The sequence below is a fragment of the Equus caballus genome, chromosome 1 (genome assembly GCF_041296265.1).
Source record: "Equus caballus isolate H_3958 breed thoroughbred chromosome 1, TB-T2T, whole genome shotgun sequence".
Classification (NCBI taxonomy): Eukaryota; Metazoa; Chordata; class Mammalia; order Perissodactyla; family Equidae; genus Equus; species Equus caballus.
In genome coordinates, this window is record NC_091684.1 from 136151605 (window position 1) to 136222990 (window position 71386).

General features: G+C 50.1%; 1 long non-coding RNA gene across 1 annotated transcript; it reads left to right on the top strand.

Annotated features, from left to right (window-relative positions):
* The first annotated feature begins 18381 nt into the window (after positions 1 to 18381).
* LOC111771443 (uncharacterized) lies at positions 18382 to 29648 on the top strand. The gene is made up of 3 exons (XR_002805300.2): positions 18382 to 18785; positions 22889 to 23012; positions 29030 to 29648. It is a non-coding gene; the product is annotated as an uncharacterized lncRNA (long non-coding RNA).
* Positions 29649 to 71386: the final 41738 nt, after the last annotated feature.

The following is a 71386-nucleotide window of genomic DNA, read 5'->3' on the forward strand; positions in this document are numbered from 1 at the left end:
AGAGGGCCTAGTGTTCAGAGAAAAGCATTTTGGGAATTCCTTAGCTGGTCTCACCCCTTCTTTTTAGAGCTGATGAACTTAAAGTCCAGATAGCTCACGAGAGGCGGAGTTGGATCCTGGGCTCAGGTCTTTGCCTTCATGCCCAGGTTTTTACGCCACCTTCCTGCTTTGTGCTGAAGACACTGCTTAATCTGGTCTCGCCAAGGCCCACTTTGCTGACAGCTTCCGGAAAGCCACTGTCCTGGCCTCAGCATCTCCAGGCACATCTTGCTAGATGGAGCTGGATATCTGTTCCCCCTTCTCTCCCCCATGAACCGCAGCAGGAAGGTCCAGAACTCCTGAGGGGACCACCTGAGTGGAACGTACATTTGCTTTTGTTTTCTCCTCACTGGATCAGCTCCATCCTTGAAATGCTGCTTCTGAGTGGCTGAGCTCAGGAGTCTGTGGCAGGAAGACGGCACCTGGGGTGCTGTTCTCCGAGCAATCTGGGCAGATCATGCCAGCTCTGCACCTGCACGTGGCCTGTGCCTGGGGACCCATGTTCCTGGCATCTCTGCCCCAGGCAGGAGAGATGGACACACACAACTGCTCTCGGCCACAGCCTGGCGTAGCCATGCGGTGTGGATTGAGCAACAGAAATCAGACAGCTGGAAAACGAGGAGCCACCTTTGCCTGCAGTCTCACTGCCCACCTTGGATGGCCTCCAAACCTGTATTTGCAACCTTTGCGACATCTCTAACATGAGCCCTTTCTTTCCCCGTCCTGCTGTTACCACCGAGAAACCCAGCCTTGCATCCCTCCCCCGTTAGTATTGCAGTAGTTTCTCGCGGTTCTCTCTGTTTCTATCAGTCACACTTTCCTCCAGCCAGGCCCCATCTGTCCCCAGCCACGCACAGCCCTGAGCCCACATTCTTTGTGGCCATAACTCACAAAGTCAAAAATGTTGTGAATCTACTAAAAACCACTGCATTGTATGCTTTAAAAGGGTGAATTTTATGGTATATGAATTATATCTCAATAATGCTGCTATTAAACAGAAAAGAAAACAACTCCCTAGGCAGCCCCTCTGTTTATTGCAGTGGGTCTCAAACTTTTCTACCAAAGCACCCCTAATAGCAGAGGAGAGGGCACGGTACCTCCAGGTCTGGAAGGAGCTTGAAATTGCCTGGCTTGATCATTTGTTCATTTACTCGTTCATGCATTCATTCAGCAAGTATTTACTGTGCTTTTTCCACGTGTTAGAAATGCAGTAATAGTCAAAACAAGTGTAAGCCGACCGTTGTGCAGTGTAGTTAAGCAGAAAATTTCTCCAAAATCTCAACGTTTGATTTAAAGCTGCGTGTGCATTTTGCATTCTAGTCAATAATATATCTGTGATCATTTTAATGTAACATGTTTTTCCTAAACTTTTCAGCTAGTATTGCTGCTCTGGGAAGACACTCCTTGCTGGCCCAGGGCGTCACATACCTCTACCCCTCACAGTGCTCCCCTGGGGGTACCTGAAGCTGCAGAGAGTGCTGTGGTTGACTCTCCAATGTCTCACCCGCTCTCCCTCCTTAGGTAGCAGCCTGAATTTGGGGGCTTGCCCTCAGCCCAGAGGGAGTGCCCGATTGGTGTAAGAGTAGTCTTCTCGTCCTTGCCAATGGTTGGTTCAGAAAGAGGATGTGATCCCTTCTGGCCAATGAGATAGGGGGCTAGAGCTTTCTCAGGAAGCCCCTCCTTCCTCTCAAGAGACAGCTGGGGGAAGCTGTGCTCTCTTTCTCTCGCTTTTGCTAGAAATGAACAAGAAAGCTCTTTGCTTAACTGCTGTTTGCAGACCTGTTGTATCCATGAGAACGAAGCAGACACATAGACAGGAAAGCTGTCTGTCTGAGAAAGTCACCAGAAATGATTGACTGGAGCCCTGATAGAACTGGCCCTGAAGCTCACACAGTTGTGCAATTCAATATAAAGTAAGTCGATTTTGTGTCACCGAAGCTGCAAGCATTCTGATAACTGGAAGGGACTATAGGTCAAAGTCAAACTTCTTAGCCAGGTTTTTAAGCCTTCTATAATCTGTAACCAGGCCCCTACCCACCTCCTCAAACTTAAGTTGGTTTGGCAGCTCCTTTAGCAGCTACTTATCATGCTGTTCCTTAGATTACACACTGTTCCCTGAACCTGCCATACTTTTTCATATCTGTATTCCTTTGCCTGCCCTTCCTGTATCCCAGGGGCATATCTGGAGACGGTGAGACCCTCAGAGCATGAGCAGCTGCCCAGAGGAGCGCCTGCTTGTTAGGATCAGGCTGCGTCTGCCTCTCTCTCAAGAGAAGCCTGGGACCTCCCAATGGGCCTCACTGAGCTGACCTGAACCCAAATGTGCACACACTGGGGAGACAGACAGTGAGGAGGCAGAGAGAGGTGGGAGCAGAAGGGAGGGATGCAGACCAGCCTCGGAGGGGACCAAGGGAAGAAGAGGAGAGGGGAGACATTCAAAGGATGTTAGAAGGAAAGGGAGAGAAAACAAGAGAGGGAAGAAAGAAAGGGGAGGAGGGGAGAGGGAGAATGAGCACGATGGAGAGGTGGAAGGAGATGATGAGGGACGGGGAAAAGGCCAGGAGACAAGAGGAAGCCACAGGGAAGGAGCGGGAGGGGCAGGGAAGAAGGAAAGAGCAGCAGCAAATGAGCCAACAGCGCCCCGCATGAGCGCACAGCTGAGTTCCGGTGGGAGCAATTTTATCAATAGCACTTTACCCTACAAGTGATTCTCATCACAGCTGGTGCTAGGTGGGTTGGGAACAGCAATAAAAAAACAGTTTTATTAAAAAAAAAATCATCCTGGTTATTTGAAAACACTGTACACACACGCCCCTTCGGGCCCTAGTGGGAAAAGCCAGGTAGGCAGACAGCCCTACAGGGACCGGATGCATGGCTCCAGCATGGCCGTGATGGGGAGAGATGGCCCTAACACACACACATGCGTGCCCACATACACAGGCCATAAGGGAAGTGCGCAGCTATTAGGGTCTCCGTGGAAAGGGCTGATCCAGGCTCTTGGTGGAGCCTGGCCGGCTGGGCTGGAGGTCGGCACCCCTAGCACCACTGGGGGTCAGAAAGAGATGTGGGTCCTCCCAGGCTCCTGCAGGACGCCGGGCCCTGTGCCAGGCATGGCCGCATGTGACCCCCCGTCACAAGAGGCGCTCTCCAGGCTAGACAGAGCTTGTCTGGCACACACAGCCTCAGAAAAAAAAAAAGACCACGAGTCTCAGAGGACCAAAGAAGGCTAGAGGAATCAAAGAATGTCAAAAGAATCGTGAAGTCACAGAGAATCACATTTTAAGGGGTCTCCAAAGATCCCCTGAAGAGTGGTTTTGGAACCGTGTTGCTGGAACCCTGGCTTCTGGGGAGGGGCCGTGATGGACATGAGGAAGAGGCGAGGGAGCGGGTGGTCATGGCTCCAGCCCACCTCACTTTGATGTCAGCTAGAGCAATTCTGTTTTCATTTTCTGTCTTGTTTAATATTGGGGTTTGACCAGTTTGCTTTCAACAACATGTAAAATAAATTAATACAACAGGAAAAAAAAAAATGCCTGACCTAGTTCAAACCATTTTGCAGATGGAGAAACTGAGGCTCTGAGAGGTCCTTTAGCATGCTGGGGACAAAGTCAGGATGTGTGCCCCACTTCAAGGGGTTGTTCCCACAAGCAGTTTTTCTTCCATGTCTTTAATGAGCATGTGTAGTTCCTGGGGACTGGTGGGAGGGGGGTGAGGGGGCTTATTATTTACATCGAGATGGCACTGATGCAAGCACCAGGCGTGAGGATTTTTCTATTTCCCACTGTGTTCTCCATCTATCAAGAGTCTTCTCCTGGAAGATAAGCAGTCCTTGCATGGTGAATGAATGGTTTCCATGACATATTTATTGATGCCAAATATTTGAGAAAGTAGGTTTCATTTTCTCCTGTCTCCTTGTGTTTTTTCTTAAAACCATTCGACTCTCCACAATGGTTTACTTAGTGTTTCATAAACCAGAATGGATTTAAAGTTTATCGCCTCCCAGTTTTATTGCTTCTGCCGAGTGATAGTGTAAATATTCCTGGGGTTGTTAGTGTTCTCTAACGTGAATAGGGAATAGAGGTCGAGAAATGAATGGTTTGCTGCTAACGGGTTGGAAAATGCAATTTTTAGATATTTCGCTGCAACTAAACATCTCAGCACCTTGCATCTGGATATTGGGTGCTATTTCTCAAAGTTTGGTTTACCGTGTCTCACAGACCTGACAACACCTCAGAGAAGTAGGAAGAGTGGAAGAGGAAGCAAAGACGCAATAAGGACAAGTTTCACCCACAACGTCGGAGCCACAATTGATGCTTGGAGTTTAGGTGAGCTGTGGTGAGCAAGACAAATCCGTGCACACCCCAGCTACGGGCTCCATATGTCCTACTTCACCCGTCCAGCCTGTGAGTAGTTGCTATCTTCAGGATACAGATAAGAAAGTTGAAACTCATGGAAGCTGAGTGGCTTCCCCAAGGTTGAAGGTAATTCAGCTGGAAAGCGAAAAAGCAGGGATGCAGCCCTGCGAGTGCCCACATCCCTAGCACCGAGCATTAAATGTGGGGCAATTTGTCACCTGCCAGGTCCTCAGGAACACACCAGAGAAGAAATAAATGCCCCGATCCTCCACAGACCCAAATGAAGGGGGGCAGGCAAGGTGGAGGATCTCCTTCTCCATCTGCTGGGAGGGGAGAGCTTCCCCGTACATGGCACGTGTGTGAAGACACATTGTAACTGAACTCAATGGGTTTGGCTCTGTGAATGGAGAGCCAAAAAGCACAACCAAAGCAGAAGTAGGTGGAGAAAAGGTTTATTGCTTACGCAAGCAGTGGAGAACAGGGAGGATGGCTCCCAGTGCAGTGCCTCCTTTAGCTCAGTGCTGGTGGAGACTTCATACACAAGACAGCAGAGGATGGCAGGTTTATTTGTAACAACTGCTCTCTCAGGGCCTATGAGTAGCCAGTAAACATGTTACTACATGCAACTCATGATCTGAAAATGGTGGCTTCGACCCTCCCAGAGGAGGAGTATTTAAGATGCTAATGAGTTCAGGGTAACTTCAGGATGCTTGGAGCTGGAGCATTTTGTAGAGGTCTTGCTGCAAACGTGTGAGTTGCTCTGCAAGATAGCACCATCTGCAAAACAGGGACACTTTCCGCAAAATGGAACACATAGTTCTTCTTGTCTGAAAACCTTCTGGAGACCAGCCCTGCCCAGTGGCCAAGTAGTTAGGTTTGCACGCTCTGCTTCAGCAGCTCAGGGTTTCGCCCAGGGTTTCGCTGGTTTGAATTCTGGGCATGGACGTGGCACTGCTTGTCAAGCCATGCTGTGGCAGCATCCCACACACCACAACTACAAGGACCCACAACTATGTACTGGGGGGCTTTGGGGAGAAGAAGGAAAAACAAAATCTTTAAAAAAAAAAAAACACTTTTGACAGGAGCAGGCCCCATGGCCTAGTGGTTAAGTCCAGCATGCTCCCCTTTGGCAGCCCAGGTTAGGTTCCTGGGCATGGACCTACACAACTGGTCAGCAGCCATGCTGTGGAGGCAACCCACATACAAAATAGAGGAAGATCGGCACACAAATTAGGTCAGGGCAAATCTTCCTCAGCAAAAAACCCCACAAAAACCATTTGACAGACCATGTTAGTTATTGATCAGATCCTCAGTAACCCTTTCTTTGCCTGGTTCCCTGGTCACAATGTGACCCAAGACACGTGGCCCAGCTCAGTCACTGTGGACCCACTGGACGCAGCAGGAGCAAGGACGAGGGAGGCCTCCCACCTCGCTCACCCTCTAGGCGAAGACAGGCCCAACTTGCTCAGTGGGAGAGGAGCATTTTCACTTTGAGTCCTCCTGTTTGTCTTTGTAAGGGTTTGTTGGCTGACACACACTGAGCATCCACTATGTGCCCCACACACCAGCTGCCTCTAGTTGCTCAGTTCCCTCTGTTACAGTATCCCATCTGAAAGATACCCATGTTCTGGACTTTTCCTGATCTCTGGGTCCCACTAAAACTTATCCTTCCTGTGTCCCATGTTCTTGATACACAGTCCCTTGCCGGAAAATCTGGTAAATGAATTTAAACTGAGCTCTTACTAAAAGGCTGATAATTAACACCTATGTTCCTTCTTCTAGAAAAGAAGTAAAAGCCTCCTGAAGTAATCAAACCCAGTCAGATCTGGATTGAGTCCTATTTCATTACTTACTAGCTGTGTGACCTTAGGCAAGTCACTTCACTTCTCTGAGCCTCAACTTTCTCCTCTCAAAAAAAGAAAAAAAGAAGGTGGGGGTTCTGCTGCATGATTATTCTAAGGAAAGATCCCCTTTCTTTGCCCTTTCAATGCCCTTGTGGAAAAGACAGGCTAATGATGGGGCTTCCCATCCTTTAAACTGTCCCCTCTCCTGAAGTGTTCCTTTCCTACTCCAGAACTGAGAGCTGTCTCCTGCTCTGCACTCTGGAAGCATTTACCGCCAGTCTTCCTGGACTGTCAGCTTATCCAGGTCAGGAACCATCACCCACAAACTATTGGGAAACAAATTGTGGGAATTTTTATTTTCCCTGGGCTTTCTGCAAAGTAAGCCACAATGACCACTGACTGATTGACTGGATTTGGGCCGTGTCTGGACACCAAGAGACAGACTCTATTTCTAGGCAGGGACTCCACTCAGTGACCTTTTAGTTTTACGTCTTGACAACCACCAATTCAGGCTACCAATCCTCAAAAGCCAGCTCACACTCCATCCCTTCCAAAACCTCCCCCGAAGTCCACTTTGCTTTGGGGCACAGCTCATTGTTTTGGAAGGATTTGTTTCTTTGTTCCACCCGTTCAGCCCCTCACTCATTCCGTGACTAAACCAGGGTCTGGCACGCCACGTCTGCTAGTGAAGTAATGACAGGCCTTGACTCTAAGCAGGGAGACGAATGCCAAGGCAGCGTCTACAGCCCCAGCTGAAGCAGAGTTGTGACCAGCTCAGCAACAGGTAGGGGTCAGCCCTGCTGAACACACCACCTGTTTCCGTGCATGTCCACAGCAGGAAAGGGCTGAAAGCACTTGAGAAGAGTTGGTTTTCCTAAAATGGTTACACATACCCTTTGCAGCCCTATCCTTTACTTTTGTTGAATGAACGAACGGATGAATGAATGCTAGTGTAGGGAGCCCACAGGGTGTTACTTGGCCTTGAAGTCCTAAAAGAGCTAATCGATGGTAGGTGTGGAAACAGAAGGGCAGTGCTGTTCCTGAGAGGGGGGTCAACAACTCTCTGTAAGGGCTATGGGGTCTCCACACTGGTGGGGGGTGGGGGGTGCTGGGATGTTCTTGAAAGAGACAAAGAGGTTCAGAGTTTTACAAACAAACTCGCTCGACCTGGAGAGACAAAGGCAACGACTGTGAGATGAGTTGAGGAGGAGAGACAAAGAGAGTAAGTCACAAATATATGGAAAGACCCACAAAAAGTAGAGCTGGCACCAAATGATCAAGAACAAGACACATATGACCTCAGAGTGAGTGCGTTGGAAGGAGAAAGCACAGTTCTGTCCTGGGGACCTTTGAATGTGGCCATGGAGGCAGGATGCTTGCCCGTGTGAAGGCACAATTCCTCCCTCCACCCCAACACACACGTGCACAACTGGCAGAGGAAAGGCCAGGCAGCATGGAACAGAGCTCTCTGCCCCTTCAAATATGTCCAAGCGTCAGGTTGATTTCTGTCCCTTCACCCAGGCCTGCAACGCCTTGACTTCCCTTTCTCCTACCACACAACCAGGCTATTAATTATTTTCATGGCAAATTGTTTTGGGCTGCCTTCTCTCCGTGGCCAGGACCAGAGTTTGGCTGTTGACACACCTCTGGTGGTCCTTTGCCAAGGGGTTGGTGCCCAGAAGGTGCTCAGTGTACTCGGCTCAAGGATGGAAAGCGAAGAACCGGTTGTTTGGAACAGGACCCAGCCTCGAAGAGCAAAGTATGAGGAGGTAAGCCACATTCCACTCCTTCCCTCTGGTGGGGTGTTATCCGGTGGAGGTGGGAGGAAGGAAGAGAATGGAGAGGAGAATCACGCGGCGTGGAGGGACTTGTCTCGCCCCGTCTGCCCTCTCCTTGCAGAAACTGCCGTCCTCATTCTAAGTGTCTGTAGTCCAGGCGGACATGCACCTGAGTGGTCATGTCACGGGGCCTGGCTAATCAGAGTTCTCACCCTGCTGGGCTCAGTGATTGGTTCAGAGCTGAGCAACTGGGCCAATCAGAGCCCTCTCTGGATTTTGGTGGGATTCTGAAGAAGGAGGCATTTCTGTCCTCGGGAAGAGCAGGTGATGAGGGTGATTCGATGCTATGGGTGACTCGTTTTGCCAGTATGGGGGGTAGCTGCCTGAGAACAAAACCAACACAGAAAAGCAGCATGAGAAGAGGCTCCCTTCCTGTGTCTTGATGGAACCGGTGACGCAGCAGTGCTTGAAGCCGGCTTGCTTGCTGAACCTCCCAGTTTTATTAGCCAACAAGTCCCCTTCCTTGCTTTTTATTATTATTATTTTTTTAAAATTAAGACCAATAATTTGTAACAGAAAGAGTCCTGACTAATATAGGGAGTGAATAGCCAGTGTGATTTATTTGAAAAATAGCCCTAAGTACTATGGTGAAAATAGGTGATATGCTAGTAACTGGGGTGGGAGGGGGAGGTTTCTTAAAATGTGAGCAGAGAAGGCCTTTCTGAGTGGTGGAAAGGAGCCAGCTGCGGGAAGATCTGAGGAACGGCATTCCAGGCCAAAGCATCACCAAGGGCAAAGGCCTTGAGGACAGAAGGAACTTGAGCTGTGGAGGCCCAGAACGAAGGCCACCCATGGCTGCAGCCAAGTGAGCAATGGAGAGATTGACAGAACTAGACAGAGATGCAGGGCCTGCAGGACCTTAAGAAAGAAGATGGGGAGTTCAGATTTTATTCCAGGATGGAAAATCAGTGGGGAGCAAAATGATCTGATCAGCTCTGGCTGCTGTGAGAAGGGCCCAGAGGGGAGTAGGGGTAGAAGCAGAAAGGTCAGTGAGGAGGCTGACGTGGTAGTCCAGGTGAGTGGTAAGTGGTGGCGTGGGTGGAGATGGAGAGAAGAGAGTGGACTCTGCGTGCACCTCAGAAGGAGAGCCCACGTGAGTTCTTGGTACACTGGATGTAGGAGGTGAAAGAATGAGAAATCATATATTTCCTGAGATGTGAAGACTGGGGGAGTAACAAGTTGGGTGCGTATATGTGAATTACCAATGTCAATGGGCTTTGGAAACTTAAAAATGCTAAATGAGGGTGCTTTAGCAGGCTGGGTGGATGGATTTTTGGATGGATGGATAGATGCATGGATGGATGCATGGATGGGGATAAGAGTGTATGGGTGGATGACAGATTTCATCCACTTTGGATGTCAAGGCCATGTCAAAATCTTCCACTGCAAGGAGAGATGGACCTCGCTTCCTCCCACTTGGGTTGGGAGGCTGTCTCAAGCAAACACAGACTTCCCAGGAGGCTCAGTGGGAACCAACTTAAGAGGCAGCTGGATTTTGGCTCCCTTGGCCTGGAGAGAGGTGAGGTGGAGCCTGGGGTTCTGCATGCCTGTGAGCCTGGAAACGAGAAGTACAGATTCCTACCAGCACCTGCCACCCGCTTGGGATGACAGGGATGGGTCGGGTGTCATCCAGCCCATTTCTTGCTTCCTTCTGGCCTGACCTACAACTTACCTGAGAGGGCTGCTGGGCCTCCTCTCTCACAGGCCCAGGGAGGGAGCAGGTGGCGTCTACACTGAGAGTGTCTGCGGACAAGCAAAGGGAAATCTCCTCTCCAATTAGACACCCCAAACAAACTCTGTGAAGACCAAGAGAATGGTTCTACCTGGGCATCTGTGGGTCATGAATTCTTTACTTGTATCAGCTTCTAGCAGCCACAGCCTTCCTCTGGGCCTTCTGTAAAACTGGATTCAGTAATTTCCAAGGTCTTTTACATAGAGATTTTATGAAATATCAATATGTTGGTTGTGTTAAAGATTATTGCTTTAAAAAAACTTTATTGAAGCATGATTTACATAGCATAATGTTCACCTATTTTAAATGTGTAATTCAATGATTTTTAGTAAATTTACAGAATTGTGTAATCACCACCACAATCCAGTTTTAGAACATTTTTGTCACCCAAAAGGATCTTTATATCTGTTTGTAGTCAATCCGCATTTCCACCCCCAAGCCCAGGCAACCATTAATCTGCTTTCTGTCTCTATCGATTTGCCTTTTCTGGACATTTCCCTGTGAATGGAATTATACAATATGTGGTCTTTTGTACTTGACTTCCTTTACTTAGCATAATGTTTTCGAGGTTCATCCATGTTGTGGTACTCTTTTTTTTGAACAATGGAAGTAATTATAAGTCTTTAAACAAGGACTTGATCTTACTTTTCTATATACTCTCCCAGAGAATTCTAACATTTGTTTTAGACACACTGGATTTGAATCAGGTTCGTTCCAACTTTCAAAGCTTGAATTTTCAATGTAAATTTTGGGAAAGTCTGAAAGTTTAGTTATGTATAACATGTGTCTGGTTGGTTTGTTGGCTGGCTGGGTCTTCTTGGGCCTAGTAACTGGCCACTTCTGCTTATTATTCCTTTCAAAGTGGTTTGCCCCCCACTTTACCTCTGAAAACATCCACTGTCCTCCCTTCAACTGGCAATGGATTGCTTCCGCAACCACAGGGTTTTGTTTGTTTAAAAGTCACACCACAGCATTTTGTCTGGGGACGTGCCTAGGAGAGGAGGCCGTTTTTGAGCAAAAGGTGAGCCAAGATACTGACAAGAGATTTTCACATATTGAGGTGCATGGGGTAACTATTCGAGTTCAAAACTGATTCGGCTTGAACCAGAAAGCCTGACTTTGGCCTATCAAACATACATTGTACATCTGGTTATCCATTAAAGTGAGGAATCTCTCTTGAGATAAAGAATGCATACTTCCCCTCCTACGCCCTATTGGTAACTCGGAGATTAGTCCCTTTCCTGGCATCATGGTCATGTTGACCTGCTAATTTGCAACTGAATACCTCTTTGAAAATGTATCCTGGGTGTATTTAATGTACCTTCTTTGTTCTAAAAAGATATAAGACTTGGGGCTGGCCCCGTGGCCGAGTGGTTAAGTTCGCGCGCTCCGCTGCAGGCGGCCCAGTGTTTCGTTGGTTCGAATCCTGGGCGCGGACATGGCACTGCTCGTCAGACCACGCTGAGGCAGCGTCCCACATGCCACAACTAGAAGAACCCACAACGAAGAATACACAACTATGTACCGGGGGGCTTTGGGGAGAAAAAGGAAAAAATAAAATAAAGTTTTAAAAATAAAAAAAATAAAAATAAATAAAAATAAAAAGATAGAAGACTGTACTGAAACTCATGCTTCTCTGGACCGCCTTTGAAGGCCTTCCTGGGTTATAATCCTCACTTTGGCTCATAATAAACTCACCCCAATTTTGATTTATAGGTTGGTTATGGGTTATTTGCATCTACAATACAAGCATTGACAGCCCTCCACAGGCCAGCCCTGATGCATCTGCCTAGGAGCATCAGGCTGCATCTGTCCATATGTCTTTTCAACCAGTAAGCATTGGTAGCCTGCTGTGTCCCAAGTAGTGTACTAGGCATTGAGGACACAGAGATGAACAAAGTCAACATAGATCTTCTGCTTGCTTGAGTGTGTCACCTTGTGCAAATTATTGTGTAACTTCTCTGGGCCTTGGTTTCCTGTCTATAAAATGGGGATGATAGTAGTTCCTGCCTTGTAGGACTTCTAGAAAGAGGTAATACCTGCTGAGTGCCTAGAACAATGCCTGGTACTTAGTAAGTGCTCAGTAAGTGGCAGCCATATTATTATTATAATTGATGTTGTTATGGCACACCCCTGTCCTCAGGCAATTCATGTCCTTTACAGCAGCACAACCACCAGTTAAACAATCATAAAACAATCTGATGAGTGTAAATGGGTGTTTGCTCAGTTACTAGGAGCACACAGAGAAAGGGACTGCTTGGCTTCACCCGGAGTCGGGCGTGGAAGATTGGCCAGTCGTGGGCACTATTCCAAACATCGACATGTTCGATGTATATTTTGAACAACTCTGATTACATACCATTCACAGGAGGAGATTAGCATCTGGGCCCGCTTGGACTGTCCCCAGCACTTGATGCATTCATGGCTGGTCTTGAGCCTGCCCTGCTCCTCCCCTCCCTTCGCCACACCTTCGTGTGTGCCGTGGCCCGTGCCTGTTCTTCCCTCTTTTGTCCTGTCTGTCCCTCTGAATCCTTCTTCCCAAGGTGCTGCTCGTCCCTGACCTGTTCCCAAAGTTCCTCCCACTCCTGCAGCTCCCCTGGGCGCTTCCTTCACCACTCTTAAGGGCTCTGAGGCATTGGGAAGTACCGTGAAGGACCCTAGGAAATTCAACTCCCTTGTTTTTACAGCTCTAGAAACGCAGGAGCAGCGAGAAGTGACCTGAAGAAGAGCAGCAACGGTACCTCCTCGACTTAGCTGTTCAACCTAGGAGTCACCTCCCACCCTCTGATGGGCTCTGACCCACCCCGATGGCTTGCTGCTCCGTTCCTGGATCCTAAAGACCTCTCCTGTCCATCTACCTTGAGCTCCTCAGCCACCACCCCGGTCTGAGCCGCCACCATTTCTCAGCCTCCTCCTGTTCTCCCCGCCTTCATTCTCTCTCCTCCCGCTCTGGGGTCCCCCCCACAACAAGAATGACCTTTCTAAAATGTAAACCTGACCATCCCACTCCCCCACCTAGAGTTTAGTGGTGTCCTGCTGGCTCCAGAATAAAGTCCACTCTCTTTGGCAACACTTTCCAGACCAGCATCAGCTGGGGCCTCAACACCACTGTGGCCTCCGACCTCCCCACATTCCGCAGGTGCACCCTAGGGAGCTTCCTTTCCTCTCTGACCCTGCAGACCCCTTCTCACCCATAGGGCTTTGCACAGCTCCTTGCCTCTGCCTGGAATTCTTCCCACTCCCTCCCTCTCCCACCCACAGTCCCCTCTTCCTGGGTAATACCTGCTCATCTCCCATTGTTGCTCAGCAAGGCCTTCCCGACTGGGGTGAGACCTCCTGCCCTGGGCTCCCGTAATCGTCTGTGCCTCCTCATCATGGTGGCTGCCCCAGTGCTAGGATCGCTATCCTAATGCCATCTCCGCTCAATGAGGGCTGGTTGTACAGCAGATGCACAGCTCATAGCACAATGTCCCTCAGATAAGGCAGCCAACGCGTGTTTGGTTTGTACTGTTCTGCTGGTTTCCTTTGACTTTATTGTAACAGTTACGTGGTAGCTATTGCCCTGCAACCTGCCTTGGCCACTTAGCAGTATTAGGATGTGAGGAGCCCTGGACATAACTCTCCTCCCTCCTAGACAAGTTGTCAGCTCTGTTACTGAGGAAAGCCAGGCTGGAGGAGGTGGGTTCAGTATTCGAACCTCCAGCCCCAGTCACTCTTGGGCCTGCAAAGGAACACCCTTCCCCAGGATGGCTGCCTCCTTCTGGGAGGAGAGGGAAAGAAGGGTTGGAGGGGCTGGGTCTCTAATTGGATGGGAAGGAGCCAGGCACCCAGCCCAGTCAACTGTGGCAGGTGGGGAGGGCCGCCAGGAGCAGGGCCAGCCTCCCAGTCCCTGGCTGGACTTAGGGGAGGTGCGTTTCTCAGAGGAAGAGGGAGGTACTAGATAGATGGAACAATAGCTTCCACTTCCCGGGATATCAGACCTCCTCATGTCTATTCTTTCTGCTCTGGACGCTGCCCTTTAAGAAAAATATTCTAAAATGGCATCATGGTTTGCAACCTTTGTGGGGAAGCCCTATTTATAATGTAAAAAAATGTCCTTGCCTCCCTCCCTCCCACCTCCCCATGCTTATGCCACTACTTTAATAAAAACTTGGGGCTTCTGGCAGAGATTCCTAATTGATAACCAAATATCCATTCCCCTCCTCTTCCTCAGTTAACAGAGCCCCAAGTTTTAGCCGAGCTTGTTACAGCCAGGATAAGAGACAATATTTCCCAGCCTCCCTTGTAACTAGGGTGTGACCACACAGTCAAGTTCTGGCTGATGGAGCATTGTGTGGCACTTCTGGAAAACCACCTTAAAAGAGAAGGGTATATGCCTTCCTTTCCCCTTTTCCTGTTGCCTGGAACACAGATGTGATGGCTAGAATTTCAGCAGCCATCTTGGACCATAAAAATGGAAGCCGTATTCTGAAGATGGCAGAGAAAAAAGGTAGGAGTTTCAGCTTCTGATATAATCACAGAGCTTCCACATCAGCTGCAAACTGTCTCCTGACCAGACTTCGTTTATGTGAGAGAGTTAGAAACGTTGATCTTGTTTTAAGCTACCGCTGTTTGGGGTTTTTCATTGTATGCTGTGGAATCTAATCCTAAGAAACACAGAACCAAGAGATACAGAGATTTCCACTCTTGAAATAAGGCTCCCAGAAGTCTGTGGCCTGGAGTTTGGAATAAGTGAACTAAAAAGAAGATTGCAAGGGAAATCATGGTGATGGGGGAGGGGTGTAGGTGTTGTCGATGAAAATAATCCATAACCAATCTATAAATGAAAATTTGGGTGAGTTTATTCTGAGCTTAAATCTTAGGATTATAACCCGGGAGAGTCTTTCCACAAAGGAACAGAGCACTCCAAAGAAGTGGGGGTACACAGGATGGTTATATACCCTCAAAGAGGGTGTTTCACATATGATTGAAATGTCCCTCCCACAATAGTCACAAGATTGCCCTGTTGGCACAGCACTTGATGGACATAGCAGGTAGTGGGTCTGCTATCTCAGTGGGCGTAGCAGGAGGCAAGTCTATTGTCTCCAGCTGGGCGGTCACAGGTGAGCGCAGCAATCAGTTTCTAGCCTGAGGAAAGATGCTTAATCCTTAAGGAGACTCTAACATTGTTGGGAGGGGGAGGGAAATTGCACCTTTATCTCAAGGGCCTTTGCTCTTGCCATAGGGAATCTCTAAAGCAGATATACAATGCGTGCTCAACGGCCTCCGTCAGGCCCTTTTGGAAAGACAAGGTCAGGCCGAATTAGGTTTATACCAAATGGCTTCCTCATATACTCCAATATATCCTATTGCTTGCCATTTTTATTTGTCAGTGTCTAGAAACTACATCCGCTGGGAGCGTTTAAGCTAAAGATTCACGGAACACATTTATGAGGGATAATTCCAGAGAAAAGTAACGAAAATTCTGGGATGATCTAGAGCATAGAAATTACTGTAGGGCAGAATACATCACTAACTTTGTAATAGTTTGAATGGCTTAGAAATGGAACAGATGTGTAAGCATGGAATGGATGGTGTATTAGTCAGGGTTCTCCAGAAACAGATCCAATAGGACACATATGTAGAGAGGGGGAGAGAGAGAGACATAAAGAGATTTACTATAAAGGATTGGCTCACACTATTACGGAAGCTGAGGGGTCCCACAATCTGCTGACTGCAAGCTGGAAGCCCGGGAGAGCCAGTGGTGTAGTCCTAGTCCACTCCTGAAGACTTGAGAGCCAGCCCGTGGTGTGAGTTCGGGTTCAAGTCCAAAGGCTTGAGAACTAGGGGTGCTGATGTCCAAGGGCGGTACCGGATGGATGCCCCAGCTCAAGCAGAGAGCAAATTCGCCCTTCCTCCGCCTTTCTCTTCTATCCAGGCCCTCAGCAGATTGATCGACGCCCACCTGCGTTGGTGAGGGCCATCTTCTTTACTCAGTCTACTGATTCAAATGTTCATTTCTTCTAGAAACACCCTCACAGACACACCTAGAAAGAACATTTTACCAGCTATCTGAGCACCCCTTAGCCCAGTCAAGTTGACACATAAAATTAACCATCACAGGTGGCTGTCAATTTTTGAACTGGCTAATATTTGATTAAAAGATGTGATTCTAGGAAAAATTAGAGAAGGCTTCCCCCAAAAGTTGGGACTTTGGGCTAGATCCACAGTATCTCACAGAAGCCTGGGAAAGCGCAAGGCACACAGGTGCTCAGTGCATCTTTTGTGAATGAATGAATGAGTACACTGCCTACAGACCAATTTCTGATTTGATCCAAGTGAAAAAAGAGCAGAGAATTTTGATTGAAAAAAAATCCAAAGAGTTGCTTCTATGCTTGGGACAAAATGCCACTGACATTGCTGTGCATGGAGAACCCCTTGGGGGCTTGTCTTAGAGGCGTCCTCGTCCCTGGTATGTTGGGGGAGGGCATGGCCTTGGACCTGCTCTCAGGCTGTCTGCAGGGAGGGGATTCCCCACGCCTGGGGGAGTCGCTGCTGACGACACCAGAGACCTGTCCTCGTCCAGTGATCCTGCAGGTGCTGCCCCGGCCTCGATGTGGGCCAAGGAGGGCAGCCTCGCTTCCCAACACCCCTCCACTCCCAAATTCTGCCAGGGCAGTAAGGAGGGGCTGTGGGCATCTGAAAAGAATTGTAATGTGGGGAAAACATTGAAGCCACAGGTTAAGCATGGCCCTTCCCATCAGGAGGAAGTAACAGCAGCCACAGAGCAGTTAACTGTCCGCTGGAGCCGCACCTGTGGCCTCGTCTCCTATTCACTGGGGTCTGAGTGTCCTTCCTCTCCTCTAGGAGTGTTTTTTCTTCTTAAAAATCTCCATGGGGTGACTCTCCAGCTCCCTTTATGGGAACCCCACCTCTTACCCATGGGGACTGGACTCTTCGGGATGAAAGACCACCCCCCCGCACCAGACAGTGGAGGAACATCATAATTCCTTTCCCAAAGCCTGAGCGATGCAATTCAAATGACACTGAATGGAACTGGGTGGGGAGGTTGGGGACAGGAAAGTCTAGGGGGCCCTGGTGCTCCAACTAGGCTCCACTTTAGGCCTCCCTGCCTCCCCATTCATGCAGGCGCATAGACACACACACACACACACACACACACACCACTCCCAGGGACCATCAGTGATCTCCAGGGACATCAGAGGCCAGACTCACAACAAGGTAGGAAAACCTTCCCCTAATATGTTACCTGCCAGCTGGGGAGAGAGCAGAGTGGTATTCACTTCTCTCCATTCATCCTTACCCTTCCAAACCATCCTCAGGGGACGGCCACAGCACAGGAAACAGGCCCATTCCCTCTGCTGCCTTCAAACAGCAGAGGTACTGTCCTGGTGGGCTCTCCGTTTCCACAGAAGGTAGCAGAAGCTTTGGACCCCAGCTTTTCCCCGGCCGGGTGACCCCGCTCACCGCTGAAAGCAGAAGGGAGGCCTGATGAGGATTTATGGCCTCTCTGCACATTGCAACCCCCGGAGTGGGCGAGACTGTTGGTTCTTCCTGTTACGGACGCATGAAGTGTATCGGGGTCATGATTTATGGGACCACAGCAAGATTTCATCTGGAATAAAGTTTCCTCATATCCAGAGAAGGACAAGTAGCTGACCCGTGCCTTCCTGCGGCTCGTCCCTAATTCCAGCACAATCATTGAGAGAAAATGATCAATTTCTTCACAAAGACCCTCTCTTGCGGCCCACAGAGCTGTAGCAGGCCCAGAGCAGCGCACGAAGCGCCTGGTTTTTCCCTTTCCATTATTCAAGCACTCACTGTATCACGGAAGGTTGAAGAAGGCAAAATCATAATGCACATGCTTTTATCTCAAGGGTTGGTATTTTTAGCAGGGAAGACAGGCTAAACGAAATTAAAATAAAAAAAATAAAATGGAAGGAAAAATATATTGAAGCTTAGGTCATTGGCTGAGATCACACAAGCATTCTTCAGTGCTGAGTCTCCGTAGAAGGGTTCTTGTGGTTTGTGTATGGGGGCAGGGGGTGGGCAGGGCTCACTTCTGGGCAGAGAGCAAGGCAGGGGTGGGAGGGAGCCAGGGGGATGGGAAAGAGGGCAGGGATGCTCAGGTTCTGAGCACCCATGTGGCCGGCCCTGTCCTGGGGACATTCCTGTGCAGAGTCTCATTAACTCTCAGGATGAGCCTGAGACATGTCCCGTCACTCCCATCTGACGGGTGCTGAGACTGAAGCCCAGAAGCTCAGCCCCTGACTTGCCCACGTCGCTCAGCCGGGAGCAGCAAAACGGGGAGTCAAGCTCCAGTCCGTGTGATGCCGAAGTCCTTGCTCCTGCCTTGCTCCTGCCACCACCACTGGGAGTGTTTGCCTCAGGAATGTGGACCATTGAAGTAGCCCACGCTCCCACACCAAAAACCTGTTTTTCTGGATTAGGAGGAAGCCCTAGTTCAGACAGGCCCTAAAGAATAATTAAGGAGCGCTGACAGGCCCCTCCTGGGGCAAGATCAGCACCGTCTGGGACTGGCTGAGGGGCTGCAAGCTGGAGCCCCTACACTCAGACCACAGGGTGACACAGAGACAGCCTGCAGGGACCCAGGCAGGCAGCCTCCTCATGGTCCGCATGGTCCTAGTGTCAGGCCACTGGGAAGGTGGGCCAGTCCAGCTGACGGCGGCACCGGCCTGCAGATCAGAGCACTGCCACCACCCCTTCCAGCTCTGCCGAGGTGGCCATCGTGCCAGGCGGACGAGAAACTCAGCCTGACAGTGGTCAATCTTGCCCAGTTGGAGAGGGCACATCTGTGATCCAAGGGCCTGTTCCATGAGTCATCTCCCTGCAAGGAGAAAAGGTGAAACTTCTTGGAGATGCAGTGTGGCACAGAAGGAGGTCTTTGTGCTTCAGAGGTGGAGACAGACCTGGGTTCAAATCTCCGTGCTGCTACTCACTGGCTGTGTGACCTGGGGTAAGTTACTTAACCTCTCTGGGCCTCCATTTCCCCCTATCATGAGGATAACTATAAAGACCTCATGGGATTACTGTTAAAGAAATGAGACAAGTACCGAAAGCACTTAGCCCAACATTCTCCTTGAGGCCAGGCCCTGTTTTATCCTCAGCTGCAGGTGTGGGGACTGCCCAGGATGAGTCCTCTGTCCTCCTTCTAGAGCAACAATCACAAGAGCCCGAGCTACACCCCAGCCAGGGCCGAGCCCTCGTGCAGGCATCATCTCACTGTGTTCCCATGGCAAGCAAGTACTGTCACCAGGCTCGCTGCACAGCCAAGGGGCCGAGACTAACCCGCTCAAGGCCACGCAGCTCGTACACGACAGCAGGGACTCCAGCCAGGGCCCATCTGGCTCCAGAGCGGCATTCTTCATTACGATGCTTCATATTCCAGTAGATGTCACTGAGCATGGCCGGAGTCAAATGAGGTTCGCATCGTCTCCCTGGAGCCCATTTTGTATGAACCCAGAGGGAGACGCATGTGTGTGTGTGCAGGTGTACAAGCGTGTGTGTGTGTGTGTGTATCTTCCACGTCAAGAGCAAGGGCTGAGGCGCTGGGGAGGCCTTTGAATGTGCAGCAGGCACACTGTTCTGCCAGATTTTGCCCCTACCTCTGTCTGTCTGTCCTCAGGCAAATCACTGGATTCTCCAGGGCTCTGTTTCCCTGGCCTTGAAGGGGACAGCAGAGTGGCTTTAAGGCTCTGGCCTGCGCTCAGATGATCGCTCTGAGGCCATGAGACTGTCTCCTTCCAGCCAGGGTGACAGTGGGCACCGGAAGGTCCATGGAATGGGCACCATGAGAATGCTCTTTTGCTCTTCCAACACGACCAAATTCTTCCACACAGGGGAAGCCACACCTGAGATTTCTCTGTGTCCCCACTGCTATTCTGGGAACACAATCAAGTGTTTCAAGAGTCCCTTCTAGATCTGAAAGCAAGATCGAATGTGCATGTGTGCATGTATGAGAGCGTGGGTGCACTTCCATATTCTCCTTTGAGAAAGAGCAAGCTTTCTATTTACAGCAGCGTGCTTTCCGAAGTACCTTAGAGCCGATTGCCTCCTCTGCCCTCATGCCTCCCCGACCAGGGGAGCGAGAGCAGGCATTGTTATCCTCACCCTGCAGGTGAAAAGTGGGCTCAGAGAGGTCAGGTGACTTACCAGAAGTCCCAGGCTGTCATTCCAGACCAGCTTCCTGTCGCCTGCCCAGTGAGTGGGGCCAAGCCTCCCTTTCCTGGCAGAGGTGGGCTCGGTGGGAGGCAGCCCACTTCTCACCCCAGCTGCAGGGCCCGAGGGGCCGCCTGGCAGGGAAGTGGCAGGCAGTGCGCGGGCCCTGCAGCTGGGCGGCCTCCACCTCCCCTTCTGTGCCCTGTCAGCCGTCCTCGCCACCCCGAGATGCAGGCCTCCTGAGCAGACTCCTTCCACAGGGGGCGGACCAGGATGCAGGCGAGGCTTCAGACAGGGAGGGAGGAGGCCCCCACGCAGTGTGTAAGGAGGTGACCCTGAGGAGAGGGGAGGGTGGAAGGGTGTGTATGTGTGGGGGGTGCACACTGTCCAGGGTTGCAATTCAGGCTCCTCCTCGGTGCCAGGGCAGCCCGAGGGAAGGGGCAGGAGGCCCTGGAGTTTCACCGTGCGGGGGGGGGGGGGGGGGGGGGGTGGTGGTGATGTGTGTGTGTGTGTGTTTGTGTGTGTGTGTGCACGCACGCACATGCACATGTGTGTATGAGACAGAGACGGAGAGGGAGACGGATGGGCGCTATACGAGAGTTGGAGGAGCCACAGGGACATGAGCAGAGGCGACTCTACAGACTGGCACCTCCAGGATGCACTGCCCTCCTCTGTTTCGTGGCCCTTGGCCTCCAGGCCCCCATGGTGCCCTAGGAAACACCAGAGGGACCATGGGAGCCTCACAGCGCAGGGCAGGTCCACGGGTCTCCTGGTCCTCATCCTCTTCCCAGCCCCCGTCTGGCCACAGCAGTGAATTAAGCCTCTGGGCCTGGGCGTCCTCACCTGGAACACAGGCGAGAGTCCCGCACTATGCCAGGCCGTGTGGCTTCAAAGAGATGGTGTGTTTGGCAAACTGTCGACAATAATGTGAGGTGTTTAGCCCCGCTGAGAGGATGCTGGGCTTGGGGAATCATGGGAAGAGTGAACCTGTGCGTTCAAATTGATCATTATTTCCTTCCTGACGGTGTGTCCAGAGGCCTGCCTGTTAATGGGACTTTGGGGGGCAGAGAAGCTGTGTGGCTGGCTGGGGAAGGCTAGCCGGTCATCTCCCTCCATGGGGCTGATGGTCACTGGCAGTGCAGGCAGTGTTGCCGTCCAGGGGGACCCTGCCAGTGCACAAGCAGCTGGCAGGCGCTGGGGAGGGCACAGGCAGACAGTCAGAGCTTGTGGAAGCCAGACTGGACAGCTCCTTAGTGGCCATCCTAGCCCACTGGCCAGCCCATGCTGGAACCCCTTTAAATACCCTCACCTATGGGCCAGCCCCGTGGTGGAGTGGTTAAGTTCTCATGCTCCGCTCCGGCGGTGCAGGGTTCATTGGTTCGGATACTAGGCGTGGACATACACACCACTCATCAAACCATGCCAAGGCAGCATCCCACATAGAAGAACCAGAAGGACTTACTACTAGGATATACAGCTATGTACTATGGCTTTGGGGAGAAAAAAAAAGAGGAAGACTGGCAACAGATGTTAGCTCAGGGCCAATCTTCCTCACCAAAAAGCATACCTTTACACAGCCTCTCCTCGAGCCGCCCAGCTCTGCGGGGATGGAGGCCGCCGGACCTGGGCCCCTCTGTACTCAGACCTGTGCTCCTCTCTGGATCTGCAGAAACCTGATGCCATGAAGCAAACACTGGCCTCACGGTCAGGGAGACCCAATCTGAATTCAGTTCCATCACTAGGCAAGTTACTCCTCTCCCGAAACCTCAGTTTTGTCACCTATAAAATGGGAATAATAGTGCCTATCCCATAGGGTTGTAGGCATGATTAAATGTGAAAAAATATACAACATATACGATATATAACAAGGTACCCTGCTCCAGTAAATGTTAGCCATCATTATTTGTTATTGTTTATATAACCGTCTTTCCCAGAGGAAACTCTAAGTTCTTTGAGGACAGGAACCATGTTTGGTTCATCTTTGTATTCTTCAAGATGCCCAAAACAATACTTGTTAGAGAAGCTCTACACATTGTGCATTAAGCACCTGCTGTGTGCTGACATCATGCTCGACTGTCATCGGGATCTTGTTGTGATGAATTGTGAGGTGCAGGAAAAACTGGTCCCCTGAATCATTGCAGGGTACACAAGTTTCTTCAGGGCCAACATGCCCTCTCTCTCTCCTCTCCCTGCCTTCCCAGCTACCCAAGTCCTTAGGGCTCTCACCTCCTCCTCTTGCTCCAAACCAGATGGATAGAGCTCCAGAGAGCATCTGATAAATTACACACACTCAGGTATAGATAACTGATGATCACTTGACATGTTGTTTCTCCAAGGGATTATTTGAATTCTACGAAAGGTTCAAACTTAAAGCGAGCGTTCTTAACCTGGGTCCACGGAAGGTCTGAGTGTGGGCATGGGCAATGTACTCACACTTTTTCTGACTGGGGAGAAAATCTGCATCTTTTATCAGATTTGTCATTGGTCTGTGAGCCAAAGAAAGATTTCAGAAATGGTTCCCTGGAGCAGTGTTGTCCAGGAGAACTTCCCGTGTGGAAGGATCTGCTGTCCAATATGGTAATCGCTAACCACTTGCGGCTACTGAGCGCTCGAAATGTAAATAGTGCAAGCGAGGAACTGAATTTTTAATTTGATTTATATTAGTTAATTCAGATTTATATTTAAATAGTTACATGTGGCTGGTGGCTCCCATTGTGGACCACGCAGCCTAAGATGATAAAAATTCAATGGTACAATTTTAGACATATTGGAGAGGTGGCATTTCAGAGTATACAAAGGGATTCTTATGGGCAGGAATTAGTCAATGTTCTGAAATTTTAAAAAATCATTCATTCATTCATTCATTTATCCATCCATCTATTCATTCATTCATGCATGCAGGCATACACAAACCGGCACTGACATCTGAGCAGCCACTACGCACGTTCACTGAAAGAGGACCAATGGTGACTAAGAGAGGTGCTTCCAACTCTGTCCGGACCAGAGGGTCTGCTGGAATGTACAGGTGGGTCTCTTTGGGGGTGGCTCTGTGTCTAGAGGAGCAGTACCACCCTATTCAGTAGTCCAGGCCTCAGGACATTTGCAATCTTGTGAGCAAGAGAATGTTTCTTCCTCTCAGAAGGTTATTTGGTCCCAAAGGATGAGCAGAGAGTTGGGGAGGCTTGCAAAGTGGAAGAGACGGGGGATGTCTCCTTGATGATCAAGTTGAGTTTATAAATGAAATTTCATAGTTAAATTTTTATGGATGTCAGTGAGGCAATCTTTGGGAAACAAAGGAGCTCAGCATCTGGGTTTCATTGATTTTCAGACTTCTTTTCTTACATTATCACTGGCTCATCTACTCCTGGGGCTGTGGTGAGGATTAATTAGCTTTTGTGGATAAAGCTCTGATAGCATGCCTGTTTCACAGTGAACGCCCTGTAAGTGTCAGTTATTATCATTGTTGAGAGAGCGCCCAGTCAACGCAGAGGTGGGAGGTGATCAGTACGTGTTTGGTGAATGAATGACTGAGGTTGCCAAATATACAGACTCAACAAGCATCAAGCAGAACCAAACAAAAGCTGGATGTCAAGGTCTGCAATGGCTTTTTGCCTACAAAGTGGCCCAGTGCCATGGCCAAGGCAACCACAGTGTCTGTAGGGACAACAAAAGAAGGTTTTAATGATGGACTTTGTGAATGTGCCATGAGGGTTGGCCATCATGGCTTTGTGACCTCCATCTTGGGGCCATGGCTTCTTAAGTGAGGATGGACTAGACATTGCCTAAGACCTGCTCCAGCTGCAGTGATCTAAGAACATGCCACCTGTCTCTAGCTGGGCCTTTTCAACACTTGAGGAATAATGACAACATCCATATCTCCTCTGGCCAAGGGAGCGCCAACAATCCACTGTACAAACCTACTCAGAGACCAGAATTTGGTTCCAAATGACCCATTTTGCAACAGCTCAAGAATTTCCAGTTGTGTCTGCTAATGAGTATAAAGTACAAAAATGAGACGGCACTGTAGGACATCTGCAAGTGAGTTATGGACGGCCTCTTGGCTCTGCCAAGGGAGGGGATGGGCCAGCATCCACAGAAATAGACAAAACAACTCCAACAAGGTCCAAATTGCACACTATAGGATTTTTAAAACTTCGTTTGGGTGAACAACCTCTTTTGTGTCTGGCTGCCCTAAAACTGGACACAGTCATACTCCTTTCTGCTGGCTCCCTACAGCCCTCAATGTGGTCTTTGTCTTGTCAACACACAGCCCTTTGGCCTCCAATTCTATTGTTCTGATTAAAGTGCCAGAATTGGTCTCCAGACCACTATTGATTTTGTATTCTCATGGAAGAGGAGGGAATAATGGAAGCTGAGCAAGCTGGCTAGCCCAGGTGTGAGGAACGGACAATGTTTCAAGGTGGGAAGGTGGAGGAGGAGGACAGTCCATGTGGGGTTGCTAGAAGACTCTGTCCTGTATAGTTCTGGGTAATGAGGTCTTTACGCTTGAGTGGGGAGCCAGACCGCAAAGAGGAATGTGTGTTGGCATCTCTTGGAATGACCTCAGTCTCTGAAGGAATCTTTCCAAGCTGGACGTTTCTGAAGAGTGATAACCCCAAATCTGTCTGCTCACCCAGTGGTGAGGTCCTCTCCCCTCTCTCTTCTCCTGTGGCTGGCACAGCAAAGAGTAGGGAGGTGAGGGGACTCAGGACTTGGACTGGCCAGGCCCGGCTGGCTCAGTCTCTTCCTAGTTATGGAGCACTAGGCAAGTTTGCTTCTCTCTCTGAGGCTTGGTTTCCTTAACCTTAATATGGGATTACTACATCTATCTTGTAGAGTCATTGGAGGGTGAAATGACTGTATAGAAAAGAAGCTATATTAAGGAGAGGAGAGTTTCCATTATCATTGTTAAATGTTGTTATTCAGCATTAAGACACTGAGATCTCCAGTGGACTCTGCTTATCTTGGTTTTCTCAGAAAACCTTCCTTTCACCTTCCAACTGGACCCTGAGACAACTAGTGCATTTTACTCCAAGAACAGCTGGTTTTATGTCATTATTTCTGCCATCTTTGACAATGCACCTTCTTTGCCATCTGATACATGCTCCCAAACCCTATATTCAACATTTAACATTCAACATTTACTGAGCGCCTACTCCCACATTATCTATCTGCAGGCACAGCAGTGAACAAAACAAAGATTCATACCCTGGTGGGACTTACATTCTAATGAAGAGAGACACATGATAACCATAATGTATAAGTGAATTATACAACTTGTTAGACAGTGGTAAGCGCTAAGAGAAGATGAGAAGTAGAGCTGGGAAAAGTGGACTGAGAGTGTAGTGGGAGGTGTGGGCTGCAGAGGGTGGCCTCATGGACAAGGTGAAATTTCAGCAAAGACACGATGCAGATGAGGGAGTTGGCCAAGCCGATATACGGAAGAGGAGCTTTCTAGGCAGAGGGAACAGTTGACAGAGATCCAAAGTCATGCTGGAGTGTTCAAGGACAGGAAGGAGGCCAGTGTGACCAGAGGCAGGGTGGAGGGATGAGAAAAAGTTGTGAGGATGGAGTTGGGAAAGTGCAGAGCACACAAGGCTTTGTCAGCCATTGTGAGGATTTGAGGTATGACTCTGCGTGGAGTGGGGGGCCCTTGCAGGGTTTTGAGCAAAGACATACATGACCTGGCTGACTTTGTAAAGGGATCTTCCGGTTTTATGCTAAGAAGAGATGAAGGGAGGCAAGGGCGGGAGCAGGGAGACCCCACAGGAAACCTATGCTGTTTCATAGAGGAGAAATGATGGTGGCTTGGAGCACTGTGGATCAGGGGAAGTGGGGAGAAGTGGTCAGAATCTGGACCTACTTGAAGATAGAACCTCCAGGTTTGCTGAACTGTTGGATGTGGAGTGTGAGAGAAAGAGAGAAATCAAAGGAGTCTCCAAGGTTTTTGGCGAAGCAAACGGAGGATGGAGGTGGTGCAGCTCAGCTGGGGGAGGCTGTGGGTGGAGGCAGTTTTGGTAGGGGAGATTAGGAATTTGGGATATGTTGAGTTTGAGATGTTCGTTAGACATCTAAATCAAGATGTTGTGTGGATATTTGGATATATAAGACTGAATTCCAGAAAAGCAGTCTGAGCTGGAAATGTAAATATGGGAGTCATCAGTAGATAGTCGGTATTGAAAACCATGAGACTACATCGCTGTGAGCCTTTCTTCCCACAGTGCTTCTGCTAAGTCCGTGAACCAAGCTTTTCCAGGAGACAAATAAGATCTGAGAGAAGATCTCAGACCTCCCTGGTTCATCGCCCCATCTCCTGATGCAGGAACCCTGAAAATGTCCCGCTGCCATCTGCTATTTCTGAGCGTTCTCAGGTGACTCCTCATACCTGCTCACGAATGAGTCCAACCCTCCCCGCCATGTTGCTGTTCCACGGCCATGTCCACCGGCATCTGCCAGGGTGCATTGGCTAGTCCATGGGTACCACTGCTTCCTCTTCCACAGGCCCAGCATCCCAGGCATCACAGCCCTTACTGGTGCTCCTTCTCTGCTCCATGCGGCGTCACCATCCTTGTACCATAGCCATCAGGGGCTCTGAGCCTGACTGGGCCTGGGAACGCACAGTTCCCCTACTCTGTGCTGAGCGCTGACTATCAGAGATCTCTGCAGCTCTACTAGTTTAGGGCTAGGCTCCTCACACTGGGATAGGAGTTTCCTGATGGTACACAGAAGTGCAGCAGGGAGGACACAATCCTGCAAGACAAGCAGAGTGCATCTTATTGGAGCATCACTTTTCCTCATTGGTATCTAACTAAAAATATTTCTTTAATAGTAAAAGAACAATTATATTGAAGAGTAGGATACAAACCTGGCATACAATTGAAATCAAACCCAAGATACATCCATAATAGTTTTCCTTTGTGACTATGCCACAGATCTCCCCAGGAACCTCCCATTATCTTTCAGTGGATGGTTAATTATAAAATTTTGAACAGTCCTGGGACACTGTCAGCGGTTGGAAGGGGAGTAGGAGAAAGAGACTCAGATAATTTGTTAACTTTTAAGTCCCTTGGTTGGACTGAGTTAAATTAGTCAGGCATCTACCAGAGCCTGGGGTAACCAGAGACAAGATGGCAAAGGAGGTTGGCGAATTACATTTTGGAGAGAAAAACCATGAGTCGGTGTGATGGGGTGGTGGCCTCTTCTCCTTTCTCTCAGTCCCTGTGTCTGAGTTTCTGGAGTCACACAGACCTGGAGCCAAAGTCTGGCTTGACCATGGACACTTGGAGGTTCCAGGATGATGGTTCCCTAATAAGGCAAAGTTGGCACCTCTCAAGGTCAGGAAGGCAGGGGATGCACTGACCTAACCAAGGCAGGGGATGCACTGATCCCACCTCAGAATTTGACGGAGCTGGAAAACTATCTGTCAGATGTGGTACACGATATAAACCATATACGGGAAGTGGAAACAAGAACCACGAAGGAGGAGATGTTGAGGGACTTCTAGGGGGACACGGTTGGAAAGAGAGACCGTGCCTGCCCACTCCAACCAAGCAGCCCAGATGTCCTGCACCGACTCAACGGTCATGTGAGCTAGAAGCAGCAGCTGACTTTCTAGGCCAGTGGTTCCAAATGACAGTGTTGATCAGAACTCTGATACTTATTAAATAAACATCTCCAGGCGCCTCTTCCAGACCTCCTGAATCGGAATCTAAAAGAATCCGGTTTTGTAAGGGCCTCTGGGGGCTTCCAGGTTAAATTCCATCTGACCCCAAGTGACCCATGCTGACCCTGGTTCAGTCCTTGATAAGCACAGAGTATCTGCTCTGTGCCAGGGAATGGGCCGCTTCCTGTGGGAGAGTACAAAACTGTTTACAGCTTGGGCTCTGCCCTCAAATAGCTCAAAGACATGAAAAGAAAAAGACAAATTACAACTTCGTGAGTGAATTCAAGGCAATGAAATCATGGCTCTCATAGGCAATGCTGCTGAGAACCCATGAATGCTACACACTGGAGGGACTATGAGATCATAGGAGGGCTTGTGCCAGTCTCTGTCTTTGACTGGCCAAGAGAATTGCAAAATGCGGCATGGACCTTGCGCAAGGATTCCAACTGGGCCTGGGGGAGTCAGTGCTCGCTGTGTCTGCTGAACTGGGGGCCTAGCAACATCTTCGGGGAGAGCCTGCTGCACGAGGGGATGTGTGTGGGAAGAGGGTTGTACACAGATGTTGGGAGCAGATATGAGGGGCTGCAGAGGAAGCCAGCATGAGCCCTCTCCCTGGCCCAGCCCCTGGCCCATGTCTGAATGCTGCGAAGTGAAGGTGGCAGGAAGACGCTGATGCAGCTGTTTGCACAGGGGCTCAAGCAATGCTGTTTTGGAGCCCAGGTGACAAAGTGGCCTGCAGCGCAGAGGAAGCATGCATTTCTCACCTGCTTGGGGAGAACTCCAGGACATCATGGGGATTGTCCAGGAGCAGTAGGGGAGAATGGATCTTTGACGCCAGGCTGTGGGTGTAATTCCCAACGGAAACCTGGTGGGAGAGAGCCAATGCCTGGTGGTCATGGCCAACCCTTTCAAGTGGCAGCAGGATGGACTTCTGGGAGATCTCATGGGACCCTCCTTGTGGATTCCCAGAAATATACTTCCTGGGAGGAGATGTCTTTGCCGGGAGGGGTCCTGCATCAGCAGGTGAATGCCATGAGCCAGAACAATCTGAGTTTACACTGTTAAGTACTGAGGCCTTTTGTGAACCAACGAACTGATGAAGCCAGGAAAATTGTGTGTCACAAAACGACCAGGACATTTGGAGGGACGATAGGTGGGGTTAGGTGTGAGTAAAGATATCTGTGTGGGGTTGTATTTGTGAGAATGTGAGTTACCAAGGATGGTGGAAACAGCAGTCTTAACCCAGTGATTCCTAGAGAAACATTCTTTGGTTATTTGCGAGGCTGAAAGTCCATATGAAGTAAGAGGTACTTAGTGAAGACCAGAGTGGGTGGCGCACATGTGGAAACCAATGGCCCTAATCATATTGCTTATCCTAGGCACTGGGAAAGGCTGAAGCCTCCTGGGAAAGTGACCACAGACTGACGTCATCTGGAGATGAAGACAGGGGAATCAAGGCCAAGAACCCAGGGACTTCCCTGAGGAGGGCTCCCTAAGAAGGTGGAGCCCACAGCCCGCTAACCTTCCTTCAATGACAGTGGGGGGCCCCTAACGGGCATCCTGGGTGCTCGCTCTGGGACGAGCATGAGGGTAACCCTAGTCAGTGTTCCTACTGCCCAGGCTAAACATCTGCTTCAACCTCACAGTTCATGATTTTGCATACCTTATCATTCATTCCAGAGTCTCCCTCTCGCATCTCAGGTGCTTCCTCCCTCTCCTCGAAGGGAAGGTCCATGTAGCTATTCACCCAGGAGATAGGAAGCAAACTGGGCTTCGGAGAAAAAATTCAATGCCATTACTGATACCATTTCCTCTCCATTCTGCAACTGAGAACACAGTTGGCAGGCAACCTCGCCCCCCAGATCTTGACAGAAGCTGGAGGGCTCTGCGATCTGTGGGTGAGATAATGACACCACCTAATTTGTTCTGAGCTCCCTGCAAGCTGCAGGGAAGAAGCCGGGATTGTAGTTTGCTCTGAAATACAAAAATAAAATAAAAGGTTGTGACAGAGATTTAAATGAGAATAAAATGCCAATTAACTCAGAGGTATTGGACCCGAATCTACGTCTCAGAAGAATCCCAGGTCGCACTTGGTGGATCAGTTTCAATTTCCCCCAAAGCACTGAACGGCCACACTGGGGAAGGAGACCTCAGAACAATCCAGAACTCCGTGCCAGACCCACTACTTATCACTTTAATTGACACTTACTCCATATGATGCTCATACATTCACCGAATGGGTTCAATTTAATTTGAAATGGGGAATTTTTTCTTTCCCCTGTTGAAATATTTAATGCGGTGGGCTTGAAAGCTAAACAGCTTCAGCGCTAGCATCTCATCACTTTTCTATTTTGCTCTAAAGAATACAAAAGACCCCTCCGACCATGATTTATTTTGAAAATATTTTTTTACCAACTCTGTAATTACAAAGCCCGTTGATCTATACTTTTTCTATCAGTGGGGTGATGGGATAGGTGGCAAGAAAACAAAAAAATCCCTCCTTTGCTACCTATTCTGGAGTCCTAAAATTAAATTAACAAGCACAGATCTCTTGGAAAGAAGCCATCTCAGAACGAGCAGGGTGATCAGACCCTCTTCTACCACGGAGCATGTGTGCTTCTGCTCGCAGCCTAACCCCCTTCCGCCACCCCATGCTGTGCTAACCCAGGGAAGGGGGTGCGTGAGCGAAGGAGCCGGCATCTTTGCCGAGGAGAAGGATAGGATGCTCCAGATCCTGGCTGATCACAGCAAAGCAGGTGGGTTCTCCCCCCGCCCTGTGTTTATCAGTGCTGACAGACGGAGTGTGAGAGCATCGTTCACCCCGAGGTGTTACATACTGATACACTGACAGGCAATTATCTTTGGAGATAGTGTTAAAACACAATAATTAATTGGAAGAGCAAGCGAAAGAGTGGTGGCCCCAGGCCGAGGCAGAATGGTGTTTCTAAAAACGCTCTGCGAGGCTGGTAATTTAGCCTCAATGGGTCATTTGATTTCATCACCTCCCCCATCCTGAAACCTTCCAGGAGCTTTGTTTTTCAAAAGCTTTACCCTTGAATGTGTCTCAGGCGTCATTAAAGTGCAGACCAACCTCCCATAGCAACTTTCCAAAATGGTTCCTGGCAATAGAGAAAAATCACTGCCTTAGCAAAGATGTCTCACACAGCCCTGCTTTTGTGACGGTACATGCTGGCAGAGTGTCTTTGTTTCAGACCGAGGCTGACACATGTCTGCTTAAATAAAACATTCTCACTTCAGCTGACTGATTTGGTGGGAACAAGAAGTTCACACGCCGAAGCATGGGCGGACCTTGCTGACCCCCCAGCGGGGGGAAGACGGCATTGTTGTAGCCTTTTACTAACAAGCATTGAGAAGGGTGAGCTTTTCTTTTGCTTGTTTTACCATGGTGACATCCATTGACCTATATTTGATATTCTGCATAATATACATGTGTCAGCGATCACACATTTGATTGAGAAGGGAGAAAGAGGACAAGGAAGAGAAGGATGGAGGAAGCATTTTACAGTGTAGCAAGAATGACTGTAGTTTAGAGGGTTCTCTGGTTGCCAGGGGCAGGAACCATCTGGATGTAACTGAACAGGAGAAAGGGCAGATTTATTTTTAGGACAAAGGATGTCTAACAGAATCCAAAGAAAAGCAGGTTTCCTGACCTTGGGAACAGGTCAGAGCAAGAAGCCATTTGCTCTCCCTCCATCTCTCATCCCCAATAAGGGCTTCGTTTTCCTCTTGCTGTTCAAACTGGACACCCTTCCTCTCTGGTCCACCTGGCCATGGACAACCCCAGGCCCAGGAACCAGGCCACATGTTGAAGGCATGACCTCATGCAGAGTGTCTCACTCACGCCGTCTCATGGATGAAATTCCCTAGTCCTGGACAAGGGTTTTGATTGGTCTAGCTGAAGTTAGGTGCCCATCCCTTGTCTAAGTAACTTCATCTCCAAAAACCCTATCAGAAGCTGGAGGTCTGGCCACTCATGGGTGAGATTATACAACATCACCTGATTTGCTAAAGAGAAGTTACTGGAATCGTAAAAATAAGAATAAAATACAATAAAATAGAAGGGTGTGGTTTACTCTAGAGAGTAAGTCACTTTGAGCAAAATGGATGTGCATATGTCAGGGCAGTTAGAGGCTCAGTGTAAGCAGGGAAGATATCCAAATAGTGGTACGACAAAGATAATAATTTATTTTTTAACTAAAATCTCAGGGGAGACTTGGTTCCAATTGTGCTGAGTTGTTTAGAGAAAGCTTAAAGACAGAAGTCAGAATTCAGTGGTTGTTTGCAACCTGCCCTAGACTGTGCTGTCCTTTTCTTTGTTCCCAGGAGAGGCATTTTACGGTTCTCTGAAATCCTCCCCTTTCCTTTTCTGGACAATCTATATAACCCTTAGGTGTACAAGGTTTAAAAGAGCTCAACGCTTTTACCTTTCTTTTATTGGCTATGAAGGAATTATTTAATTAGGGTATTGTAGAAGTCAACTCTCTGAGTTACGTGTGATAGAAACCAACTCCAACTGGCTTTAAAAAATAAAAGGGGGGGAGGCCGGCCCCCGTGGCCAAATGGTTAAGTTTGCGCACTCTGCTTCGGTGGCCCAGGGTTTCGCTGGTTTGGATCCTGGGCGAGGACATGGCACCGCTCGTCAGGCCATGCTGAGGCAGCGTCCCACATGCCACAACTAGAAGGACCCACAACTATAATATACAACTATGTACTGGGGGGATTTGGGGGAAAGCAGAAAACAAAAAAAAAGAAGATTGGCAAGTTGTTAGCTCAGGTGCCAATCTTTAAAAAATAATAAATAAATAAATAAGAGGGGATATGTCATGACGCGTTGTCACTGGGAAGTGCTTTGGAGGGCCAGAGCAGGTCTTGCTGCATCCACAGGAAAGCAAGAGTCTTGATAAGAGCTCTCTCTTACCCTCTTTCTTCTCTCAGCTGATTCCCTCTGTGTGTTGGCTCCATTTACTCCTGCTGAGATTTATCTTCTTCCCTGCCATCAAGTACCATGACTGCTGGCAGCCCCAACTTCACATCTCCCAGGCACCAAGACTCAGGCAAAAAGCAGCTCCAGCAGATAAATCCTTGCAAGACTCTGATTGGCCTAGCTTGGGTCATGTGCAAATCCCTGAACCAATCACTGCAGAGTCTAGCTCCATGGAGTGGGAGGATCCAGGGCACCATATTATGGCACCTCCTAGACCACATGAGGTGGGAAAGGGCTAGTTCCCCCAAAAGAAGGGCTGTATGTGCACAAACAATATCTGACCACCATGGGTATTTATCTTGTATATTAAAGTTGGACACTGAAGAAGCTCATATAGGGCCAATAAATAGCTTGGTGCCAAGATGCTGGGACTCCAAGGATCCATCTGGCAATGCTTCTAGTGCTCATGGGCTCTTGGCATCCTGGCACAAGATGCTAAGAGCTGAGAAGCACGTGGGATTACAAATAGATCTTCTGATAATAAACCTCCAAGGTTAAGGTTAGTGTTACCTTTCCAGGCTCTTTCCTCTGATGTCTCCTGAAAATATCCTTACCTTTTGATTTGAGGTATGGGTTGTTATGATGATGGCAAAAGGAAAGAAGGGGACTGTTAGGGAGCTGTGAGGGGAAACGTTTCAATGGGGAAGATTATTTTGTTTGCTTGTTTTTGTTTTTTTCTTAAATTTTTATTTTGAGATGATTGTAGATTCACATGCCATTGTAAGAAACAATACGGAGAGATCTTCATACCCTTCACCCAGTTTCCCCAAAGGTAACATCCTGCATGACTATAGCATGGTATCACCACCAGGAAATTGAGACTGATGCAGCCCATGGGTCTTATTCAGATGTCACCAGTTTTACATGCGCTCATTCAAAGACTGGGTTTTAATCTGTCTACAATTTTCTCAAAAATTACTTCTTTGAGCTGGGCTTGATGCTGATGCTCATTATGAGAGCAATCAAGTTTCCACATCCAGATGTTTTCTTGTAATTCTCGGATCCAATAAGATCACACCTTGAAGGGAGCGTGGAGATGGTCTGTATGTCTGAACGTAAAGCGGCTGCTGATTTCTGTAAATACAGAAAGTTTTGGATTCCCAGCTGGGGAACTTGGGATGTATCCAGTAGGCCCTGGAGACACATGGGCAGTATTTTGCGCTTTGCTGCAGAGTCTCGGGTAGCTTGGGAGGGAGGGAGGCTGGAGGAAGGGAGACACCTAGCAAGCTAAAGCAATCCTTACAATGAGAGATAGCAAAGGGCTGAGGCAAAGCTGTGGAAATCTAGAGAAGGAGACACACTGAGGGGTGTGGAAGAGTTGGAGAATGAGCAGGCCTCTGCACTTGGTTGTGCGTGTGTGTGTACATATCCACTAATGGCCTTTGTCTGTTCCAGGACACAATCCAGGATCCCATACTGCAGGTAGATGAGCTTTATTTTTGAGTCCTTCATTTTGAGGAACTGATAGAACATCCAAGTGAAATCGGCTCTTCCAAGCGTGGCTGATCTTCTCTTGGGTTTGGCTAAGTTTGGCAGAAGGTAAGGGTGAGTTGGAAAGAATCAACCTGCCAAAGTTTTCATTTTGATTTCACAAATTTTTCTAGATGTTACTTCTCTTCAGCTATCCGGGGATTTTTAGGGAAACCTGCGTGAACTCAGGGGAGGCATCACGTGCTTCTCCAGGTCCCTCTCCACCTGCTGAGGGGCAGAATAGGAGGAGGCTCAGAGCAGCGACATTGTGGCTGAGGACACACGGCTGGCAAGGGCTGCGGTGGGATCCCACCCAGGTCTGCAGGTCTCCAAGCTCTGCTCCCGTCACAGGGGGAACACGCTCCCGCCCTGCTTATCCTCCCTACTGATCAATGTGGTTGTTCTGGGCGAGAACCGTGATTGTCTCTGGATCCCCACATGTGCCTGCCCGGTGGCTGACATAAAGAAGCTGCTCCTTACAAAGTTGTGGAAGGAAGGAAGGGGAGGAGGAGAAGAAGATAGTCCGAATCCATATCTCAAATCATAAGCATTAGGGACTAGATTAATTGCTTGAGTTAGGATTTAATTAGGGCTTAAAACAACAGCTGTTTTATCTTGAGTACCAACTGCATGTGACAGCCCGTGATCCACAGTTGCCTACCTGAGACAATTTACCCACTTAGGAGAAGCTTCTATAAACTGAAGGCGAACAATGAACTATATTTAAATAGCAGGAGAGATCTGTTCAAACCCTTAAGTAAAAGACTGCTAATATCTCCCACCTTTGGACAAGGCTGGAGATGGATAATACAGCAGAAGCACAAGCTCTAAGACTGGAGTCAAGAGACCTGAGATTGGGTCTTGGTGGTTTATTAACCGTGTGACCTTGAGCAGGTGCCCCTTCCACGGTCTCCCTGGCCTCATCCAGGAAACGCTGACCTACACCTCTTCCAGCTGGAACATTGTGCCAACCCAGGATCATACTGAGCTCTCAATGTTTTGCCTGAGATTCATAAAGAATAAATACTGTCAGAATTCCTTTTGTTTAATTCCTTTTGTCTTTACTGGGTTCTCTTTACCCTTTCGGGTCTCTCTTCCACCACTCTGGATTTATGCATCAAGGAGGGAGAGGCCCAAGCTGCTCGAGTGTCTGTGTCTGCCTCATGCTGGGAGCTCCACGAGGACAGGCCCCTGTGGGGCTGAGTCCTCTGTGCCCATACCCACCCAAGCACAGGCAGGGCGTTGGGCTCTCGGGAAAGGGGGTGGGTGAGTGGATGGATGAACAGATGAGCAAAGGAACAAACAAGTGATCATAACTCTCGGGGAAGTAGGCCAAAACTCCAGGCAGTCCGGAAGGCCTGCCTTTTCCTGAGAGCAGTGCCTAGGGCATGCGCTCCTGTTGCCAAGAGCCTGGCACTGGGTTCAGCCTTTCTGTGCACCATGATCCTCCACCAGCTCTTGGGAGTAGGTGCAGTCAATCCATCCCATTCCACAGGGGAGGCGGCCGAGACGCCAAGCGCACGGGGTCACACAGCTGGGGGCAAATCCCGATCTGCTGGAGGTCTAAGCCAGTGTCTTGGTCCCTCCACCCGGGGAGATGTGCTGTGCCTTCACTGCCCCTGAGCCCCTTGTTTGCAGCAACAGCGTCCTTTCTGCCCATCTGGCACTGAGAGCCCCCTCCCGTACCAACAGCTACTGAGCAGAAATGATTGAGGGGCTGCCCCAGCACCCTCAGGGAAGAGGGAAAGCTACCTGCTTTGGAACGAGCACAACTGGGTCTCAGTTCCGACTCTTCCACTTACTGCTGTGGGATCTTGGCCAAGTCACTTAACCTCTCTGAGTCTCTATTTCCTCCCGTGTAAAATGGGGATAATGTTGTCTGCCTCCTGGGGCTGCTGTGAGGATTAGAGCTCAGCCATGGAAAGTGTTTAATACAGGGCCCAACACACAGCTGGTGACAAACAAAACAGGAACAGCAGTGAGTGCATAGTGTGGATGAGTTTGTTTCTATCGTCACCTCAGTGAGGTGAGCACGGCAGTTGCCATTCGATGCCCTTTTACAGATGGGGAAACTGAGGCACAAAGGGCTGAAATGGCAAATTCAAGATCACATGGTTTATAAGGAGTAGAGCTGAGACTAGAACCCAGATGCTAGGCCACCCTCCGTGAAGACCTCCCTTGGTCTTTGGTGGTCTGCATTCCCACTATACCATGAGGCGTGGATATCTCTACTTTTCCTCTTGATCCTGAGTGAGGTGATGACTCTCATCTGGAAGCCCTTCAAGATACGCGTCACTGACTGGGGCAAACGCACCATCCTTGGGCCTTGATGTGGGGGAGCAAGGCCATAAGGCATTTGCTAAAGTCAGTGTGACTGCTGGTCCCCTGTGTGGTGACAGTGAGGAAACGGAACACCCGGAAGCAAAGCATGAGGTGATGTTGGGGGAGCAGTCACAAGGCACCAAGTGTTGCTCAGACCTCAGGGGCCAGGGGGCTGATCCTTTCTGCCCTGCATCTGGGGGCTGGGGGAGAGGAGGTCTGGGTGAGACAAGCCTCAGAATGCTGTGCCCCAGGCCCCTAGCCTCCTCAAAGGGGACACTGTGACCTAGAATGGGCCCCAGGCCCTTGGAGGTCACAGCAGAGGAGAACCTGAGAGAGAGCCGGGACGTTGGAAGAGCGGCTGAGAGCAGGCCCGGTGCCAGCCCTGCTCCTCCCGCAGCGTCTGCGTTCCACTCACCACTGCAGCAGTGTTTGGTGGGAGACAGAATGGGATTCACCTGCTTTAAAAGTTCGCAGTTGGGCGCTGGCCCCGTGGCACAGTGGTTAAGTTCTCGGGCTCCACTTCAGCAGCCCGGGTTCACAGGTTCAGATCCCGTGTGTGGACTGACTCCACTTGTCAGCCACGCTGTGGCAGCAACCCACATACAAAATAGAATAGGAGTGGCGCAGACGTTAGCTCAGGGCAAATCTTCCTCAGCAAAAAGGAAGTTCACAATTTACCTGCCTGACTCTGCAGGGAGACTATCGGAGGCCAGGGCAGCCAAGGGCGCTGCCCCAGGGTCCCGGCTGCGAGGGGAAGAAGTGGGCCGGTGGCTGCTTGTCTGCCGCAGGGGCGGCAGCTGCTCCAGCAGGAACTCTGTGGTTTGGTCTCCGTAGGCCAGGGCTCAACTGGCCCCACGTTCCACCAGCAGTTAGGGCCGCAGACGGGACTTGGGGCCTTCCCAGAGGGGTGACATTCTGGCCCTGCCCCCTCATTCCCAAAAACCCTCCGGTTCTGACTCGGCTCCACCTCCAGATGAGGTTACACAGAGAAGAACGATGGGACAGGAAGCAAAGGTCCGTCACATCACTCTCCGTAAACCACTGCGTCCACACCCACGTCTTCGTTTTAAACATCCTGAGCCCCTAGAGACGAACCTGGCCTCAGCCTCGGGGAGTTTCAGGACTCAGGGTGAGGCCAGGCAACCCAAAGCACTCGGTAGCGGGAGGTCTGTCACCGCCCGCCTTGGGACAAACAACAATGCTCCTCGTTCCTACTTGTCCCCCTTCTCAGGGCCCCCAAGGTGTGGGGACAGGCACTGATTGGAGCTACAGCAAACTGGGCTGGCGCTGCCCGTGATGCTGAGAAACACACGGCTGCTTTCAAAGGGCCTTTCTCTCCCCTCCTTTCTGATGAAAACCATCCTGTAATCTGCGAGTGTGCTGCGCCTGCTGGAGCATGAATTATTCAGAGAAGTCTCTGTTCCGTTATCTCCCCTCCCCGGGGACGCCCCTACCATTGTCCGCCCTGATGGGTCATTATGCACTCTGTGAATTTAATCTTTTAGGCTATCCGGCCGCACAGAAAAAATGTATGAATAACAATTTTCCTGTAATAACCTTCAACTAACCTTTCAACCAGAGTGAGTCATTCCAATCCCATTTTCACATCAAGAGGAGTCAAAGGCAGGCAATTACCTCTTATCTGTTTCAGGAGCTGCCCCCACCTCCAGCCACCCTTAATTTTTAAAGGGGTGTTGAAGAATGTTGTGGGAGCCAGAGGAGGTGGTGGGGGGGGAAGGATTGGGGATAAGAGGAGGGCTCTGGAGTCCCAACGACTAGTCAGGATGAGGGATCTGGAGCCTCAGCCTTCTCCTGTGGCCAGGGGACGGGACCACCCTCCCGTCTTCTAGGCACACTGCATCTGGCTCTCAGCAACCATGGTTTTCTGGCCGCACAGAAGGCAGACCATAATTCTTTCCCTTGTCCCTGCATAAGGGAAAATGTCTCCTCTGCCCAGAGATTTCCTCAAAGCCCTTCCACTGGTGGCAGTATCAGATTAATTTTAGCTCCTGGTGGGAGCGTTGGGGTCACCATGCTGCTGACATAAGAGAGGACTGAAGAAGGTGGGGGCTGCGCCTGCCCGGGAGCCCTAGTCTCCACCCCCTCAACTCCTGCAGTGCAGAGACCAGGGAGGAGCCTGGAATTTGGAGTCCGGTAAAACTGACTTTGAGACTTGGATCCTCCAGCTGTGTGACCCTGGGTAAGTCACTTCCCCTCTCTGAGCCTTGGAAGGGCTTCATGGTAAAATGGGGATAATAATACTTTGCAGGGTTATTTTGAGGGTCAAATGGAACATTGAAGCAATCTGTCTGTTGCAAAGCCCTGGGCCTGGGGTGTTTCTCTCCTGGGGCTGAGGCACCCCACCCCCACTTTCCCATCTCCTTTTTCTCTTCCTGAGTTCAGCCTGGTTCTGAGCACCCTTCTCTCTTCCCCTAGTCTCCTTGGCTCGGAGGCAGGGTCTGATAGACTCCTCCACACTCAGATCTGATCACAGCTGCTCCCAGCAGCTCAGCAGATCCAAAGAGAAAGGAGGGACAGTGCTCACCCCACAGGGCCTCGGCCCATGGGCGGCTCGCAGAATCCACGCACTTCGGCTCCTTGGATTCTGTTTCTCTGATTTGCCTCATACCAATCTTCTTCTTTTTAAAATATTTTTTTCCCTCAGAGTGTGAAAGGACTTCTCCAAGTCATGATGCAGAGGGACAGGGAGCGATCCTCGACCGGGACCCGAGTCCTGACTCCCCTCTCAGTGCTCAGACCGTTCTGCTTCCTCCAAAGTGTGTGGATGGAGTCCTACTGGCAGGATGGCCTCGGGCAAGGGTGGGATCCCTGAGACTCCTCAGTCAAACCCAGCGGCTGCCTTCCGGGAGTTTCTTCTCTCAGGTCACAAAATGGTCAGGGACCTGGTCCTGAAAGTCTGACAAATTCCTCACCAGAGAATGCTGCTCCTGGCAATCATGGAGCCAGCACGGAAAACCTCAGGAGGCCTGTGTGAATGACTGCCTCTGCTCAGGGAGAGCGAGTGGGAGGCCGAGAGGGAGGCGCTGTGTGGGCGAGCACAAGAAAGAAGAAAGATGAGCAAGGACTGAGCAGGACTCCTCTGCCGTTAACTTTCAGACTGTCAATGAGCAGCGTCCCACGTTCCTGGCAGCCGTCCTGGCTCACACAGGGCAGGGATGTGAGGGTCCTGTCCCACATCTGACCCCAGCCTCGCCCCACCCCACCCAGGACCCACCCACCCACCCCTGTTCTACATCCTGAATCCCCGACTCTTGCTTTGACTCTCTGAGAGCATCCTGTCTCTCCTTCTTGACCTCTCTTCCTCTGGAGAGCTTCCCCGTACCCCAGTTTGTCTGTGAGGACTGGCAGGAGGCAGCCTGGATTCAGCCTGCCTTCCTCTCCATTCCGGGGCCTGCTGGGCTCCTGTCTAGCCCCTTCCTCCTCGTCCCCCTCGTGGATTTGCGTGGCTCAGAGCATAGCCCCTGCTGCTCCTGCAGAAGGGTCTCTGAAAAAACCATTCCCCAAGGGCTGAAGGAAATACACAAAAATGCTAACAAGAGTTGCCTTTGGGCGATGGGATTGGAAGTGGGTAGTTTTAAGTTTTACATTTTTCCCTACTTTTTGGTAGTTCCAAACTTTAAAAAATGTGTATTATAAAAGTTGACAGACTTTAAGAAACTCTCCATTCTCAACATGTTTACCCTCCCACTTAAGATCTGGTAGTGATGTTCTGGTGCCCATTTAACACACAACTCTTGAGAACCTACTGGGCACTGGTCACTGGGCACCCAGTAGGGCCACAAGCCTTATGATTGGAAGGTATTGCTGTTGGTTTGTGAGTTCGGGGCCTATGGAAGACTCCCCTGTCAAAAGAGAAACTCTCTATCTGCTAGCTGCGATGCCCGGACTGGTCACCTGGCCCAGTCCTTTAAGAACTCACAACCGAGACACAGGAACTGCAGGTGAGGCTGTTTCGCTGAGCTGTGCAACACTGGGCCCAAGCAGCCCTGCTCTGGGCTCCTCCACTAAGCTATGAGGAAAGAGCATCCCCTCCTTCACACCGTCAGGAGGACTTGCAGTCTGAGGTTCCCAGGTCTCAGCCACGGTGCTGGACAGAGACAGAAGAAGAGCAGGGGACCCCACAGGGCCTGCCAGCCTGGGTAGGTAGTGACGACTGAAGACAATGGCAACGTTACTTGATGGACGCCATATTGCCCAGAGGAGTGAGTCCCTTCAGTTGCACATGGGACCCCCTCAGGCTGGGTTGTAGGTGCGTGAGAAACAGCCCTGGGCCTCCTGGAAACACTTGTTAGCTCTGGCTTCCCAGAGAGCGGCTGTGCTGCCTCGTGGAGGAGAGCACAAGAGCCAGCGACATCTCTGATTATGGAAACACAAACCAATTTCACACGCAGACACAGGGTATATAAGCCTTTGGGCTGCATCTTAGTGGGTTGTTTGCACACCTGCCTCCTCCCCTGGAGTACCTCTTTGGGTTGGGGACCATGGATGACCCTGTTCTGTCTCCCCACTGCACCTGCGTAGTGCCCCAGCCCTAAAAGGATTCATTACCAGTGTGTAGCCAGGAAGCGAAGCAGCCAGAGCCTTCCAAAGGGCAAGAGCGATGGAGGGACCGGGGGCAAGGAGGACAAGGGCCTTGGAGCCATTTATGAAGGAGGGCAGAATCCAAAATGGCAGCCGAGGGCACCAGGAACACACCATGGGGGCTACCGTGAAGGGATCACCAGGACTCAGGACTGAGCTGCTCTCTGACGTCTATACGGGCTCCCAGGAGAAAGGAGCCTGCCGGTGCTGCCCCCAGGGAGGACCTTTCCCAGGTCAGAATTCAAACGCAGGTCCACCTGTGTCCAAAGCCTGCGCCAAATCCATCTCACCTCCCTTTCCAGCGCACATGAGACGGCTCCCCATCCCCATGGACTTCCCCTCAGCTTTGCCGATTTCTCTAACCACCACCTTACAGACACACTCCCTTCACCTCTACTGTCCCCATCACCTCCGGGCTTCTGCTCCATTCGCACTTTCACCTTTCACAATTGTTCCCGACCACCCACTCTAGACGCTGAGAGAAACACGAGACCCTTCCCCTTCTGTGCCAGTCAATAAAACCCACCTGTGCGGTCCCGACCCCGGAGAGTTCGCCTTGCAGTTGGGAGCAGATTACCCTGCAAGGAGAGCTCGCTGGGAGACCGGGGGAAGTGCTCTGGACTTCGGGTGGGTGTTCCCTCAGATGTTTCACATTTGAGTGTTTCTAAAAGAGCAAAATGGGCTGAAGAGCCAACATTTGTGCTGCAAAAACATGTCATATCAACAACAGCAACCTTTTCCCCAGAGAAAATTAGGCTGTAAATATGTGTATGTGTTTTTTCTTTTTTTTTTTCTGGGGGTGGAGGTGTTGCATTTTAATGCTTGATTTTGGCACTTGGTGCGGAAAAATAATTGAGATGCCAATGGCCAAATTTTCCTCTATCCAATCTCGGAAAACTCAGGTTTATGTTTAAATTTCTTGCAGCTGAGTTATATACACAGTACATGAGGGCGGCTGTTCCAAATGTACACATTTATAGCTCCACTGTATTTTTTCCCCTTGCAAGGAGAACTGAGACATAAACACCACCCCCCGTCTGACTGCACACAAGGTATGTACGTGCGCGACGAAAATAAATCAGTCCCCCAGGATTTCTCCCGCCAGGCTCTCGTGCACACAGGCACGACACATGTCAGTGCAGATTGCCAACAGGTGTGGCTCATGGGGAGGACGCAGCACAGGACAGGTGGGACGACTGTGTGGAAGCTGGCGGGAAGACGGCAGAGGGGCGCACTGTCTTCCTCTCCCACAGCCCAGCCCCGGCCCCCTCCTAGACCAAGTACAAGGCGTGATTGCCGGAATTATGGCCCAAATGTGGGATTCTGGGCAACGCTACAGCTCCAAGATTATGTATCCTCTGTAGGAGAGAAGAGGGGACGACAATGTCATCCCGAGTTTCAGGAGCTGGAGTGGCCACTCTGAGGAAAGGCCAGGTTTGCCCCTCACTGTCCAGTGGTTAAGAAACCAGCCGTTCCTGGGTCCCTGTGGAATCCAGGGTGACGCGTGTTGAGGTTATCTAGGACCCCAGCTTGTTTCTGGGCCTCTCCGCCGCCCTGTGAGAACCAGCGGGCAGGAATTGTCCTCACATTTCACAGATGAGCGTTGGAGAGGCTGAGAGACTGGACCGGGGTACCACGGAGCAGTCAGAGGCAGCAAGGTGCTTTGGAGTCTTCTGTTGCTTTTGCAACAAAGTGAGGCCGGGGGGGAAATGCCATGGGTGCAGGGTGACTTGAGGGACAGACGAAGTCTTGCCTCACCCATTTGCAGACCTAAATCTACCTGGGAAGAGTCAATCACTGGGTTTTGACAAAATTTCCCAAAGGTGGATGGGGCACTAGATTCCCAGGACATAAGTGTTAAAGGGCTGCGTCCAAAGAAGTTCGAGGAATGCTGATTTAATCAAAAGTAGAGTTTTGCATGCTGCAGGACTTCTCAGAGCCTTTAACATGCTAAGGATCCAAGGCGGGGTTGAGGCAGCCAGGATTTCCTAGCCCCATTGATGAGGGAAATATTTGCACCAAGCCCTGGCTGGTGTTCTGCAGACACACATTTCATGAAATGCTGGATTGGGGCGGTGAAGAATTTAGGCATATTTTCTTGGGGAGGAGTGAAATGTTATGCTAATATTGGTTAAATGCTCCTAAATGCAAAGTGGTTTCATAGATTAGCTTTCACACATCTGGAAGGCTCTGAGGAAATGGGACACACAAAAGGCAAGTTTTGATTAGAAGAAGAGCAGAGAGAAGTGAAACCACCTTAAATCCAATTTGAGAAAAGCTTATGTAAATATGTTGCTGAAAAAAACAAAAGAGGTTTCGTGTTTTGTAGAAGCTCGATTTTGCACCAGGAACTCTTAGGCTGGGTCGAGCTGTGAAAGGTGCTAACACATTGCTCAAGGAACCCACGTCCTTCCGGTTCAAGTGACATGCGGCCAGAGGCATCATGGGAAACACCTGTCGGCTGGGGCGTGAGGGTGGGCTCTGGGAGCTATGTTTTTTTACTCCTTTTTTAAGAGGAGAGAAATTTTTACTTTCTTATGGGAAAAAATACATGTAGTTTTTGGTGATGCTGTGATGTGAGAAGTTATTTCTGCTCCATTAAAGGGTTTTAAAAAATGAAGCCCTGACATGCAAGCTCCCAAAGGCAGGGCCAGATCTCTTGCATCCCTCCTGGGGCCCCGTTCCTCGTTTAGGGCTGAGCACCTAAGGGAAATATTTGTTGTGCTGAACCAGACATTTGACTCTAGTGCTTTTAAAGTAGGATTCTGTTGAAAAAATAAACAAACATGCCTCAATTTGCACACAGATTTTTCTGGCGGGATTGTCCTATAAGCTGTGGTTCTGTCCAGAAGGAGCCTGGGATTGGAGGGAGCTGACTTGGGGTCTGTGAATGCCTCTGCTGCCTGCAGCTGGGTGACCACAGGCAAGGCTCTTAACCTCTCTGAGCTCCAGTGTCCTCATCACAAAATAGGCATCCTAAAAGCTGCCTTGCTTAGGTCTCAGGCGATGGGAGCATTAAAGGAAAGAAGGAATAAACACATGTTGTAAAATGAAGATGCTATACAAATACCAGCTATTGTTACAGCACAGAATTTAAGCAATGTCAGGAAGGCCTCTTTTCCTATCTAGAAACATTTGTTGTCACGGCTTGTCAAGAAGCCTGAAATTGTATCATTAGAAATGCATTCCCTGGGATGTTAAAGCCTTTTAGATCTTGAAGACATTTTCACTAAAATGCATTTGGGAGACATCAATATGCAGCCATTATCTCTGGGCCCTTGAGAGCCAGGCCGAGGAGATGGGCTTCTCCAGGCTGGCAGCAAGCCAGCGAACCGGCTACACGGGGAGGGGAAGGGACGAAGAGAACGTGGTGTCCAGGAAGGGCCCCCAAGTGTGTGATAGACCAGCGCTTCTCACCCTGAATGTGCCTATGAATGACCTGGGGGTAGAGTTAAAATGCAGATCCTGATTCAGGGGGCCTGGGAGGGGCCTGAGAATCTGCATTTCTCCCAGCTCCCAGATGGTGCCGAGGCTGCTGGTCTGGGTCCACTTTGGGGGAGCAAAGTGATAAATAAGAGCAACCCCAACTTACCCCCAAAACCCAGCTTTGGTAGAAGGCCCAAGTGCTGCAGGATTTGATGGTTCAGGAGGAATTCTGGCAAAAAGCAGTGCTCCCTCGTGAGAGGAGAGCAACTAACACGTGGGGCTGCCATTTGTTATGGGATGGATCAGAGAGCTGTACTCTTAAGAACTACAAGGTATACGTGTAAGATGGGGCCTGAGACCTTGCTGGGCCACACCCAGACTGCCCCCAAGGGAACCTGAATCTCCCTTCCACCCCCCAACTGCTGCCCTGCTTTCCCCTCTTGCCTTGTCATCTACCCCTAGCTCAGGTTTTCTCTGAGCCACTGGCTCTCTAACCTACCTCCGTGTGTCTGAGTAGTGTGTGTGTGTGTGTGTGTGTGCACGCGTGTTGTTTCTCTCTATGTATATTTCTATCTATCTATCTATCTATCTATCTATCATCTGTCTGTCTGTCTCTCCCTTTCTCCCAATCTTCTCTCCCTCCTTCTCCCTCTCCGCCATGCTGTCTTGTCGCATCATCATCTCTGTGCTTCCTCTCCAGCAGAGGATGGGTGACTCTCCGTCTCACCAGGGGACCAGTGTTTACTCCTGGCAGTCCCTGGCATCTCAGCGCTGGACCAGGAGCCCACGAGGGCAGACGCAGGTGCTGCGTGTTTGATGCTCCACTGCCCGGCATAGTGCCTGGCACCAGGAGTGGGAGAAGAGATTTGGCAGTTTTCCCACTGCTTGTGACACTTGTGTGTGGAGATGGGTTGGTACGTCTCACAGGAGGTGCCTCCAAGCCCCCAGGAAAGTGTCCAGACCCCCCACGCTCTTGCTTCCTGTTTTCCCAGGTCCTGGAAGTTACCACCTGAGAGTGAGTGAGAAAGACTGAAAATGTGGCGAATGAAGCCAGTCATCTACTGCAATGGACATGCAGCTGACGATCTGTGAGCTCCTGATTGAAGGCCCTCTCCCCCCTGGATGGCTCGGGTGTCCCACAGGGAGAGGGGTTGGGGAGGGGGTAATGCCTGGGAGAAGCCTGGCTGCCAGAAGCGTGTGAGCTGCGCAGCCCCTCTAAAGAGGCAGGCCGGGCAAACATGGTGACCTCCCAGCATCCTGGGTACATGGCACCTGGTCGGGGGAGACCTGTCCTTGCAGGGAAGGTGAGGTCACAAATATTCAACTTAATGACTGGAGCTCAGGGGTGGGTGCATGAGGGCTCATTATACTATTCTCTCCACGGTTGTGTAGAGACGACATTTGCCAAAATAAAAAGTAAAAAAAGAAAGGAAGATCAACACATACCTTGCTCCCAATATGAACATGGGAGCCTGTCGTGAATTGATAGGAACCAGTTGCTGTCAGAATACAAGGTAATTGAGGGTAAATGTTCAGAAACATTTGTAGCCATTTGGCATTGCCCTAACATCCAAGCATGTGGTCAGTGGACAGGTCTTGTCAATCAGGGCATGAGGGTTGTCGAACTCGAGTGGTGAGTGTCATGTGGGACGAACTGGGGGTTGGTCACGCACAGTAGGACCGTGCATCAGACTACGATGGACTGGAAATTTTTTGTACAAAGTTGTATTTCACAACATACTGGATTTGAGTCCTTGGGAGTTTCGGTGGCATCAGTCAGTCCTTTAGAATCGAGTCACGGAGCTCCCTAACAAGAAATTTCTAGACCAGTAAGAGTAAGACCTCCAGGTGGGGACCTTGTCTGGATTGTGGGTCTCCCTGTGGGGCCTGCCTGGGCCACCCGCCCACCCTCCCTGCCTGACTCTCACCCTGCCTCCCCTAGCTTGTTGAAGAGCCACAGATGCAAAGCGCGTGCAGGGGCAGGGCTATTTCTCAGGCCGAGCCAGATCCCCTCTCTCGTTCTTTTTTCAAATTAAAATGGAGAGGCACTGAGGCTGCCCTCCCAGATCCCTCTTCCTGGGAGGACCTGGCAGGGACAGAGTGGCACTCAGGAGGCCCGCGAAAGCTGTCGAGGCTGGTTTGCAGTGGGTAATCTCAGAACCGATGATTTAGAGCGCAGCGAGGCAGGGCTGGAGGCGGCGAGGTAGCTGCTCCCCACGGCGCTCATTAAGCTTCCATAGATTGCATTTCCTGCCTCCCCCGCTAGCCCTCCAAAGTGCCTGTTATTAATTCATAAAAACACTGCAAGCGTGATTGAGTCCGCTGATTACTGGAGCAGGCAGACACAAGAGACAGTAAAATATTCCATGTCTCTCTATCAGGTTCTCGGGCTCAGGAGGAGGAAAAAAAATAAAAAGAGAAAAGCAACAACGTGAAGAAAGGAATATGAAAAAAAAAAAAACTGTGTTGTGAAATATTAATCAGAGCTGTTTGCCCCTGGGGGCCAAAAATATGAGGCGGCATAATCAATGTAGCAGGCGCTGCCCGGCGACGTGTCTTTGAGAAGCAAGGTGATTATTGCGGGTAAACACAGCTAAATATTCTGGATCTCTGGACTGTGCCTCTGGTGTCGCTGGAGAATCCCATCCCCTTATCATCCTTCTGCAGGCGTGGCCCTGAGGAAGCAAGGGAGGTGCTGGCGGGATCTGGCTGCCTGGGCAGGGAGTCTCTTGGGCCCTAGTAGGAGCTGCTTCAGTTCCTTTCCAAGCGCTCGTTCCCGTGGGGTGGGAGGTGGAGACGTGGAAGAAGCCCAAGGTCATGTGTGTGCATGTGGATTGGGGCCGCCTCAAGAGTTGGCTCTTAATAGCTAACGACCCGATACTGGCCATGCCAAGGGAACCCCAGCTCTAGAGTAGCCTTCCTGAGAGTCCCCAGCAGGAACCTGGGAGAATTTGGGGAGAATTAGGGGGGTGCATTCAGGGGCCTCCAGCAAGACAGTAGTCTTTCCAAACTAAACTCTGCGTTGGAGAGGGTGTGGTTTGTTGACTGTAGTAGAAGCTCACATGCACACATCATTGCACTAAAGGGCCCCCATGCCTGCCCCACAGCCCTCGAGCTCAGTGATTGGGATATGAAGCCTACATGCGTGAGTGGAAGGGGATGCTTACCTGTCACCGTGGGCTGGAGCGAGCCTGGGAATCGTCCCACCCTGAGGGTAGAGTGATGTGATGTGGCTCTCACCTGCACAGAGTCTGAGACTATCCGACTGGAAGTGACTTTAGAGATCAGGTGTTCCAACCTCCTCACTGGACAGAGGCCCAGAAAGGAACAGTGACTTGCCCAAGGTCACACAGCAGAGACAGGATTCTTGATGCATAGGCTACCTCCCAGCACACTGCTGGGGCATGAAGAAGGAGGAGCAGGGGTGGAGGTGGTAGAAATTGGTTTGCACTGAGCCTTTAGGCTTAAGGAAAGCTCCCTATTGGCTAGGAGGAAACAGGATCAGAGTGGAGTGAGCCTGGAAGAAGAGATGGTGCCTCAGAGTTCCTGGGTATTAGCCCCAGCTCCACAACTAAATTTTTGGAGATCTTTGATCAAATCATCTCCCCTCTCTGAACCTCAGTTTCTTCATTTGTAAAGGAGTTTGACTAAGTAGTAATAGCAAAGCCCTCAGCAAGTCTGTGATCCAGAGCAGTATTTGGGGAAGCTGCGGCCAGGGTCTTCTTCGTGGACAGAAAGTGGATGGGGTTAAACAAGGCACACTGAGCCAATCACAGCATCCCCCTATCTAGGAACCAGGAGAGCATCTGCCACAAGAGAACTCAGGAGGAGAAGTGCCCTCTGCCCAAAGTGCCCGGAATTACTTCATTCTCTTCTTGGGGGTTATTATAGAAGCTCAGAACTCCTTCTCTGTTCTCCATCAGTCACAGCAGTAGAGGAACCATGGAGGGTGAGGACCTAGGCAGGCCATGGCTGATTGCTTTGGTGAGTGGCTTAGCTTGCGAAAAAAATTTTCCTTCTAGGCTCCAAAAGATGATTGCTGAGCTACTTTGGATGATAACGGTAACTGCAACAACCATTCCTCAGTAAGTACATTCCTAAGCTATATTTCTAATCTTAAATCAATTCTGCCCATTTTACAGAAATGGAAGACAAGGATTAGCAAGTTTCCACAACTTGCCCCAGGTCTCAGAGCTGGCCAGTGGTGAAGCTGGATTTGAACAAGGGTCTGTCTGATTCCTGAGGCCCATGGCCTTCCCACTATGCCTCCCACCGATGTTAGGGGATGAAGAGGAAATGGATGTTTTCTACGGCTGATTTCTTCTTAGACCAGGAAAGTGAGCTTCAGGCTGGAAAGGGAAGAGTGCTGTTGGCTGGCAGTGCAGCTGTGATGGAGGGAGGAAGTCAGAGAGCCCAGGCTGTCCTGAACCTAGTCCCATCTCCTGAGGCCAACTAGCTACACCCCTGGGTCCTGAGAGCTTCTTGCAAAGAAGATCACCAAACAGCTGGTAGTGATCTTGGGAGGATTGTGGAGATGAGAAAAGTTGAATAGTAATGGAAATATTGTGTATTCATGAACCTGATCCTGATCCATGGAGGGATTGCAGCGTAAGCGATAAAACCCGTGACTTATCAGCAGTTGGAAAATGGAATGGTGATCATCAGGGTTTAAGATGAATTTATAAAGAATAGCTCATTCAAAACAAACCATGTCAAAACAAGACCTCTTTGACAAGGTTACCAGAAAGGTGGCCAGAGAAACACAATAAATATAACAGATCTAAATTTCACTAAGGTAATTGGCATGGACTCTCAGTACCTCCTGTTGGACAAGATGGAGAAATGCTGGCAGGAACCTAGGAAGCTGAGGTTTATGTAACTCAGAGGACTTTGATTAGTGCCCAGTGCCTGCCCCTCAGTAGATGCTCAACCACATTTCCCGAATGGAGTGTCAGCATGCATGACAGCTGTGTCTGTGACTGAATAGGATCCCACCCCAGCCAGTGACTTTACCCATCACCTGATAGAGATAGAGAAGTCAGGTTTAATATTACCTTGAAAATAATAACAATTGTATAGCACAATATTTATAAAGTCCTCCTTGTACCCTCAAAATAAAATAAAAAATAATTGAACCTATAGAAAAAGTCCTGGAAGTTTACCCAGAAACCCAGATACTGGCAGGGAGGAGCAGGGGATAGACATCGAAGGGAATCCTGCTTTCTCTATGGTGATTGTTTTACAATTAAAATGTAATCACACCTTATTTGTGTGAATAGAATTAAAGAAAGAAAAATTAAAAGAGCAGTCAGGCATATTAAATATTTGGTGGGATTTGAGCATCAGGTATGCTGTTGGTTGGGTGACAGGGACGGTCCCTTCCAACCCTGGGCTCTGTACATCTTAGTTCTGCTCCAACCCTTATTCGTGGTGCTGACTTTGGACACGCCCTCCCGGCTCTGCCCTACTTTCTGGAACCTGGTTTCCCCTCTCACAGGAGAGTCTAGTTTAGGCTTGTGGTCCTCAAATGTAGCCGTACATCACAGTCACTTGATAAGATTTTTTAAAACAGAGATTCTTAAAAAAAAGAGAGAGAGATCGGGGTTCGCCCCATCCCAACAGTGAATTAGGAACAACCCCCACCCTCCATGCAGCAGAGAAGACAGAAATACAAGCAGTAAGGTCATATGAAGCACCAGGCACTGAGTTCTCCCTTTTCGTGCCCATGATACTCTTATCCAGTTGGCATGTCATTACCAGCGAAGGACGAGGACACAGAGGCTTGGGGAAGTGGAGACCTGTCCAAGGCCTTGCAGCTAGCAAGTGGCAAAGCTAAAATTCGGACCATTTCGTATGCAGTATGTTGTGGGCACTCAGAGCAAAGGGCGATGACTTTTTCACAGAGGAAGGATAGGTTCAGGAAATTTCCTGAGAGGTGGCGTTTGAGTGAAGGCGAGAGGATGAGCGTGGTTTGGTTTACAGGCAGGTCCAGCGGGAGGGGTTAGGAGCTGCCCAAGGAAGACGTGGAGATGAGAAAACCAGGCACTCTCCTCTGGCTCAGGCTTCTGGCCTGGGGGCTGGGATGGAAGCAGGTGAGGTAGCTGCCGCGTCCAACTCCTCTGTCAGTGCTCCCTGGAGAACAGCCACTCAGGACCCTATTTGCCTATCAGTCAGCATTTCTTGCCCCCTACTGTATACCAAACCCTGTGCTAGTCACAGAAGCTCCCAGAAGCCTGGGGAAGATGTTTCCCTCCCTTGAGAGGCTCTCAGCCGGGAGGAAGACCAGACCATGCTTTCAAGGAATGCCAAATTCTGATTCAGAAAATCACTGGCGATGCAAGATAGTGACCCAGGAGAGCCCACACTCGCTCAGAGTTACCTGCAAAATGAGTGGTTCTGGCTGTATATTTTGGTCAAGTTCAGAGAAAGAGAGAGGCTGCAGAAGCAGGCAGAACCTCAGCTGAAGCGGGGAACTGATTTAGAAAAGAGGAGGGAGGTATTGCAAACGATGCACACAGCAGGGGCAAAGGTGCAGCGTCCCACCAGAGAGAATCGGCTGGTGCTGGGGCCAGGCTGTGGTGTGCCGGGCTCCAGTGTCTGGCCTTGTCCTGTGGGTGTGACCTGGAGGAGCGCTAGGCCGAGGGCTTTGATCCGAGATCGTTTGATGCCCTTGAAGCCAGTGACCAAGCAGCCTTTAGCCTTCGGTGCCTCAAGCAAGTGTCCCGCAGAGGGCTCCAGGCAGCCCAGGCCCCTGGCACCTGGGTACCTGCAGCCCCAGCCCAGGCAGCATGGAGCCCGGGCCTCTGAGGACAGTAGCCGCCTTTTACCTGCGGGGCTGCTGGGACAATTAATGAGTTCGCATTTATAAAGGACTCTCAGCTCCTCAGAAGGGCTCTGCAGAAGCACAAGTGGGTTATAATTACCACCGCTGTAATTAATGAGTCCAAACTTCTTAGAGAATATAAAGTGCATAATAAAAAGGGGGGGGGGGGGGAAGCAAGGAAAAAACTCCATGCCTTTGAACTTGGTTTTTTCCTTTGTAGAGTAGACTTCGTTAGGGTATCAAATGATAGTATATTCTCTCCTTTCGAAACGGAGCTCAACCGCGGATGGGATGCCTCCGCGCCGAGGGCAGAGTTTCCAAGAATAACGGAGTACATTGCAGCTCTTGGAAAAACACTGGGCTGGAGATCAATCCTACCACTCCCGGTGACTTGGATAGTGAGCCTTCCTCTGTAAGGGCAAGATGCCACCCACCTAAGGGAGGTGGGGGCGTTGCCGAGCTCAGGAAGGTGAACACCAGGCCCACGGCTAGTGTTCAGTTAACACCAGTTCCGTGACCTTCTGCACCTCAGAGCCCAATCCTTCTACCCAGCGAAGGGGGTAGAATGGTGCCTCCTGCTCAGCCCAAACTGCAAAGTAAGGAAATACACGCTTCCAATGCTCCACTTTAATAAATGTGGTTACTTAGAATAGATGCCTTTTAGCATTTTTCTTTTGGTGGTGGGATATCATTTCCTTAGGATAGATCCCCAGGATTGGAGGGGAAGAAGCATTCTCACGGTTCTCGGGACGCATCGCTAAATTCCTCTCCCAGAAGCCTGTGCTGGGCCATCCAGTGGGGTGCGGATGCGTGTTTAACCACAACTTCATGAGCACTGTGCGCTACGACTTTAATGCGTGTGGACCGGGTGCGAGGTTGGCGCCATCGCTGTGGCGGTTGGGAGGCTCCTCCCTCTGCCTCCTGGCCCTGCCGGTGTTGGTCATGGAGTTGCTAGCGGTCCTTTAATGTGGTGAAAGAGGGAGGTGAGCAGAGTTTTCTTCTATATGGAGAAATAACTAAAAAATATGATCAGGGCTATACATCCACTCATCAGAAATTTTTGTAAATAAATTGGTGGGAAAAATGGAACCAGAAATTATTTATATTTTAAATAACTTGTATATATTCCCTACTATGCAAATTCACTTATCAAAAAATCCTTCTAAGGGCAAAGAGCAGATAGTGGCATTTTGATGAGATGGAATTCGCTTTCCAAGCTCGGCCTGGCTGGTCCAGCCCTCTCAAGGGCCTCTCGCCTCTTCCTGGCTCTCGAGCTAGAAAGCCTGGTTTATTCTCAGCTGTTGGGAAATTAAAGTCCAAGTGGTATTTTCTACATTAATTCTTCCCTGTCGTTTGCTAGAATCCTCCACGTCTCAGGCAGTTTTCTTAATTTTGTCAGCTCTGCGTCGCTCTCCTGGGCTGGAGTCAGCGTTTCTCGTTTTGGCTCCTGTTCTTATCTTGTGCATCCCAAATCTGTCCAGGAGACTCCTCGTGCTTCCCCCGAGCGGTCAACACGCGGGGCAGCCTGCTGAACCTCACTCTCAGTTAACGGGGAGCCTCGGCTTTCCCTGTCTGTCCTCCCCTGGACTATGAGCCGCCAGGGCCAAAGACAGTCCACTCCTCTTTGACGTTCCAGTCTTTGGGAGAGAAAAATAAGAAGAGGAACAGGTGTCAAGAGTAGTTTATACGTTGCTTGACCTAGAGCCTCAGAGCGTTTCTGGAAGGGGCCAGCTCATGCAGGACTGGAAGGAGTCAGAAAAAAGCTTTCTGCACACGCTTGGAAGGAAAGCTAAGGTTCGATTAAGGATGATGAGAAAAGAGCGATGCTGTCCTCAGGTATTTGTGGGGACGTCTGGCCTAAATGCCCACCTGCGCTCCCCAGGTGATCTCCCCCTATTGGCCCTCTGGCCACACGTGACTGCACCAGGGTGGGTGAGCCTCAGACCCAAGCTTGGGCATCTTATGGTCTATCCCAGGGATTGTGGAACTGGGTCGTGGAAACTTTGGGTAGTCCCTGTCGGCACTTGAACTGGTAGAGTAAGGTGACCATTTTCTGCTATGTGCATAGGGAAGAGAAAGCCAAACGTCAGGGACAGAGAGGGAGGGAGAGGAAGAGAGAATTGAAGCAGATGAGAAAGTCAGAGAGAACTGGAGACAGAAGACCATTAGGATCCAAGAAGGTAAAAGGGAAGAAGAAACCTTGGGCCAGGTTCCCTCATGGCCCACCAGCTTCTTGCCTTTGGCACCTGGGATATTCCCATGAATTCTTACAATCAAGTGCCTGTTTTACCTAAGGCAGTCAAGCAGCTTTCTGTTCCTTGCAACTAAATGATTTCTGCCTAAGACACTTGTGGTTTTCTTAATAACCCGACCTCATTTGCTAATGTATACAATTTTTTTTTTAATTTTTAAAAATAAAATCTAATGGAAAAAAGATGCTAATCTCTTCTGTTTATTCTTTCTGCAACAGACAGTTCTAGTTGCCTACTCAATACGCATTCTCTTCTTTTTATAACAGAATTCCTATATTTGGGGGTAGCAATGTGCCCCATTAAAAAGCTACATATCCCAAGCCATTTTGTAGCTACTGCCTGCTAAAGGAGCTGAAAGTAGAAGACGTGGGTGGGGACTCCAGGAAAGCCCCTTAAAGGAGCTGATGGAGCTGGCAGTTGGCTTTCCTCCCTCCCTTCCCCTTAGGACCTTCTTGTCTAGAACATGGGCATGATAGCTGGAGTTCTGGCAGCCATCTTGTGAACAAGATGGGGCCACAGAATCAGAATCAGAATCACCTGGAGGGCTTGTTAAAAACACAAACTGTAGGCTCCATTTCCAGAGTTTGTGATGCAGGAGGGCTAGGGTGGGCCCGAGAATCTGCATTTCTAACATACTCCCAGGTGATGCTGATGCTGCTGGTCAGGGGGTCACACTTTGAAAGCCCTGCTCAACTGGGACCTAGAGGAGCCAGCCTGGTGACCCTGGCTGGCACTGCCAAGCCAGGAAGCCATGGTCAGATGCCCAGGAGAGCAACTGTGACACCACCGCATCCACGCCAGTGAAGGGCTGTCAGTACCCCCAGGCACTGGCACCACACCTAATCCTGGCGCAGCTGGAGGTGGTTCCTGGGCCCCATTCAGCTGCCTTTCAGTCTCTTCCTAAAATCCTTAAAAAGGAGAAAGACATAAACTCCTTACTCTGCACTATGCAGAAAATATTAAGGAATTACCATGTAGCCTTAAAGTACATATGCAAATGTACTCATTTGAATAACGGCCAATTTATGTGCCTCATCAAATTAGGTATTCAAATTCCAGCCTGCGTATGTACAGTTGTTCCTCTTCCTGGTTCAGGTTTAAAGAGCCACACAAAGGATGAGCTGCCGGCTTCTCCTCTGGGCCCCCGTCTCTTTAGAACTGCAAGGAATAATTAGGGATTAGTTTTCTGGAGCGTGAATTGTCCCTTTGATGGTCGGGCTGGCCCTCTTTTCTGTCGTGTCTGTCATAGTAATATACCATCTCCTTCTCTCACGCGTGGGGCGCTTGAAAATATGTATTTTTTTATCCGCCTGGGTTTCACCACACCCCGAGAGGTTGCCAGGGTGTTACGTGGGACCCACATTTCGCAGGTGGAGAAACCGAGACTTTGTGGTCACACAAGCCACAAACTTGCCTGGGGTTTTGGATTCAAAACCCAAGTTTCTCTGTTCTGTCATGTTAGTCCTACTCATTGCACATTTTCTTTTCTTTTCTTTTTTTTTTTTTTGCCTCGGAAGATCAAAATTGGTGATCATTTAAAGCTCTTTTAAAGCTTTTTTATTCTTTTCAAAGATTTCTCCAAAAAATAGCAAAGCCCTTTCTCTCAGTTTCCTCCTGTGGACCCCTGCGGGGCGTGTGGAGACAGCTCTTCTTCACCTGGTCGTATGAATGAGGGGACCGAGGCCTGAAGTTACAGGGCAGGTGACAATCAGAGCAGCGACTAAGACCAGGAATGCTCTCACCAGCAATGTGCGGGAGCCAGCTTGGACCGGCTTGCAAGATGACCAACTGAGTCAGTGACCTTGCCCTGGCAGCTTGAGCTTGCCCGTGGTGGGAGGAGTTACACCATGGGAATCAGCAAAAACACTACAAATCGGAGCACTGTACCTCACCCCTCCCAAACCCAATCCCAGATCCACCTCTCACACAGAAGATGTCTAGGAGAGAAAGCAGCTATTTTCTAGCTTTTCTTGGATCTTCATGCAGAACTTGCGTCCCACTGTCATCTCTTGAGGCAGGCTAGGCACTGAACGCGGTGGATTCCCCAAGGGGGACAAAGAACCCTGGGCTGCCTTCAGCAGAGGCACCATCACCTGCCTCTGAGCAACCTTCCAGCTCCTGCCAGTTCCTGCGGGATCTACAAGATTCCAGAAGACAGCCCAGGGAGCTCCCTCCATTCTAGAATTATACCCCACCCAAAAGCTCCCATACCACATCTCTTTGACCTCTGGGACCCAGGACCCCATGAGTCAGGAGATTCAGCACCTGTCTGTTCCTCCCTGTCCCATCTGGCTCAAGATCCTTTGTAGGCAATGAATCCCCTATCCCTGGAGATATTCAAGGTGAACTGGTCAGACATGCGGCCAAGCTGAGGCAGGGTGAAATCCCAGCATCCACAGAAGGTAAGGCCAGACATCTCAGCCCAAGAAGCCATGATTGTGCTCTTTGAGCTTGACTCGTGACCTTTAGAAGCTGCTGCCCTTTCCTGCTGGGTTTCATGTTCTCTCCCAACCTGTACTGCCCATCGCAGCCGAGGACCAGGGTGATGCAGGCCGGTGACGAGCTGTCGGGTACCACTGTGGAGGCTCTCCCCTGGGCTCAGAACCTAGACAGCGAACTGGACCACTAGAAATCTCGATTTCCTCTTGACATTCCCACTGATAGAACCTCACCTTTGGCACAAGATGCTGGCTTGAGAAGGCCTCTGTTAACTGGCTGGCATGGCCTCACCAGCCCCAAGGACATGGCAGAGCAGTCATGCAAGGGGCACCAGACTGCGAGGGGCTGGGCAGTGCGGCTCTAGTCTAGGCTTAGAACGCCTTTTCCTTCTTGCTGGATCTTGGTGTTCTCATCCCTGGGTTGTAAATATCGGCAAAGGACTTGGAGTCGTTAACAATGTCAGTTCCTTCCTTTTTCTGAGATCTGTGGTCCACTCCAGCTCCAACACTCCTAGTCTCAGCATTGCTGGGGGTATTCGCCAGCTCACGAATACACCGGGAATCCTCTAGGAAAAGAGCAAAAGAGGCACAACACAGCTGCCTTTTAATGGAGGTGAGAGGAAACATTTGGTGCATTTGAGGTTTATTTGCTTATGACTTACACCTCAACTACTTGCTGAAAGTATTTGAGGCAATTTGCAATATTAAAACATAAGAAAAGTAGCCAAAAATAAAACCAAAAGGAAATTTCCTGAGCCATTTAGAAAATTAGAAGGAAGAACCCTTCGGGAGCCTGGAATAAGATCTGATTTACCTCTCAGCCTTCTGATGACCAAAGCAAGATGAAGTAACCAAAGGAAGAGAATGGGTAATTCTGGGACCCTTGTGAGGGGGAAATCCAACCATTTCCTGGAGGCGGGGCCAGGCTCCATGCCTCAGAGAGGGCCCGCTGGGATGGGGCTGGCTGACCCTTCTCCCTCCTCCTTCACCCAGGTAAAGCCAGCTCTCCCCAGCTGACCCCAACCAAAGCTCCAGAAATTATAGCCGTGCCCGCTGTATTTCCAAACCAGCTTCATAAATAAACATGGGCGCCTAGGAGGAATTCCCCAAAGAAAGTTAGGAAATCAGAGTCGTGTTTATATTAAGGAGCAGGGCATGCAAATACAGCAGCTGCTTCCATCCGTAAATAGGAGAGGAGAGGGATTTGGTGGCTGTTTGCAATGCTCAAGTGTGGTCTGGTCCAAAATAGTCGTTTGTATTTGGGCTGGGAATTAGGTACAGATAAACACGAGGTAACTTGCTTTATGCAATGACTTTGCCTGGAAACATTGTGGGCAAGCTGGTCCCTTGTACAGTGCGTGTTTTACATGCGCTCAGGCAGGCATCAATTAAAGGACCCCACTGGCCAATCTTTTGTTGAGGGTTAAAAACATCCGTCTCCTTTATCCATTTGGTACAGGGGACTTTCTGATGGAGGTTTCGATTGAAGAGGGACTCTCCTGTGCCCATCACGCAGGCCTCCTGCCTGGATGGTTGTAAAACGCCTTTGCACACTTCCCCTCTTCTGGCCCACCTACCATCTTGCTTCATCCCTTGAACAAATCAACATTTAGTTCCTACCAACCGAGTCAGGAAAGGGACATGGGTGATTGGGGGCATCTGTACCGGTCTCAAGGCAAAGAGGGCAGAGAGTGCAGCCCCCACAGAGGCGACACAGTCATGGAGGTCCCCCAAAGCTCCACCCCCAGGGCACCTCCTGAGGCTTCAACACAGAGAGAGAGAAGACAAGAAACCTGCTGCCAAAGAAAGGGCTCCGATGAACAGAATAGTAACTTCCAGAACCATTTCCAAAAGCCTGAGCTGAGCATACGAAACCTTTCATTAGGGCCCTGAGTATGTCTGCGGCCTCGTCCACCCCCACAGGAAGCCTGGGAGGAGTGACTCACTCATGTCCTCGGAAACCGTGAGCTTCCCCAGACACGTCAAACCTGTGTCCGGGAGACTCTTTACCTGGGGTGGCCCTCCATTCTTCCTCCAGTGGCTCCCAATGGGAGGCGGTTTTGCTCCCCAGGGGACATTTGGTAATGTCTGGAGACATTTTTGGTTGTCATGACTTGGGGTGGGGGATGATACTGGCATGCAGAGGGAAGAGGCTAGGGACACTGCTAAAGGTCTACAACGCACAGGACAGCCCATGACAAAGAAGAATCCAGCCCGACGTCGATAGTGCCCAGGTTGAGAATCTCGAGGTAACTGCTACTTGTCCTCCTAAACTCAGCAAGGAGCAGGATTTGCTCCAGAACACCTCCTCTGACTCCTCCCGCCTGTGCTGGGAGCCCCACAGGGCTAAGGCCCAGCAGAGTCGGGCCCCAGGGCTTTGCTGAAGGACCATAGCAATGAATACGGGTGTCAATTGTACATTCTTCCTTTTCTGTCCTGGCCTTTCTTTCACCTTCGCAAAGAGTCCTCCAGCCAGCCCCTTCCAGCCTCAGTGTCCCCACCTGTAAAACAAGGAGCACAAACCCTTCCAGTGCTGACCTCACTCCGCCCTGAGTGCCCTCCCCTCCGAGGTGACAGCTGCCCACTTTGTAATCGACCTCAGCGTCAACAGCTGAAGTGCAGGAGAAACTGAGATTAATTCTACTCCAGAAAAACCACGGGAGACAGAGGACCTTGTCAGAAAATGCCTACTAAATAGAATGCCTACTAAATAGAGAGGAAAGCTACAGTTCAATTAACTCCCAGAGAAGAGCCTTCTCTTCCAGGCTGTTGATTTGTACCTTCCAGCTGCTTCTCCTTTCTTATCACAACAATCCCTCCAAATTGGCTGATTTGCCCCAAACAGCTCCTCCAGAGTGAGAGGGGAGCCCAAGACCCAGTGGCAGGAGCTCAGAAAGGATTGGCTGGGGCATCAGCCTGGGAATCAGGTGATCCAGGGACCAGTATAGCCTCATTGCCATGTGACTTTGGACAAGTCTCTTTTCCTCTCTGGGCCTCAGTTTATCCATCTGTCCATTGGGCATGATAATGCTCCAGCTACCTCTTAAAGTTACTAGAAAATTGATGGAAGAGGAGAAGAACAAAAGAAAGGATGCAAACAATATTTTTGAGACCCTAGTATGTGCAAGGACTTTTACATACATCATCACACTATTATTCATGCTGATTCCTCCGTTCTGTGGAGGAGGAAACTGAGACTCCAAGATGTTAATGAATGCATGGTGGTGGAACTGAGATGTGAGCCCAAGTCTACCCAATGCCAAGGACCACGTTCTCTCTTCCACATTACACTGTCTCGATTATATGTACTGCCTGTAGAACCAGAGAGTGCTATCATCCCATCACACACTTTCGTCCTTCATTAGGGCTAAAGACTGTGGGATTGAGGATATCCCGGAAGAGGGAGAGGAAAGAGAAAGTGGAGTGAGCTGGAGGAGGTAGGATTTAAGCTGGGCCTTAGAGGGTGGGGCAGAGGAGCAAGGAGATGTTCCAGGCAGGGAGAAGGGCAAGACCAAAGGATGGCAGCTGGCATGGGTGCGGTGGAGGCAGGTGGCTGTGAGAACAGCATCTGGCTAAAGCAGGGACCACATGGGGAATTGATGGAGGAAAGGTCAGAGAGATGAGTGTGTTGGGGGTATAAGCCATTAGGCCGTCTTCTCTACACTCTATCCATGAAACGCAGCTCTCAGATCCCTGGATCACACTCTGGGGTCAATGACAGACTAGTGAGAAAAAGAAAAGGAAAAGTAGAACCTTGGAGATAATTAGCATTTTAATTGGGATCAATGCTTCAGGCTAAAGGGAAGATGCTTTAATGGTGGAATTTCAGGCAGCAGCTGGCAAGTCCAATAGGATCTGGGTTGCGGTGACACCGCACAGGGTTGCAGCCAGTCCTTCCTTTTCCTTCTCCCCTCCTTTCCGTTCCATTAACCTCACTGGTACCTCTCTATGGCAGGCCTTACAGTAGGTGCCGTACACGCTGTATCTCATTTAATTCTCTCAGCAGCCCAGAGGTAACTGCAAGGTATTTCTCTCTGTCCCACTCTCGGGCTGGCCAGGGTTGGTTCAGCTCCATTTGCGGGAGTGGCACGTGAAGGCTCAGACTGCAGATTGCCTGAGGTCCCACAGCTCTTAGCGGCAGGGCTGACACTAGTTTTCAGATCCACTCAACTCCCTGTCCAGTGCTCTTTTGCTGATAACTCTTGGCCTGATGGAAAGAAAAAGGGGGGTCCATGCTCCCATCACCAGACTCAAGTTTTGGGTCTCACTTGGCAAGAATAAACGTGAATTGGAGGTTCACCTTGAACTGGAGATCAAGGAGGGGCTCCAAAAAGTCAATTTCCAGATTCTCAATTTAAGGACCACAGTTTTTTTCACAATCATTAACTGTTTCATACGGAAATCATTCTAAAATATTATCCTTTCCTGCTCCAATGAGTGGTACTTGGAGCTTGAAGGCAGCTGGGCCTTCAGAGTTTTTCGATTTGGGGCTGCTCGGGTGGGCAAAGTCCCTGACCCAACTGCCTGATTCATTCCCATTTTCCAGGAAATGAGAAGGCGGTGGAAAAATAACTGGAGCGGGCTGAAGTGGTAAAAATTGTCCTGATTTTGGAGCCCCCTCGCCAACGTGGATGTGTTGGATTACTTGTAAGCAGCCTCAGAGCAGTCCCCAAAATGACAGCTGTGAAATGGCACATCATTTGCCCATAAAACCAACCAGCGGGAGGTGCTTATGCTTTTATTCAGTTTGCAGTCGGTTGCGGCCCCGAGCTCTGCCTGAGAGCCTCTCCCCAAGTTCTGCCCACAGTGATTTCCCAGCTTCCTGGCAAACACTCCACTGCGTATCCCAGCCTCTCCCTCTGGGTGCAGCCTTGGAGGGGCTCTCAAGAGAGGTGCTGCTCGCCCAGCTAGGAGCACGCCCACACCCCAGCTGGGCCAGGCTACCCTCCTGGGGCTTTGCTGCTGAAGCAGAGTGAGAAAGTCGGGGAAGGTCTAAGAGCACCCCTGCCCACAGTTCCTACAGCCTGGAGAGTAGGACGCACTGGCTCGGCTCTCATCCTATTTCCCAGGTTGGTTTCCCTTCTGCAAGCTTCCTGCCATCCCACCTGCAAGGGCCCTGCCTCTCCTAGTAGTCCAGAGCTGTTGTGTGGCTTGTAACTAATGTTCCTGAGCCAATGGTTGCCATGTCCTTTGCTTCTGGCTGTCCTGGTGCCTTCTCTCCCTGCCATCAGTGTGCTGGCCTTAAGAAACCCTCCCCTCTTGACCTGCACTATTAATGGGTCATGGAATGGACAAGCCCTCAACTAGATCATTAGAGATACGTGCAAAGTAAGAGTCCACAGGATTTAAACAGAGCCTGGAAGGCCCTCGTGCAATGAGCCACACAGTCTGTTAACACACATTTATGGAGCACCTACTATGTGCCAAGGTCCATGCCAGCTTCTGGGGTGCTGAGATTGCCAGGTATGTAAGCCGCCGGCAGGCAGTGCCTGCCACATGCAGCAGAGGGAGGCTCTGCAGCTTCCCTCTGTCAGTATGGACCGCCCTGGCCTGGGGAGCTCCCCACTAAGAGAACTGAGGTTTAAACAGCGGCCTCAGCGGGGCCCTTTGATCCGGAGCCTAAGCGCGATTTACAGGAAACTTTAAATAGCCTTTTTTCTTTACAACAGGAAGCTGGGTTGCAACTAAGGCCCCTCACCTGAAGATGCCAGGCTGGAACATAAGCCCCGTCTAGAAGCAGAAACACATGGTGGACCGCGGATCAGGAGCGCTGGGAGCTGGCCTCAGGCCTCTGTTTACATTTATGGGTTTCTCTATGTAGCAGGCATTTTTTGAGCCCCTTCTATGTGCCAAGCCAAGTGCTGGGCACTTTAAAACACATGTATCTTCACAACCTCCACAACAGCAGGCTCTGGGAGGCAAGGGAAGGCCCAGATCCCAGCTCCGAGCAAGGCTGCGAAGCCGCTGTCGGGACATTGCGCACACTGACCCCCAGGCCACTAGCGAAGCACTCTGCTGGGGGCCAAGGTCCGTGTTAAGCACCCCACCTCCCATCTCCCCCACTTCCATCCTCCACACCAGATGAGAAAGGGGCCTGGGTCTTGCTCCATGTGGTGTGGGAATGGGGGTTCTGCCCTCTCGGCATGGGTAGGAGGGGAGGAAGAGAAAGAGAGAGTTGCATTTGAAAAGAGAAGGTTTGTGAGGAGATGCTGAACCCAAAGGGATGACCCACCAGTAGGAGTGCTGGGCTCCACAGCCCATTTTTGGACTGAGGGATGGGATGGAGTGTGGTCAAGTCTGCACTGTCCTTAGACCCGGGCAACGGTGCCCAGGGCCACATCTGGGCATGCTCCACCCCCGGGGCGAGGATGCCACAGGGTCATGCCCACTGCAAGGCCATGGTCCTCTCCTTCTAGACCACATTCTGGAATCCAGGACCCTAAAACTCCCCACCCAAATGGTCCTGACTGTATTTCTGAGGCCTGAGCGAATCTTTCTCTGGGACCCACCCCTCCAGAGGTCTGACCACATCACCAATGTGTGCAGCCCTTGGCCCAAGCGGTGGCCCAGGGGCAACTATTTGGGAGGAGCGTAGACTGAGGATGGAACATCCACAGGCATGAATGCAAGGCCTCTCTGTGCGGGGTAGAGCCGGGTGGGACAAGACGGAGGTTAGGCTGTGGGCTGGGGACATCCATTGACATTCTTGCTCCAGGACCTGCAACCTTAGGGATCTCCAGTGCTGACACAAAGGACACGGGCGTGACAAAAGATGCCTTAGTGTCCACGCTGATAATCAGTGTGCTGATTGCTTATTATTCTTATGAACTCATTAAACCAGACTTTCTAAATACTCCAGCCTAAAATAGAATTTTTAATAAGAATAGCTTTTGGCGATCGGGGACTCACTCAAATATTTCCTGAGGGCCTACTAAGGGCTGGTCCTGTGGGGTGCTGGCCTCCTGGAGCTTGGAGCTGCCTGGGGAAGACTAAGCAAGTCAGGGCATGAGTGATGAGCACTAGTTAAAGGGAAATGCAGGCTTCTAAATGGAGGTCTCAACTAGTGCAGGCAGTTGGAGGGCTTCCCTGAGGAAGGGAGACAAGGTTACAGATGGAGAAACTGAGGCCCACAGATGCTAAGTATATTAAGCTCAGCATGGCTGTCATGATTAGGTGCTAGTTTTCCCAACCTTCAGCTCAGGGAGCTTGTGGCCACCCTTTGTGGCTGAGTTTCCATTTTTGAGTTTGCAAGGACATCGCACACCAGCCTGTCATTACATAACACTCACAATTTACACCCATCATTAGAGTTCAGCCTTGCCTGTGCACACACACACGCATGCACACACACATACACATACACAACCTGCTTCTAGTCTGAGTCTGGTGACAAGACTGAATGCCAAAGAGACGCTTGGGCCCTGCCTTCAAGGCATTTGGAAGAAAAGGAGAACCGCCAGCCTGTGACAACGCGTCCTCAGCGCGGCTTTGAAATTGGAGGCTGGGCTCCCAGCCCTTCCCGCCTGTCGTTTGCCTCCCCAGTCTCCCCTGGGGAAGCAGGCCCTGCCGTGGAGCTGGCTTTGATCAAAGACCCCACAAACCTGAGCTGAAGCCACGACTCTCCGAATTATTAAAGTGTTTAATAACTTTCCGCGACGCCTCCCCCGCAGACCCTGGAAGGCCTCTTGTGCTCTGTCCCCTCTGCCTTTTAATGTGAGGAGAAGGGTGTGGGGAGGTGGGTCTCATTTCCCTCACCGAGTTCACAGTCGTAATCATGATGTTCGCAATTTCCATGTTCTGGAAAGCTCCTTACAGTATAACAAATGCCCTAATTACCGTGTTTGCCGCCCCTTAATGTCGTTTTAAACAGGCTGCTCCATTTCAGTCACCCAGCACCGTGGCAAATAAGCTGCCGGGAGAGCTTCCTGTGTGCAGAACAGGTCTCAGGCCTGCCTGGATCCAGAGATTTCAATCTTATCTGGCAGGCAGAGTAATTTGAAATTTAATCATCTTTCCCCCAAGCGAGAATGCCTTATTATTACTTTTTTTAGAGGAAAGAACAGGCCCAGAAATCAATCTGGAAAATTTGGGCGTGGAGGTGGAGGGAGGGGGTGCATCGGGTTAGGGGTCCATGGCTGTCTCCTTTGGGATCTCTGTTCTTGGGACAGTCATGGTGACCATTTTTGCCTGGAACTGGCGGCGCTACTGTGGGCAGAGCCAGCAGGCACGGGCAGGCTGGAGCGCCCGCGGGCATGCCTTGGCAAAATCCTGCCATCCAAGAATGCTCCCCTTGACTAGCCTTTCCTGTGCTCAGAATTCCACAGGGAAGACTTTTTTCTCCCTTGTTGAAAGGCAATCATCTTGGAGAGATGGTGTAACATGCCCAGAGGCAACATGCCAGCAGGGTCTCAGGGTCGCCACCTGGTACCCAGGTTCCCCAACTGGTCAATGAAGATGTTTAGCTGCAGCCTCCAACCAAGTGAGAGAAACAAGAATGTAGGAAGTTTTTGATAAAAGCGGATTCTGCCTGTGGATCATAGAAGAGAAAGGTCTGAATATACAGAGCCAGAAGTTGGTCTAAGGAAAATTCTTCCTGTCATCAGCTATGTGCACTTCTGAGTGGAGAACCTGGTCCTCATCATGTCTGGGCAAAACGGAAGTTCTCTCCTGTCTGGAAGATACCTGATAATCCTGTGTATGCGATTATGAACATACAATACACTAGCAGCGCATATGTGAAGGAAATTTGATAGAGGTTTTTCCAAATTTGCCAACAGTCTTAAGATTTAAAAGACCTAACAGCAATGAGTTATGAAGCTGAAAGAAGCTTCTCTAAATGATCAATAATAAAAACAAAATTCAATCGACAATATCAAAGGGAAAACAGAATTGTCCTTTTATACACCCTATAGAAAACAATAACAAAATTTTTGACATAAGAAGAGAGGATCAGAGAAAACGTAGTCAAAACTACAAGAAAAAAGTATCTCAAAGGTATCTCCGACAGTTAGCTATTAAATATTGTTATTTTTTTCCCTGGATTTTGTCACATTTGTGGTAGTTGTCAGCTTTTTAAAATGTGATTTGCGGTTTGTGGTGATTTCTCATTCTAAATCACACTCACTCCCATACCTAATTTTGTATTTGGCATTCTTTTTCTTAATGAACACCTAACCAAACCTGGGTCCTGTCTGGACAGAGCAGCTGGGACCTGCTGGCAGGTTAGATGTGGGTGCAGGAGAAGGGTAGTCAAGGCTGACTCCAAGGCCGTGTCTTTCCAATGTTCAGGTTTAAAAAAAAAATCCCCTTATTTTGTAGAATAATGGGAATCCTCGGGTTTTTTAAATGATTGGTAATGATTTCCTTTACCTTTCTTGGTAAAGGAAACAGCTGGCCCCTTGTGCTGACTTCCCGTTATATTTGCATTTTGAATGCCACTGGTCTGTGGAATCTTAAGTCAGAGCCGGCTAGCAATGACTGAGCAGGACCCCCTCCCAGGAATCAGTCCTGCAGAAGTGCTCTTGGTTGGGAGGGGTTGGGGACAGAGTTGGCCTAAAAAGAAGCACAGACTTAGCTGGGTCAGCTGAGCCATGGAGGGGCCCAGAGCACAGAGCTGGGAGAGAGTAAGGACTGTTTCCAAGGGCTGGCCTGCCTACCTGTGGCCCCATCTCTTCTGACCCCAGCCTCGTGTCTCCTCCCGCAGCCCTGACCCCACTTTCACACCTGCCGCCCTCCAGGCTCCCAGCTGGTTGAGGGTCAAACACTCCAGGGTTTCTGTTCCTCAGGTGGTGTCTTCATGTTGTGCAATGTCTTTCTGGGCTTCTTGGCATCTTTGCACACATGCAAGGAGGTCCCCTGCTCTCCTCCAGGTCTCCTTGTCATCCCAGGTCTGGTCCTGGCTGATGCTGACTCATGGCGCCACTGGGACCAGGCCACTTGCACCCTCTGCGCGCTGACAGATGGGACCATGTGGCAAAGGTGTATGAAAGCCTCTGTAACAACACGCAAGACCTCATCACCCCTTCCTCCACCCAACAGCAGGGCCAACCAAGGCCATCTTGGAAGACAAACTCAGCCTGTTTAAAATCAGCCTGAGGTGCACTTAATTCAGTTCCTCAGGAATGTGGGCAGCTGCCTGAAGATACTTGCTGATCTTCACTGGCACCACCCACTAGTCAACCTGGAACAGTGGCATCGCCAACGTGGCAGTGATGGGGGCGCTCCAGGTCCCTTGGCACATGCCTGTGTTTAACTTCAGGGAGGCCAGCCTTCCATCTTTGCACTCTCTCTGTGCCAGAGGAAGTGAACTGGAATTCCACAGTTAAGCAGCATGTCAAATGCTTCCACAGCACTTATTTACGTGTCGGGCTGTTCTAATCCCTGAAAAGAAATAAATTGCCTCCTTAACCCTCCCAACAACCCTGTGATGATCCCCAATTTACAGAGGAGCAACTGAGAACAGCTCCCACTTACTGAAAGTTGACTTTGTGCCAAGCCCGGCACTCACCACTTTTCACCTGGGCTGATGCGAATCTGAGACAGGAAGTGCAAGTGTACAAGAAAAGCCGCACGTGTTAATCCCCATCCTCTTCAATCTGAGTCTGAAGTCCCATCCTTCCAGCGGGTGGGAAGTTCTATGGCAGTTACCCTTGGTGTCCCCCCTACGGCGGACCCTCTCACCCACTGGGGAACTTCAGGTTGCTGGAGCTTTCGTGGTGCTCAGAGCTGAAGCAGGGCCCTTGGAGGCCAGGCCATCGTGGGCGTCCTCAAATTCTGCTGTGGGTGAGCTCCGATCCCCTGGCTCCAAACACTCTCTGCGTCTAGGCTACATGAAGGGCAGGGTCTTTGCCAGCCTCCTTGCATCTGCCTGCTGCGGCCATGCCTTCTGGGGTCTTGCCTCTTAGAGCCCGGGGAGAATGCTCACAACCTGGGGGCCCACTCACTGCAAGCCCACCCCTGCATGGGGCAACTCTACTCTTTTTCCTCTTGTTGATCTCAAAAGCATTCCTTTTACATTGTCCCTCGCAGAGTACCTACGTGAGATTGGAAAAACAAACCGTGAGAGCAGACTGAAATTCACACTTGTGATCAATAGTGTCGTTACATGTGCCTTCTCTCATCTCTAACCTCCCGGAAGCCCCATAAGGTGGGTATGCTTCTTATCCCCATTTCACAGATGAGGAAGAGGAGGCTTAGAGCTGTTCAGTGGCTTACCCCAAATCTCACAACCTGTCACATGCAGAGCAGGGAATTGAGTGCAGGTCTGTCTTAACCACACCTCAATAATTCCTCCAGGTTCTACTTTTTAAAAATATGGAGTCTAGACCCAGCCAACCCACTACTGGGTATCTATCCAAAGAACTTGAAATCAGCAATTCCAAAAGTCCCATGCACCCCTATGTTCATTGCAGCATTATTTACAATAATAGCCAAGACGTGGAAGCAACCTAAGTGCCCAGCAACTGATGATTGGATAAAGAAGATACGGGATATATACAATGAATACTACTCAGCCAGAAAAAAAGGATAAAATCGTCCCATTCACAACAACATGGATGGACCTTGAGGGTATTATGTTAAATGAAATAAGCCAGATAGAGAAAGACGAACTCTGTATGACTCCACTCATATGTGGAAGTTAAACATGTAGACAAAGAGAACAGATTAGTGGTTACCAGGGGAAAGGGGAGGTGGGCACAAAGGGTGAAGGGGTGTACCTACAACACGACTGACAAACAATAATGTACAACTGAAATTTCACAAGGTTGTAAACTATGATAATCTCAATAAAAAGTTAAAAAAAAAAATATGGAGTCTAACACTGAAAACAAAACCCCAGGAGCAGGCTTCTCCCTTCCCTATTCCATCAGGCCTTCCATCAGTTCGGCCTCCTCCTCGGGGTCATACTGGGCCCGGCTGAGCCATTTCCACCCCATCCAGCCAATACCCTCATCGCCCCTCTGCCTCTGAGGAAGAATGGTGTGAAAGGCTGGAATCCTCTGATTTCCCTGAAAAACAGGGCTGGCTGGGCCCTGCCCCCAGTCCCACAGGACACCCTGCTGCAGCAGGAGCCCCCCGCTACCAGGAGAGGGAGGCCGCCTTCCCCAGTGAGGGATGCCCCTGGAGGTGGGGCGGAGCAGATGGGGGCCCCAGGCGAGGCAGTGGGATGGGGGTGGGGGGAGTATGGGGCCTGGAGCTCAGCTGGGGAGGCCATAAGCTGTTCCCGAGAGCACCCAGATTGTGACTGATTCTCTTTTTATCTTCTCTTTGCTGTTAAAAAGCAGAGTTTCATGAGTCTGACAGCTCTGAGGGGCAGCGACCCTACCCCCTACCTAATTAAATGGAGGGGCTAAGGGACAGGATAAATTACTGGGTCCCCTGGCCATGGAGGTGGCTGCCTTCCTCCATCGTGCCACAGCTACACTCTGCCAAAATATTCACAGGGGCTGAGACACCTGTTTTAACTTAGAGATAAAGCCAGAAGGAATGCAGCCATGTTAGAGGGAGGCTGGGCAAGACTACCTCAGGGGTCCACGGACACTCCCAAGCCCCGCCCCAGTATCAGATGATTTCAGGAAGTCAGCTTGTCCGGAGGCAAAAGGCTTCCATACGCGTGTGGGCTGCTACAGACTCAGGTTTGCAATGAGGACCATTTGAGGCCTGGAATTTTATATCATCTGGGTGAAAAGCTTCTTTTACCAGAAGAGGAACAGAGGCCCCCAGAGGGGAAAGGTCTTGCCCAAAGTCATGGGGGGCTTTGAGGCCAGGGCTTTGCCTGTGTCCCCTGAGGGTCTCCGTCAGTGGGGGCAGTGCGTGTTGGGGGTGTGAACTAAAACAGTGTGGATGCTGCTGGAGAAACCAAGGAGTGAGGAGAGGAGGCGAGCAGGGGGCTTCGAGCTCAAGGGGACAGAGGGGTAGCAAAGAAGCCAGGAACCCAGAGACAAGGCTATCTCCTCGGGAGAGGTCTGTTGTGCTGGGTTTTGTGCTCAAGAGGGAGGTTGAGGTCCGAGAAACCCTGCGGAGGCCATAGAGCGAGGGCAGCGGCTGGAGGGGAGGCATTTTCCATCGGTCAAGGGCAAGCCTTGGTGGGCTCTAAGAATTAAGATGTCTTCACAACGTCATAGCCTTCACAGGTGAGGAGACTGGGGCCCCGGAAAGCATCCTGCCTGGGACCTCCGTGGGGAGACGCAGGCACAGGGCCGGAAGCCAGGTCTCCCCCACAGTCTCATGAGGCCGGCAGGAGGGTGGGGCTGCCCCGTTTCCTTCTGGGGAAGGACTGGAACTTCCTTTCCCACCTCGAGCACCTTTCTGTTCTCTGACTTGCCCCTGATGGGGAGGGGTCCTGGGTGAGGCAAAGTGAAGTGAAGACAGACACCTCCGCAGCTGAATAAAGCATCTAAGTGATGTCACCATAACAAAGGTCTTCATTTCAGGGCCTTCCCTGAAATGAATCTGAGACCTAGAGACCTGAGCCTGTCCATGAGGACACCTGCCCAGAGCTGGGAAGCCCATCGTCACACCTCAGGGACACACTCGAGAGGATGGGAAAGGCTAGGGTGGGGGAGAGGAAACAGGAAGAAAGAGAAATGTCCTAGGGACAGACAAAGGGACTGTGGAAACAGCCCTTTCAGGAGGGGAGCTTGGCAGGTGGCTGAGAAGACACCCCTAATCAGCGGGAAGGGATGGACCGGCAGCCAAGGGCCCTGGTGACGGAGTGTCCTTATAGGAATGGCACATTTCTGTTCCGAGCTCTCGTCACGGCTGGGAAATCCAGCTGGATTACAGAATATAGAGGAGAATATCTACGTAATGTCAGGGTAGAGAAAGATCCCTTCATAAGATTTCCACAGCCCACAGAGGAAAAGGTTGACAAAGTTAGCTAATTACAAATAAAGTCCTTCAGTGTGGCCAAAAAAAGATTGTTTTAAAAAATAACAAAATACCAGAACAAAATGAAAAGACAAGCCATTGACGTAGAAAAGATAATTTCCCAACATTATATGTGGAAAATGTCAAATATCCCCAAAAGTTGGAAGAACAGCCACGTTCCCACCACCCAGCTTAGGGATGGGCAAGCTATGGCTGCAGGCTGAATCCAGCCTGGCTCCTACCTCTGTGGGGCCAACAGGCTAAGAATGATTTTTATGTTTTTAGATGGTTGAAGAAAAAAACCCAAAGAATGATATTTGGTGACACATGAAAATAATATGAAATTCAGATTGTAGCGTCCATAAATAAAATTTTACTGGAAACAAGCCCATTCACCTACCAGTTGTCCGCGGCTGCTTTCATGACACAGCTGCGCAGCTGAGTGTATGGCTTGCAGAGGGGAAATACTCACTATCTAGTCCTTTAAGAAAAAGTGTGTTGACCTCTGACCTAGATTCTACAATTAATATTTTACTGCACGTGCTTTATCTCATATCTATCCAGCTGTGGAAAGAGATATTTGCAAATCAGATATTAGCAAAAGATTAATATCCAAAATAAGCTGAGCAGGAGAGTGTCTGGTCTTCCTTTGAGTCAGCCTCGAAGGGACGTGAAAAGGCCCAAAGAGAAGAGTAAATGGCTAGTCTGCCCCTTCGGCTGGGCTCCGCGAGCATTTGGAACTGTCTGACAGTCGGACCATTATCGCCGCTGTCGTGTTTTCCTGGACATGGACAGGCCAGCGCCGAGGTTGCACACACAGAGTTCACAGTGTGTAATTATGCATTTGGAGAGATATTTGACTGATATAGACGTTATGCTCCAAAGCGGCTCGGTCCATGCAGCCGCCCTGTGTGTCTGGTGCGTGGCACAGCGTTGGGCCACGTGTGACCTCCATCAGTGTTTGTGAAGTGGATGAATGACTGACTCTGAGATGGGAGATGAGTCACCAACCCCTGCTTCACCAGGGTATAGCCTTTGCTGGTCTGTGATGGGAATCTGGCGGCCACCCAGTCACTTGGGACAGCAGGGGTGGCCTGACCCCAGGAGAGACTGGAGGGAAGATGCCAACTTAATCAGCGCTTGATCCTGGTGGGAGCAGCGGGGATGGTCTGTGATGTTTCCTGCACCTGAGGTGCTATTGGATGAGTAAGGGCGACTCACCATTCTCACAAGTCACCATAAAGCAAGGAAGAGAGGGAAGCGCACCTCCAGCTCGAAGCGTGGAGATTGTGTGGTGCAGGTGTTAGCTGTCCCATTTTGGCTGTCTAGGTGGCTCCTGAAAACCAGCTTCAAAATAGTTCCATAAACGGCAATGTGATTGCAAACAGGTGTCTCAAAAATGCATAATATGGTCTACTGTTTTTGAGTAACATTTTTAAAAAAGAATGGGAGAGCAGTCGGTTTGGCGTAGTGAAAATCTCAGAGAAGCGGCCCACTCGGGTAATTCATGAGCGGCTGGCAAGGCCTCC